This window comes from Populus nigra, chromosome 6 (assembly GCF_951802175.1).
Source record: "Populus nigra chromosome 6, ddPopNigr1.1, whole genome shotgun sequence".
NCBI lineage: Eukaryota > Viridiplantae > Streptophyta > Magnoliopsida > Malpighiales > Salicaceae > Populus > Populus nigra.
Window position 1 is genome coordinate 9,471,543 of NC_084857.1, and position 60,948 is coordinate 9,532,490.

Below are 60,948 nucleotides of genomic sequence, written 5' to 3' on the forward strand. Positions count from 1 at the left end.
ATCAAGTTTCTATAACTACTCATTACGGATCCAAGATTTGCTAATGCTACACATCATCTTGAAGAAAAGGCCCACTGCAGTGAGTGAAGAAATTGTAGAAACGAAACAAAAAAAGGCAAAGAGAACAAATGCAAAAGAAAACTCGTCTGTCAACACACACTCGTTTACCCTATTAAGCAATTTTGACCGATTTGATATACTTTGTTCGCCATGCTTGCCTGCTTGTTTAAACAACCTTTCCACAAATGTATGCTTCGAACAAGAAGGCAATTTTGATATCCTGAAGACGAAATTATTAAACCTGCAACTCAAAAGGGAAAATTCAGATTGTTGGAGGTATTCTCAAAAAGAAAGATCCTTCGATCAGAATAAAATAAGAATACAATAAGCACCTCATATTTCTACTCAAAGCACTTCGATACCCTCTCTCAGCTTTAAAGAAAACTATAGTCGTCGGCCATTTTCCACTACAACACTGAAATGGAATCTTTGATCAAGAGATAAATAAATAAAGAACTGTAGTTCTTCTTTTTGTAAAAAAAAAAAAAAAACCTAGATAATTATTTCAATAACAATTTACAGAAAAAAAAAAAAGGAAATATCATTCCTATGCTTACAATACGAAACGACCCCATAGCCGATAGAGTCGGTGCCATGAGAAGCAAGCTCAAAACAAGAGCATGTCCTGTCCTGTCCTTCCTAATTGTAAAGTCGATGCAATGAAGAAAGAAGAATGAAAGAAAGAGACACCTTCAGTTCGATTCCGTGTTTATAATCTGTATCTAATCTATGACTAGTTTCGATTAATTTTTAAAAAGAAGAAATGCATTGCTTCTTCCCTCTGCCCTTTGACACGAACTGTAATAATTAATATCAGTGGGTGTGGAAAGAAGAAGAGCTCGTATCCAGAGGCGGGAGATATTATTATTGTTATTGTTAATACAAAAGCCCTGCTTTGCTTTCCCGGCCCAATTCATGAGCCCACATCTCTTCATGTGAAAATAGGCCGAAATCGATTTAATTTAGTCACTGCATTTGTCTTTCAAGTCGATATGTACCCCCGTGTTTTGACTTTTGTCAATCATAACTGATTAGCGACAAGTATTTGTGAACCAGCCTGTCGATTAGGGAAAAAATGACCAATTTCTGCATGGAATTTTTTCATAGGAAATGTTACGAGCACGTTGAAACTTGCATAATTTAGTTGAAAAATAAATTATTTGAAAATCAAATTATAATATCCACTTGAACAATAAATGAATAAAAACAAAACAAGATTGTATACAAAAAAAAACATTGCACCCATCTAGATGTTATTTCGAATAGTGTATTGATTGTTTTTCATTTTAAAATATATTAAAATAATTAAAATTTATTTTTAATATTTATTTTTAATATTAATATATCAAAATAATTAAAAAAATAATAACTCGAAGTGAATTAACTTTAAAAGGGAGATTTTTTAAAATTATTTGTCTGGCTCGTCGTGTACAATAAATATCATTTGGTTAAAATATTTCATTGTTTTTTATGCAATACAAAGAGGATGCACTCATCATCTGTTCTTTTTTCTAAAAAAAAAACTGTATTTTTAGCCAATCCCTCTGCTTTATGTGTTTCGGAGTCAATCTCGGTTGGTATGTTTTCCATCTTCTAGGTGGACATAATGGGTTGTTTTTTGGTTTTCAAGATAAAGAACACAAAATCCAATTTGGAAGATCATTATATGTGATCATAAAATAGGGGTGAGTAAAAAAATCAAGAAAATTTTTTAAAAAATAACTGAAAAACTAAACCGTGAAAAAAAAACTAATTACAATTTTAAAAAACTAACCGGTTCGGTTTTATAAATCTAACACTAAAAAAATCAAACCGAAAAAAACCAGAAAAAAAATCAAGCCAACCCGAAAAACCGAGCCAAACCAATTTGAATAAGTTTTTTATCATAGAAAAACCAAACCGAATCGAAACCAGTCAGTTTGAACTGATTTTGGTTTAATTTTGTTTTTTTTTTAAATCAGTTTGGTAATTTTTTTATAAAAACCGAACCGAATAAAAAATGATCAGTCCTCTCATAAAATAAGAGTTAAGGCTCATCATGTTTTACAATGATACTTGCAAATTTAAAATATTAAAAGATTAATGTTTTGAAAATAATATAGAGACTTTTTAAATAGAAATGAAAGTATAATGGATATTGAAAATCAAGAATAGCAAACATTATAACTTTTATTCTAGATATCTCAAAGTTCAAGTGAATATAACTTAGTTCTTATAGTTCATTAAAATTAACTAATCTTTATAGTATAAAATTAATTTAACAATGTTTTTTCCTAGAAATGCACTACTCTTCAATCAAAATTTTCTACCCTTTCTATTTTTCATTTTTTTCTTATGTTTTTTTTTAAATGAATGTGAACGGAATAAATTGGAAAATATCTTAATTTCATGAGAAAAAAAAAGAAGCTAAGCTATATATGGATTTTAAAACACAGGGACTGCTTTTATACTATTTTAAACTACAAGGACTGATGGAACTGGCTTAGCTAAACTAAGGGATGGGGCTATTATTAACTCCTCGGGCTCACGCTCTGCTCCTAGCTGTGAGGAAAAAAATGTCACCCGCTATGCTGTATAAATACATCACACATCTCATCTAGGGTTTGGAGGCTACCCTGTAAAGGCAAAAGCATGTATTGTGTCAGCGGCGTCTAGGGTTTGAGAGATCGATCTGTTTTCACTTCAACAATTTCTTTTGTATTTGATAATTTTTTGCACGAGGGCTGAGGCAAATAGGGGAGAACAAGATAAGATCAATCAATGGCTCTCAAATACCGGTAGGTTCTCTACTGGATGCCCTGTCCTTTAACAGCCCTTGAAATCAAAATCCAATGGCATCATAGTACGGGTTTTGTGCTTTGATCGGTTATTCATGAAAGTTATTTTTGAGTTCAGAGTTTTCTTTGACCAAATCTCTCTTTCTGCATAATCAATCTTTCCCTTCTCACAAGCCCGCCTCCAAACGCCATTACATAATCCATTTCATTATACTTTTCAATTCTCTTTATTTCTTATTTTATTAAATTTTTAAGCTACCAAGGAAGACAAGATTTGGGCATGAGCTTGCAACAACTATAATTTGCGCACCATGTAGAGATACATGGGTTGTTGTTAGCTAAGAGTAATGTGCCAAAATGCTAATCTGAGGTTTTTTTTTTTTTTGAGGTTTAAAGCTTAAGAAATTCCTATGATCTGAACCTTGTAAAGTGACGGGGGATTCGTCCAAGGAATCCTTAACTTGACTGGAGCAAACAAGTTTCATGTTTGTATAGTCCAAAGTAAACGTCATATATAAATGCCCGGAAACGTCGAGGTCCTCCATGGGGTGCTCCTCCGTTGAAGGGGGGTCTCATATTCCATTGCCTTGTGTAGCAGCGTCGCTGCCTTTACATTTTGGGACTGGCCATGAGACAAACATTTAAATTTCACTTATTTTCTTCTGTGTTTCTTCATTATTGTTTTCGTTTGTGCTGGTGCCTTTTATTTACACTGAAACTTAATTTTTCAAGTAAATCTCGAGTTTTTGGGAACCAAAATCTGGTGTTTTTGTTTTCATCTTTCTGCGCAGATGGTATTAATATTTGTAAAATTCTTTGTTTGCCCCTTAATTTTAGAAATGTACCAAGCCTAGGGGCCGGTGCTTTGCTGCTAGGCTGTTAAGAAACTAATAATTACATTAAAGCATTGATAAATGAAAAAAATTTGGCGTGGCCTTTTCAATCAAAAACAAATTCCCTCGTTTTAACTAAAAAACCATCTCCCAAAAATCCTCAAAATACCTAGAAACCAAGTTAAGTTTTTCAAGCAAAACTTTTCCAATCCTTTACAAGTAAAGGACTTGAAAATATTGGGAAAGAATCGAACTCCTCGGGGGATCTACATACTTCAGCTAAACAAAGGACAGGGGATGTGTATGATGAAAACCCCTGCTGCAAAGGAACTTGGATTTTGCATGCCCCCATTAGTTCTAGAACTTCGAGGGCGTTTGTTTATGCGGTAGCTTTTGCTTTTAAAGCAAACCGTGTAAACCAGCCGTTTGGTAATATATAAACAGCAATTTATTAGTTGGTGGGTCCCATAATTTTTTGCATGAAACCGGTGTTTTGCACAAGCAGCTGGGAGCTGCTTCTCTCCAGCTGCTTCTCTTGTAATTCACATGGGCACTGTTCATAACAGTGCCCATGCCAGGTGACGCCAGGTGAATTATAATTCACCTGGACACTGTTCACTCAAGAAGTGAACAGTCCCCAGGTGAATTATAATTCACCCGCGAGAAGCATTCACCTGGCACTGTTCACGTGAACAGTGCCAAGTGAATTTTTTTTGCACTATTCATGCGTAAAATTTATGGGACCGCGTCCGACCTGGTAAAAAAAATTTAATTTTTTTAAAATTGTGTTTTACTCAAAAAATAATGTTTAATATTATTTAAGAACACTACATAAATTAGAAGAACATCGCATGATGACGTAACACTTGTGGAATTTGATCGTAATTCTAATTCTGTTTCTGATGATATTTTACTTGATTTTGTTGCGCGCTCAAAAAACCATGAAAACTATAGTTCTTATCAGATGAATTTCATACGTGATGAAATTGTAGATAATTTAATGGAATAATAAAAAGTATTTGATATAAAATATTATTTATGTAATAATGTAATAATGGTAGTTAAATCTACAATATTAAAATTAAAAACCATCAATATTAATACATACATCAATATATTTAATTATTTTATAACCTCAATTTGTAAAGCATTTTTTTAACCAAACACATTAAACTACTTTTTACTCAACCTCAGTTTCAACCACAGTTTTAACCAAACATATATTTTTCCAAACCAACCTCAACTAAAAGTACTTTTTATAAAACAACTTTTTTCAAACCACAACCACAACAGCAACCACAATACCAAACACACTCTTCATTTGGTAACAAGAAACTTGGAGAATAGCTTTTGGTATTGTTAAATAATGTCAGAGACGGGGATCTCCCTGGCTGAGAAATGCTTGCCAGCAAAAGCGAATTGCAGCACAAAAAAGCCACTGAAAATGAAACGATTAAGTTAATTAATTACAAATGAAGTCATTGAATGATAAGGGTTACTGCAAATGATGTACCAGAATAAAAAATTGTTCTATAGTTCAGATTTCAGTAAATCTAGAAGTGAAACTATGAAACTGTGAGTGGTTTTCTAAACCAAATACATGATGCACCAGACAAGATTTCTTTTGCAGCCATTAGATATTAGAATGGCGAATTTCCCACAAACTATAAAATTTCAGACGGTAAAAGATTAAATATATGCCTACCTCGTTTCGTGACAGTTCATATCACTTTTCCATCTTGTTTAAATAGCATGGCAGAGACGAGAGAGAAGGGATTGCAGAGGCGACTGGGTAAGATTTGGGTCCAGTTTTGAATGACGTTTCATTCTAATGGATTCAAAATCTGGCTGATTGAGTCCCAGTATGGTGATACGCATTGTTATGCTGAGCTATACTAGCAAACTCAAATATCATTTAGATGGTGCATGATTGATGAGGGAAAAAAACAGTGGAATTTGTTCAAATGCAGAGTCAATGCTGCAACAACAATAGTAGCAGTAGCTACTGATTTCCGACGGCAGCCCTGAAATCTGACGCCGAATCCTCTCCTTGCTCAATATCAAAGACCCCCTTGTCTAGGACCCAATCCTCCATCATTGCCGGAGAATGCACTGCCTGGTCAGTAGGGACAAGATGCCCAGCCTCGAACACCGCAGTATTGCTAAAACTCCCCTACTTCTACACATACCCAGCAAGCACTCCTTTCACTTTCCATGCCTTTCTCTCAGCCACCAAGTACTTCCCTAACCCTTCCCATTCCATCGTAACCCAGGCCTCAGCAGAAACCACTCCATCTCTCAAATCAAAATGCCCTTGGTACAACAATACCTTACTCTTCTTGACCAAGAATTCCACCATATACTTAAACACTCTGCATCACATCTTCACTCAATGCTATCCCCACCTTGTCGCTACAATCTTCAAAAACTATAGATTCATTTGCCCTCAATGCCTTCTTTACTTCTGATATTCGCATCAGTTTAGTAACTAATCCTGTTTGGTAAGGCAAAAAATAAATTTTATTGTAATTAATCACGTGTAAAACAGTTTAGTAACTAATCAGATGTAATTGTGCCGCTCGGTAATAAAGCAAATAAATAAATAAAATTTAATTCTAAATTTATTTAATATTGAAATATAAAATCAAAAAAGAAAAAAAAACTAAATTGAAAAAAAAAAGATCCTCAAAAATTTCAAGAACCATAATGAAAAAAAATCATGACATTTCATTGTTCATTGCTGTAATAAAATACCAAATTCTTTTAGCACATATTGATAATATAAAAAACTAGCATTATTATTATTTATTTCACTCTCTCTGTTTTTTTTTTCCTTTGAAAAGCTACAAGCAACTAAAATAAGCCCTTAATTATATAAGTGGTTCTAGTTGAGTTCCAGAATTTGAAGTCAGACATTATTATAAAAACACTAAGCCGCGAGGTGCTTTTCTCGTAGACTTTGCACTGTGCATTCTCTTACAGATAATTGTGGAACGGAGCAGTAAGTATTTAATTTTATCATTATTTTTTTTTTTACAATTAAACCATTTTAATTCCAAATCAGTGCCTAATTACTTTTTTTTTTTAAGAAAAGAGTTCAATTGAAAATTAGAGAATCGAAGTACAAAAATATACAAATAGATGGTGAGATTGAATTTCATACAAAAACATTTATCATGGATTTTCATTTTGATGTCAACCTTTATTTTTCTAAATTTTTCAATTCATTTTAAGAATTATTTTTATAATTTTTTTAAAATTTATTTATATTGGATTATTATTGTCTCATGAGCTGTGATGTAAATTTAATAAGTTAACTTAGATTTACTCTAGTTAGTTTTTCGATTTACATTCTACTACGAGGCCATTTTAGTGTCATGTACCGGTTATGAGTTTAGTAACTTAATTCAAGTTAATTCTGATTATTTTTTATATTTTTTAATTGATTTTTTTTAATTTTATCTTTCATAATTAGATTGATTGAAATTAGATTTTATAATTTATTTTAATTTACTTTCTATATAATTATCTCAGTCTCATGATTTGAGTTATAAGTTTATTAAGTTAACTCGAATCGTTTTTTAATCAATTCCCTTTTAATTTTATCATTCAACACTCGATTGATTGTGAATTGAGTTTCATAATATATTTGATTTGCTTTATATTATGTTATCATGGTCTCGTAACTCATGTTGTAGATCTGACAGATTAAACTAGATTAATCTGGATTAATCCAGCATGTTTCTGTCTTAATAATTTTTTAAAAATAAATATTTCTTTGAAGTTTTTTTCAAGTTGAACCATGTTTTACTGGCCATTAAATTTACTTCTAGACCGACTAAAACTACCCGATCAAATTAAATCAAATCTTACATGTTTTAATTTGTTTTTTTACAAAATAAATTTTTTATAAGCACAACCTTAATTATTTTTTTTAATATGACGTATAGCGAAGAAGGGGCCATCAAATATGTCCCGCTACTGTGACACACTCCGGTGCTGAACATGCGTTTCGAACAGAGTTAAAGAGGAAGTAGAAAAATGGTAGTAGTATTTGCTAGAGCGCGCCAAATACCATGAACAAGCACTGCATCTCCTTTTCACTTCTCATATTACGTCTACAAATTTTCACTTCTCATCGTCTAAAAATTTCGATCACTTCTCATTAATTGAAGCTGCATTTATTTTTCTGACAAGTTGTAAGTTTTCTTCGGTCTCAAAACTATTATACCAGACCATGCACGCAGGGTGTTCGATTAAATGTTTCTATTTGTTATTCCTTAACCATATCTGGTGTCTCTCCACCTTGCAGTATAACCGATAATGCCGATGCTCTATCATGAGTTAAAAGAAATATCAAAGATTCAAAAGCTTCGCAGAGTCGTTTCTTACACTGGTTTCTATTGCTTTGTTGCTGTCATGAGCTATGCTTATACAACCAATACGTGAGTCAAATGCTCTTTTACTCAAGTCTACAAATGCATGTGTTGTGATTTCTAATTCGGTTTTTTGCTCCTTTTCTCTGGTGGGTTTAAATATTGTCTCTTTTTTTGCAATTTTTTTGTGGCTTGAATCTTAATGCTTATTTTGATTTTCTGTTATTACCAGAGATTAGTCTGTTCATTTTGGTTCTAGAGTCGCGCGCGCGCGCGCACACCCTATCTGGACCTTGATTCTATTTTTTTTCTTGGATGTTGTAGAACTAGAGCTGGATATTCTAGAGGTGACCAATTCTATGCAGCTTATCCTGCTGGGACTGAGCTTTTAACTGACGCCACCAAGGTCTGTGATCAATGATTGCTGTCAAATAACTTTTGTGGTTTTCGTGTGCATTTATGCTTGATTTGGATTTAAGAATTTTATATGTGCTGTTTGATTTTTGTTGATGGTAGCTATATAAAGCTGCACTTGGAAATTGCTTTGAATCAGAGGAGTGGGGTCCAATTGAGTACTCCATCATGGCCAAGCACTTTGAACGCCAGGGGAAATCGCCATATGCATATCATGCAGTAAGTTTCACAATGCTGGTAATTGAATACAGTTATATTTCATCCTCTCATCTGTATACTCAATATTGTGTCTGGGAGTTGAATTCCTTATTACCCTGCATATATCATATAGTGTTTCTGTGCAAACAGATCGTCATGAATGACCTTTACAAGATTGGAGTCTCATCAATTTGCACTGATGGTGAAATTATTAAATTGTGCTGTCTTTCCAAAACCCTAAAAACTGATTGTGTGATATAAGTTGTGTGACGTGATCTCTTTTACATTATTCCTTCAAATACTAAACAAAAGAATGTACATCATAGCATGTAGTTTTCTGTGGATTGTTAGATTGTCGAGATTTATTCTATAAAGGTACTGAAGTATAAGTATTGTTTTTGGAATAAGATAGTGCAGAAAGGGGCAATTAAGAGCCTCTTCTACTTGCGACTGCATCTTTTAATACCAGCAGTACTCAATGGATTGGTGAATTCATTTTGGCATTCTTGGTAATGGCTCTTCATTTGGTATTCAGAAAAGAAGGATATGAATCATGATGTCAAAACTCCAAGAACACATATATAACGGTTGGAAACCATCCTGACTGCTCTGAAAATCATGTTCTTTGCACATTGATAGGTGATAAAAGTTGAAGAATCTGGTGCTATTGAATAAAATTTCTTTCTTCAGCTGTTATTTTAATATAGCCTTCAAGTTTTGACCTGAGAAAGAGAGATTCTCGTCACTATTATAGAAGATATTTGGGGTCGATGTTTTGTAATTACCAATGCTTCAAGCATTTGTTTTCTCTCTCGATTAGATAATACCAATTATGACTTATGAGAAAGTGGAAATTAAGCCTACCGAGTCTGCATTAACTTAAGCCTGAAAGTTTTCGTGATCTTTCTTTCCGTGTGTGAACTGACGTTCCCGTGCTCTTCTGCTTTTTAACCCATGCATTTATATATTAATATTCTTGCAGCAATATATGGCACACCTCCTTTCTCACGGACAGCTTCATGGAAATGGCTAGCGTAGAAATACTACAACACCTCCTGAATGAGTGAAGTTTCAACAGTAAATATGTAGAACTAAAACCATTGCAATATTTAGTTTGTTGAATGAAGAGAAGACCATTGGAATTTCTGTCTTGGGATGCCAGGAACGCGTTCCAATTTTATTTATTTTTTGAAATGGAGCAGCAGCAGAGTTGCTCATTGGGTCCATATTGTATTTGTTCTGTGTCACATCCTGAATCAAGTGGCTTTTTTTTTTTCAATAGAAGTTTCATCTGGTCTTTTCATTCTTGAAAGCTAGTACTTTGTCACTAATATGCAAGTAGATACCAGTGTTCTCCCCTTACTTCTTGGGGTGAGGGAAAACAGATCTTGTATTCATTCACAAAGTTTGTGGGAAATGAATTTACTATCCTTCTGTTTTCATCAGATATATCTGGATGAATCGGCAATAACTATTACAGGGTGCATGCAATATTGCAATTACGCGACGAAAAAATGCCACCCTGTTCAACTTTTTTACCGCGCGCTGACATCAACACCTTGAAATTCTGGCAACAGATCGGATATGACAAGGGGGGTTTTTGGAAGTCAAAAAATTAAAAAACTTTTAATTTTTTTTAAAATACTTTTAAAGCATAAAACAAATAATTAAATAGCAAGGCAGGCTGTTACCCCAACAGTAATTATCTATATATATTTTTTATATTTTGATCGTCAAATCTTTAATAGATGGAGCAACCTTACCTAGAATGTGTTTTGTGGATGACATTTTCCTATGCTTTTGGTTTGGTAACAGATCAACTAAAGGTTTTCCATAGAGGGTACAACAACATTCCCAGTTTCTCCCGGTTCCACGGAAGTGAAACTGCTGTCAGTTCATGTACAGTAACCAAACTGCCCTGCCAGTCAAAGAACAAAGGTTCAAGTCCTCAAAAAAAATGTGTTGTTAGTCAACAAAGTAATCTGCGAACTGTTAAGGGCAACATTTGATGCTACTATGGATCTCCACCCAACAATACAGGTAGAACTTTATCTTAACTATTGTTGGAAAACCATCAAGGAAACATAGGCTAAGATCAGTCATGATTTCTAGGATTCCCTTCTTAACTCTCAACGACTGGGGCAGAACAGCAGCTCAACCTCAATCGTTAGCTTTGCTTGAATAAAATTCGCAACCATGTAAACAGGAAATGTAGTTTCATGCTGAGATTTGTCAGAAATGTTGATTAAATGGAAGAAGCCAGGGAAAGAAGCATGCACCCGCTGCTACCTAATCAAATACCCAGCGATCACAACCCTTTCGGTTGCAAGGGCCAACCGTTTGTTGTAGTATAGAATCAAACAAGTGGAAGGCCTCTCAAGCAATATAATAAAAGCCCAAAAAAGCAAGTTCAGCCACACTCCTTTCCTGCAGGCACCGGGAGCAAGTTTGACCTAGAGCAGAACTTAAGCCTGTGCCTTTCGATATTTTGTCATACCATATCCATGTTGTTTAGCTTTAGCCATGCTTTACTAACCAGAAAGCAACTTGTCAATCTCATCTAAGTATCGCAATGACCATGATTCTTAAACTTGATATTTGTATTCTGAAGCATTAGTTTAACGTCCTCTGAAACAAGAAGTTCAGGAAGTTCTCTCAAGTTCTCTCTTTTCTTAGAACAATTATATGTCTGCCAAAATCACTCATGTATGGTCTTATCCAATGGTAATGCCAGTTATATTTACTTCCTTGCATTAGACAGGTAGCCTGTTGAGCTATCACCAGTGATTCATTTATATGATTCCAAATTGCCATGAATAACAGAACAGCACTAAGGCAGCTCATTTAAGGATCTTACACCAGTAAAGAGAAGGCATGCAGCAAAATGAAGCAATCCTATTTTCAGTTTGTCTGATAAAAAAGCACAACATTATACATGCGGAACTGTCACCTAAAATAAACCGGTGACCAGCTATTTAATTTCCCCTGCACAGAGAGGTAACAATAAACCGGAGATGCATACCATGTGGGGGTACATTCTTCATGCCCCGCTTTTTGAGGCATGATTTTCACATCATTTGTAGCATATGCAAATATTATTAGAGATTACAAGGAGTAAAAGTGTTAGCGGTAGTACATTTAGTGAGGAACATACAAAGTAATACCCTATGCTAAAACCTCCGGCAGTTTGTTACCTGAATAAATTCATGCTTTCTGAACCACCCTCCAGTAGATACCCTCCAAGATGTGCAAATAGGATCCCAATATTGATCAGAGAGCATGTACCTGGCGATCATTTCCAATTAGTCCCACAGATGTTGAAGTGCAAATGCTGTCGCTTCTCAACAGAGTACGTGGGCTACACTTGGGTTTGGTAGAGCTGGTCTGCATGGCTACAGCATTTCGGTTAGCAGATTGTAGTTCTTCAGTAACTTCCGACTTTTGGGGGCTCTGCTTAGCTGCACGAGAAAGAGAAGATGTACTGCGCTTTACAGTATTCTCGGTTTCATCGGCTGTGCAGATTCGCTCCCTACAAAAAAGAAGGGGCACAAATAAATATAAATAGTTTGATCAAGTAAACCATGTAGAAAAAGAAGTGTTTCCACCACATTACCTAGGCAAGGACGTCGCATGCTTCCTGTGGTGGGGGCTGTTTCTATCACTTTTACCATCTCCTTCCTCAAGATGAGCAAATTGTTCCTTAAATCGATCAACTCCACTGGACAAATGAAATCCAAATGAAATAATAATCATTGACTGCTCTTTGAACAAACAAGGAGAAACCATGGTATTATCAAATGATGCAAAGTTCTGAACTAATGCAATTAATAAATCTAACTTGCAAATGATATTTTCATTTGGAATCAAGCTTAAAATTGTCTCTCACACAAACTTTTACTGCATAACATGCTCTGCTTCTTTCTCATGCACACTAGCAATCTAGTTTGGTATCATTATTTTTGTTGCATGCTAATAGTGAAATGGATCTCTCATCTCTATAATGAAGCATCAACTGGATAACATAGTACCTAACAAACATGCTGCAAGAAAAGACAGTATCCGGTGTTTTCTTGAAATCACGAAAGGAAATTAATAAGTGCTTATCTCTCTACATATAATAATGTTGTCGACATCCTAAGGAAATTGATTGGCGTTTTTTTAATGACAGCTACAGCAGGTCAGCTAATCACAGAGTTGGGCAAGCATGACTGACTCTAAATAGGGTGTTCCATTGTTTTATGCACGTGCATTTTCCTTTTTCATTCATTTCACTGTAATAACATTTTTGTTATTGACCTTGGATACACAAAGTGAGTCTGATCTGTGCCCTGAAGGTACTCCTTCAGCATCTCTGGATGATACTCCAAAATCTGTTTAATTGAAAATAAGATAAATCACAATTCAAAACTAAGGAAGTAGGGTACCACTGAAACAAGCAGAGTAGCAAAACTGAAGCAAGCATCACCCAATATCGTCTTACCTCTCTGTAAATTAGCTCTCTCACATCATCTCTTGTCAATTTCCTCCTTTCAAATTCAAACTCAAGTTTTGAAATGGGTTGTCTTGAAGGTTCTTGCTCCTTATCTGCTAGCCCGTCAAAATACAGATCAGCTAAAGCCTGGAGAGAGAACAGAAACCAATATCAGGATGGAAACTGTATAAATCTAGATAAGAGGATCATGAATAAAAGGGGTGATTATAAAAAGTTCTATGTTAAACTATTTTTTTGCTAAATCTTACCTCTTCAGCAGATGGACGGTCTTTAGGATCAAATGCCAGCAACCGCTCAAGTATACACAAAGCTGATCGGTCTACATCTGGAAATTTTTTAGAGAAAGGAATTGGCTGTTTTTTCCTCATGCTACTCAAATACTTCCTAGCTTTTTCATTCCCAACCTGCACGTATCACAAAAAAAAAAGTGATGAGAACAGGGGCAAAACCAGAATTAGGAAAGGCTGCAGTTTCTAAGATAGCAAACGAAATTGATTGAGAAAGGTAACAAACTCGGGCAATTGTATCAGCAGCAGGAGTGCCAAGCAAATCAGTTATGAGTTCCAATTGATGCACCACATTTTTTCCAGGAAATAAAGGTTTCCCCGTCAACAACTCTGCAAATATGCATCCTATGCTCCAAATATCAATGGCAGGAGTGTACTGCAGAGCACAAATTTTTAAGAAAATATGTCAAACAAAATCTTGAATGCCAAATGAATAATGGCACGAGCAATGCAATTTAGGTCACATCCAAAAGAAGAAGAAAAATGAACCATGGTGCACATAACATTATCGAGCATTGGGAAATGCTGGATAGCAGATGAAAAAATGCAAAAAACGAACCACCACAGTTGATCAATCTGTCATGTCAAGCTATAGCGGCAGAAAAACAAATCGGCTATCTGACATGATTTTCTTAACCAAATTCAAATTTCAAGGATAACAAGCTGCACATTGATGCGATAGATGATGTTGGAGGGTTGCAAACTTTGCCGTTTGAACTTGTGGAGGACATCTTTCATTCTTTTAATGATATTGAAGGTGGGAGGGATTCGAATTAAAACCAATTCATCCACATTCTTGTGCTCATCTCAAAAAATTCTCCGCAGATAATTAATTAGCATAGCAAAATGCAAGTGTGAAACCTCCAAAACACTAAGCTGGATTGAAATAATAAAAATCAATAAGTAGACTGAGCAGAACTTAAAAGCTGGATTTCAAAAATAACACATACCGACAATAAATTTTATTTTATTTTTTTCAATCATGAATGCAATAATAAACTCAGTAAGAAGGAAAAACAGTTCATATTTACATGCCTTGGAGGAAAACGAGCCGCAGAGTTCAGGGGCACGGTACCATCTAGTTGCCACATAATCCTTAACAAAAAGAAAACATTCTATAAGCCAACGTCGATACCATAAAGAATATAATCTAACTAATGTTATAATCCACGAACATTACAATTAAACGGTATAATATAATACAATTAAGCACTGAAAGGTGAAACCGAGCTTCAAGAAGACACATACAGTCCAAAAAATAGCAGAAGGAGCATTAGTAAATGACACGCGAGCCAGCCCAAAATCACAAAGCTTTACTTTACAATCTGCATTAGCCAGAATATTCTTGGGCTTCAAATCTCGATGAAACACATTTCCTGCAAAAAACCAACATGACAAACAAAAACATTTCGGCAACGAGAAGTCCGCAACTCATGATGTTCAAAAACCCAAAAAAAAATAAACTAGAAAGCAGTCCTTCTAAAAAACCTGTATGTATATATTTGAGACCGCGAAGAAGCTGGTACAGGAAAAACTGATGATGTTCAGGAGTGAGATCGTCATTTAACTTGATAACTTGATGAAGGTCAGATTCCATCAACTCAAACACAACATAAACATCTTTAAACTCTCTTGGAGAAGGAGGGAGCATAATATGTTTGATTTGTACGATATCAGCGTGTTTAAGCAGCCGAAGCAGCTTGATCTCACGTAGAATCCGAGTAGCATCAGAGACATGCTCAAAGACATTGTTCATCTTCTTGATAGCAACCCTCTCTCCCGTGTGAGTATCTATGGCGGATGCGACAACGCCATAGCTTCCTTTCCCGACTACTTCTTGAATTTCATACTGGCTTGCTTCTCCATACTCGGTGAAAAAATCTCTGTCAAGCATGATCTGAACAGGCAAAAAAAACAAAATTGAACAAGGCCAGCAATCTATAAGAGAAATCCCAAATCTAAATTATGCAAGGAGAGAGAGAGAGAGGCGCTACCTTAATTGCTCGACGGTGAGAGAGGTATGGAAAGAGGCAAGCAAGAACATAGACGGGATTTTTAATCGAATTTCAAAAATCTGTTCTGTGTAACACGAGCAAACGTGTGGACACGCATTTTATAGGAAACAGCCGAGTCAAGGGAGATTTTTGAACCCGTCAACTAAAGCGTGGAAAAATTACAATTTTTAGTAAAGTAACACCTCATGTTTACTTTTAATTCCAGTTTTTTTTTTTAAAAAAAATAATAATAAAGCAAAAGCTCGTGTTTATTTTATTTATTTGCCTTAACCAGTCAAACAAGGATCGGATAAATTATCTGGGAACAAATTCTCTGTTTTAGATCACGGACGAAAGGTCAAGATAGCAATAAAATTATAATCTCATACCTATAGAATTTCTATTTTCCCAGTTCCTTTGTTTTTGCGTTCACAAAATTACATTTAAGTGGTTTTAAAGGGTGTTTAGTATTATTTGAAAATATATTAAAATAGTATTTTTTTACAAAATTTATTTTTGATTTAAAATCTCGAAACTATTAAAAATATTAAAAAAATATATATAGCAATAACAATGAGTAAAAACATCATATAGAAAGGCATTATTATTATTATTTTTAGTAATTGTAAATATTTTAAAATTAACTTACATGTAATTTAATTAATCTCCTAATATTTTAAAATTAACAACCATAGTTGAACTATTTTTCTAGATAAAATACATTGTTGTTATTATTATTATTACTACAACAGTGCTGAACAGGCTTTATCTGACAGAGGAGGGCAAGGAAGGAAAAAGAAAAGACAGGGTGAATTTTAATTAAAATAAATAAATAAAAAAGTTAGATGGTTCCTCGAAAAGCGTGCCCATCTTATCCACCCCTACTTTAACGGAGAATTGTTAAAAAAGAGTATCTAACACGTAAGAGAGAGAGAGAGAGACTATTATATTATGTGGTGATGTATGATGGACTGGGTTGGTGGCAGCGAGGGGTACCGGTCAATGAAGGGTGTGAAGGTAATTGGACCTCCTCGGGAACTCCCTCCACCACCAGATGGAACTATCTTGCTTGAATTGAAAGGACATGTACCGGAGGAGTGGGTTGTCTGGTCTTCTTTTATCTCTCCTCGTATTTATTGTGTCCATCACAATTAGTATTAATGGAGGATGTCCCTTTTTCTTTAAATTTTCGTGGCGGGTATGTTGATTGTGATCATAGCCACATAAATATTGTGGTGTGGCTCCATTTTAATTTTTAGTTTTATTTGGACATTTCCTTCCTCCCTCGCCACTATTATTATTATTATTATTATTATTATTATTATTATTATTATTATAAATAAATTTAAAAGGTATGAGTAAGATATTGTAGTAATACATGGTATTTTTTTCATTTTATCCCTTTTAAAATGAACTAATAAAATAGTTTTTTTTTAGAGTTTTAATTTTTTTTTTCACATGAGTCCATTGATCATTGCCATGTTAATGGAGGAATCGGTTTTTTTATGTTTATTGTGGATAATAAAATGATTACATTATTATCGTGATCAAAATTTTCAAAGATAGGAGCATTTTTATCTTTTTAATTTCTTATACATTGTAAAATGGATAAATTAACCATAAAAATAAAGTCTCAATAATCAGGGCATTTTTATATTTTGATATTTTTATTTTTGTAATAATCAAGGCTTTATTGAAAATTTATTTTTTAATACATATTTAAATTACCTAACGGCCATCAATAAAAAAAATCCAAAGCTTTCTTATAGAGGCTTTTTTGTCTTTCAATCCTGACTTTTTTTTATTATAGTTTGGAGGACCATCGAGCACTTTATCTTTTAATGAGTATAAAAATATTAATGAAAATAAAAATTTACTAGATACAAGGTTTATTATTTGTGTTGCAGTATCAAATATTTTAATATTAAATATTTTTTAATTAAATATCAATTTATTGATATTTATTTAATTGTTGAAGCATTTCGATTTATAATTAAGGATTTTTTATTTCAATAATAACATGTTAAAAAGACTTATATATTTATTTTTTTTATTAAACTATCACTTAACTAGTTAGATTCTAAATTATTTTTTTTTACAGTTTTCTGGTTTTTTCTAAAAAATCAAAAGATGATAATGTGAAATCCAATCTTAAATATCACTTGTGCTAACATATCAAAAGAATGGTAGTGTGAAAAAAATCGAGTCCTTGTTACTTTGTTTCAAATTTAGTTTCTGGCAATCGGATGACCTAAAAAATTTCAGAAACTCTTTAAAGATGTGAATAAAAATAAGTTAAGGGGCAGCTGGGAATCATGGACGTGCTTCGGCCCGGTCCACTCTTCTTTCATTGAAACGGGCGAGTAGATAAATGACTGGTGTTACCGAATAAATAAATAAATAAAATAAATAAATACTGCTGACAAAGCGGCACATTTTTGGCGTTGATATTGAAATTCATTCATAGATATATACAGTGCACATACGACGAGGTTTCACCTAATCTGATAATAAAGGTGCTGAAGAGACACGCTAATTATCAGTATTTTTCTTTGTATAATTTCTCAAATTCTCCTCACAACTCATAACCGCTCTGAAAGAATTAATTTTGTTCAAAGAAGATGTCACGTTCCACGCGTCTTAATGTGAATGATAGTTTTTAGTTTTTAAATTTTTATTTATTTTTAATTAAAAAATTTCGTATTTTAAAATCATTTTAATATTTTAATATCTAAAATAATTTTTTTAAAATAAAAAAATATTATTTTAATACATTTTCAAATTAAATTTTTTTTAAAAAATCACCAACACATTTCTAAATACCTCCAAACCAGAATCTTAGGGTCAAATGGGATAGATTTGTCAAAGATTTCACGATTTATCTTGTACTGTTGTGTTTCATCAAGATATTGAATGGGTTGGTGACGGATTGGAGATGAGGTTCAACAATCAATGAGAGTATATTTGTTTTTGTATTTTAAAAATATATTTTTTATTTTATTTAGTTTTTGCTTTAAATTAATTATTTATATATATATTAATTTTAAAAATATTTTTTAAAAAATAAAAATTATTATTTTAATATATTTTTAAATAAAAATTATTTTAAATAATAATACTTTTAATTTATTCAATTCTCCAGCCACACAAACGGGAAGAAAGTGGTTCTATCTTTGATCCATCGGTGCCATATCCAAATTGTTATCAAAGCACTCAAGTGGACATTTTTCTCGGGGACTTTTAAACAACTCCAGCAAGTGAACCACCAGCACATGTCTTTGCAATACAAACTAATCTTGATATTTCAACTGTCCAAATTGGTAACTCTTTGGAGTCTTGGACAAATGATCTAACACTACTAACCACGAAAACGAGAATTATATTGTTACCATTTTAGTAGTCAAATCTTAATTATCATGCTGAGGTTGCTAAAGATAAACTGTCTCCAGATTCCTCAGTGCCATTTTGGAGGCATTTGTCCACCTAAATGCCCCGTCACGGGTAATAGTCTCTGCATTCGATATTTGTTTAGGACCTCTCCCGCAAATTGTGTATAATTCAAAGGAAGCTTTGGTCAGGGTGTGAATTGGCTGGCTTCTGCTGCTTGTGCCAAGACCATGAACAACAACAAAATCCCTCTCTGTTCACGAGGACTTTCCTTTCAGAGGCGACTCTTCCTGCTCTTCTTATCCCACATGAAACTCAAGCTCATTCTTGCATTAACATCTTTGTATTTTTTTTTTTTAACAGGGGGCTTTTGATACTCAAAAGCTCAATTTGCTGCTGCCTGGGACCTGTGTGTCAATTTGGGGGATCGACCACTGATTTTTTTTAGGCTGCTTTTGTGCAGTCAGGCCACAGCCAATGAGAAATTCCCTCTGCCACACTGATTTTTTGTGGCTGCTCTTCTTGCTTTTTTCTTTGCCAAGAATGGAAAGGAAGATCCCAAAAATGGAGCTCTCAAGTTCACAACACCATCAACTTCACCATCACCTTCAGCATCACAACAGGAGGGCATCTTGGCTCTGATGTCAATTTTCTGTTCCCGCGGTTGACTATGTTCCGTAATCACATTATGTTCCCATCTTTTAAGTTGCCCTTGATCCTCTAGAGATTCCTCTCTTTTAATTTCCACCATTGACCCAAGATTGTCATCCTTGGGCACGTGCACTCCCCTCGAAAACAGTGAAAATTCCAGAAGCTGTTCCTTAAATATATTCGTCTTCGTCAGTGAACCCATGCACACATCCTATCAAGATAAGGAATTCCACAAACACACACAAAAAAAAAATTGATGTGTGACTGCGGTGGGGATTTGTTGATGCATTTTCAGTTAGCTTAAAATGGGGAATGACGATTTTGAGCAAATATTTACTTTTTTAGAGGGAGGGAGGGGAGGGGCGGTCTTGATGTGTGACTGCGGTGGGGAAACACTGCTCATGCAAAGCTGAAACTTGCAACTGTGATGTATTATTGTACTTACCTTGGATTGGAAACGAAGCCGCGGCTAGGATAGTTTTTAATGTAAAATATTAATTGAAATTTTTAAGGAAAATCCCTGTTTTTCTCACCGTATCTCTTTCTTCTTCTTTTTTTTAAAAAAAAAAGCCAAGTAAATTTCGCTGCATGTTAGAAATTGAATTAATTGCAACCTTATTTTGTTAAGTATCAAATTTTGTTTTTTTTTAAATTTTTTTAAAAACACTTCTATATAAAAAAAACAAACATACTATTAAACTAAAGAAAACACCAATACCTTGCTATCATCCATGTATACTTTAAAAAAAAAAAACTATAATAGCCAGATGCTTTTGTGGAGAAAATCTCGCCAGTATGTGGTGGAAATTCCATCAACATGTTACTAAAAGGGTGTTTGGTTGTGTGATTGCTTCTATAGTTAAAGCAATCACAGAACTTAACCGTTTGGTAATGCTCCATCAACAGATTTTACTGTTAAGGCCTACTATTAATTGTGGCACGGCCACATGTTTGCAATTGCACCTGAACCCCTTTGAAGTTTCATTTAGTAAATTTGTCTGTCCATTTGAGAAAGCGTTTTTGATATCCATTCTCTCTGATGAAGTAACACCAAGCTTCTTGAGCAATCCCCAAAATATTCTGGGATGGACTGTAAGGAGTGTTATTCTGTTCCTCGTAAAGTCCATACTTCTCGTATTTCTATTAGCTGAAATCTGTGTTCATAAACATGGTAACCCCTTCGTGGACGCTTAGGAGAAGAGTATAGGAAAAAAAATTAAAACAGCCCTGTGTTAACAAAGAGTTGCAGCTCAATCAACATTAGCCGTTCCCTCTCCGTTCAAGAGACCTCAAATTTGAACCTCTGCTTTGTTTTATTTATTTATTTATTAAAAAAAAACAGCTGTGTCGGAGTATAGGTGAAAAAAGAAAACCCTGCAAGTTTTGACTTTTTTCTTTTTCTCTTTCTCTAGGCCTGCAGTATCATCATAAAAAATGAAACAAAAATGATTAATCCTCGACGAGTTTCAGAAACCAAAACTTAGTTTTTCTTCGTTTACGGCATGGTTCACTAGAGTTAAAGCTGTACACTGTACACATTGCTGATCTAACGCCTACCGTACCAACATTTAAATCACAACAACTATATTTCTACAGATTTTAGGTTGTTTTGCAATTTAAAAAGCTTATGGACGTCAACTCTTCAGTATGCAAGTAACTTACACAAAATTATGAGAGTTAATTGAACAAAGAGTTTTATTACAGTTACGCAACCATCTAATGTTGAAATTCTAACTGACACTTCCATTTACAAAGAACAGAGTCCTACAAAGTCCAGATTTCATGGAGGGACACCTACAAAAGCACGCGCACACCGTTTACCACTTTGAAGATTTACATTTAGCAGCTATTCCATTTTCATTCAAGTAAGGCCTAAACGTCCTCATAACTTCTTCATAAGTTGGCCTCTTGTAGTCCACTGCCTGTGGTCAATCGCTTTCTTATCTCAGTGAGGATTCAAATGCACATAATATAATGTTATAACATCTTAACTTTTTTCTGCTCCATACCTGCTCAATAACTTCTTCGGGGCTAGCCCATTTCCACTCTGCAAATTCTGGGTCTGCTTCGCCACTTGCTAAGTTGATCTCACTCTCATCTTTTGTTAATCTCATGAGAAACCTGTCATACAAAATTTATTAGAGAATTATATAAATTATATCTTGGGTCTCACCTAAACTTAAACTTTTGAGTTGAAATGGTTTTTGTCAAAACTCATTGTTACCCTGAAGCCATATGCAGAAGCAGCAGGATAGAACATTCCATTTCTCTTATACTATATCATTCCAACTATTTCAAAATCGTCATTATTTCAGATACACAAATAAATCTAGTTGCAATTAGCTTAACAACACATGTATGTAATCATAGGATAAAAATAACTGAGTTTTTTCCCTCCTTCAGATTCACAAGATCAAATGAAATTTCCGATCATCAGAAACATATTGGGGTTCAGGTTCATTTAAATATAGTTAGATACTCACAAAGATAAAAAGAGATTTATAGTACTAAAAGGGATTGGATTTGGGATCAGAAAAATGAGATGAAAATGTCACGAAAGAAAGGTCCTGATATTTCGGTGCATTTTGATTGCAATTCACGAAAACTGTAATCGTGCAGTCATATTAGATACTGCACATTTAATTGCTCCAATTTAAACCTAATGTTATATTCTTTCACAATTGTAGAGTGTGTACTCGACGAGACAGATAAAGAGGTTCACCACTTTTGTGCCTGTCCGTGCCATTCACCTCCCCAGAGACGATTCACCTTGGCCTTCACAGCAGGGGGGAAGTCATAAGTCAACCAATTTGGAACCTGTGATTACAGAGCCAACAAAACAGAAAAGGATTGATCGTGAATTCAAGGTTATAGCTTAAAAGACGCATTCACAAGAGTACTTGAGAGAGTGCTTGTTTTCGGTGCATGAAAAAAAAAACTAGTTGTGGTTCTGTTAGCAAAGTTGATCACAAACCTCGGCAATAGTTTCAGCAGAGACTATCCCTGTTTCTTCCATCAATTCCCTGATGGCTGCAGACTTAGGCTCCTCACCATCTTCAATACCCCCCTGTCATGGGAAATCACAAAGATGAACACATAAGCATGGCTGAAGGGTGGAAACTATAGTCGAACGAGAACTAATGTAAATTCAGAGATGCTGATATCATAATTCTTCTTGTCAGACATCTGCAAAGGTTGGTTCAAATGAATCCCGTGAATAACCTACTCAAGGGCCACTCATTATCTAAACTCTAGGAGGTTACCTGCAGATAGGTGGAATCCTATAGCATCACAAATTATTTTCATCACATTTATCAAATAATCTGAACTTGGAACAGAGTGCCGGAATGAGTAAAAATAGAGAACTAGAAGGTGTCCTCTACTTTATTTAACAATAAAGCGAAGTCCAATGCTCTGAGAATATTCTCAGTGAGATCTTGTCTGAATGTAAACCAAGACTGTGATCGGTCGGAACACTCACTTCGGTGGTCAAATTAAAAACTAAGCTTACTTAACATTATAGAAGAATTGGAACCACAATTTTATTCTTCTACTCACTGAATAATAGTAGAAGATACGCTCGAGGGCGAGAACAGAAATAATAAGAAGTTGAACAATTCCTGCACATTTCTTAGGAATTAATTACTGTTTCAGAAAAATCAAATCCAATGTGGTATTACCTGAGGCATCTGCCATGCTCCTGGAACATTTAATCTTGAAGCCACAAAAACCTGCAAGTAAATAATTAACAAGGGAACATTATCATGTCTTCTCATCAAACACCAATTTCAGAGAGCGAGGGACATTTGGAAGGGGAAAAAAAGAGAGGTCAAGTAACAACTAATAAGTGATCAGTTGTCCAAAAATCGAAACAGTTTTTTTTTATCAATTAATTAAAAGAAAACAACCAAGGTACTGATCAGCATAAGTTATAAATCAGAAGAAAGAAAAAAGTGGTGATGAGCAGACCAGGTTATCAGAGTTGATGAGACAGACACCAACGTTGGGGCGATATCCAGAGGGCAGACCATCCATTTTGTGCCTGCCTTGCCTTTCTGATTGGTGATGATGGTTATCGGTAATAGTATTGATGATAGAGAAGAAACACAAGTACTAACAGCGATTAAATGCTTTCTTTGCCCAGTGTCGTTGAGAGGGAGAGGGAGAGGGAGAGGGGGGAGAGAGAATTTCAGGGAAATGATAAAAAGGGTAGGTTTTATGGGAATAGGTGACGCTGACCATGACAATTGGCTGACTCTTTTTTTTATTATTTATTCATGGACAGACTGACTGAGAGAAGTTTGAGATTTTGTCCACTCTTCAACTTATCCTGCGCACCCCACTTCTACCCACCCAGGTTCTTTTTGGTAGGGCCATTGTGGATTCATTATTTAAATTGGCTTCCTGTTAGCTTTGCTATCTTAGGCTGTCGCTAACCCTACCTGCCTTATTGTAAGCTCGCGCTTCGATTCTTTGATGTCTTTCTCATGGAGTGTTTGATGACTTCTTCTTTTTATTTAATTACGTAGAAAAAAAATATTTGGTTAGTGAAATACTTTAAACAAATATAATGACATTTTAAATTTTAATTTTTTTAATAATAAAATAATATGTTTTTTATACATGAAGATTTGTTTTCTATTTATTTTGTATGTAAAAATTTATCTTATAGTAACTTTAATCAAATATATATTTTTTAAAATTATAATTGTAAAAACTATCACGGTGGTACTAAATAGATATTTAAAAACAATTCTATCATGAAAATCGCATCATCACTTGCGAAATTAGTTACTGGCCTTCAGTTTCTTACTACATTATTTTCAAATAATATAGAAATGGGATGTAGAGGAAGTATTTAAATTTCAAACTTTAATTAGCAAAAAGTCTCCTAGTCAAAGGAAAAGTGGGTTAAAGTTCAGACCAGCAAGCACTTAACTTCAACTATTTTTTTTGTTATTGCTTTCCTGTCTTTTTTTTAATAAAAAAAATAAAAATTTATAGATGGACGTTAATTCTGGGTTAGTTCGTTAATCGTTTGGTGCGAGTGCCCCCATGCCAACTGAATTATAAAAATAAAAATAAGGGAGAGATCACGTTGTATCCAAACTCCAAAGAGATTGAAAAGAAAAGAAAGGGTCGGACACATGACGGTTATTGTGAGGGCGGCTACTTTTCACGAAAACTCACAGAAGGTGATGGAGGCGCAGGATAGCAGATGGACGAAGAGGGTGATGTGGTCAAATGAGTGAACACGCGGAGAAGAAAACCTGTGAAAAAGCACTAACTGACAAGACGCAAAGCAAAAGTAGTGGGCGAGAGAAGGCGTTGACTTTCAGTAGAGAGAATGCCCAGTAGTACTACAACTAACGAAATAAGTGGAGGCAGCATCTTTTTTACATGAACCCCGTTAATCATTATCATCAATTGGAATTTTTTTACCAATTAAATATTGAAAATGGCCATAGTTGAACAAAACCTACCTTTTTTTCGAGGATTGGAGAGAGAAGAAATTTGGAAAAACAAGACGAGATCCGGCTTGGATTTTTTATTTATTTATAGGGATATATCGAGTGTTTTTTTATTTTTTTTATTTTCATAACTGGGTCTTTAAATTTTATATTTTTATTAATTAAATTGCTCGTTTATTAATAATGATACAATTAAATGTCTTTATAAACATCTTTTTTGAATGTTTGAATGATTAAACAATGATATAGATATCAAAACCTCATCCGAGTTACAAGAATGACCATGCTGTATATTCTACAAAGTTTAAGATATATTTCTTGAAGCCGTGTTATAAATATAAAACCTAGGTCGTAGATGTATATATTTTTTTCCTTCATGCGTGATGCGACACACCTAGAACAACATCAATCTTTTTTTTAATCATTTAAATGATCATTTATTAATTAATAGATAATTTATCTGTTTTCTTAGAGCCATCGTTTTTTTTTTCTTACTTAGTTTTTGCATGATCATTTAGTAGATAAGGCAACAAATTCTCAACGAATATTTATCAAGATACTTGATTGTATGTCGTTTAATGATCTAAATAGTAAAAACTGAAGTTAATACGTCCCATTATAAAAAAAAAATGTTAATTTATCTTTATCTAGCTATATATCCCCTGGTAAAAAGAAAAGAGTTTGAAATATGTTGACAGGATGAGCATTGCCCTATGTGATTGTATATATACATCTATTAATTTGTGCCGTTGGATTTGAATAGGGTAGTAAAAAAGAAACCTACTATATTTAATTCTAGTTTCTTTAAAGTGTCAACTTTGCACGTAGCACCCTATATATATATATATATATATATATATATATATATATATATATATATAACTCATAAAAAACTTCTCAGCCGAATCCAATGTGCTATATATATGGTTTCACCTTTATAGAACACGTTATTTGACCTGAGAGAGCTTGGGAAAGTTCTGAAAATATGTGATCAAGAAGCTTTCACCGTAGTCACCGGCGGTTTAAATATATTTTTGTAATCCCGGAGACGTTTTATTCTTTATAGATGATGGCCTGAAAGGAGAAAAAGATTGACTTCCGTTCCACGATAGTGGAAAAACAAATTTGCTAGTGCATTTAGGAATGCGAAAAAAGCTGTTGCGCCATTGAATTAGCATGTTAGATTAATTCAATGCATTTAAAAGCTTCATTAATTTGATTTTTTTTTCTTATAAAAAATTATAATTTCATTGATAACATAAATTAAAGAGACGCATCATCGTGCGGTGTCAATGGTACAATGACATCAAAAACCAATACACGAATTACAATTTATTACATTATAATAGTTTGAAAGTTCTTCACGATAACGATGAGTCATGAGAGATAACAAATAATATTTTCATGAACATCACCAGAAAGTTCACTGTAATTTTTTGACGAGGATTGTCCAAAAAGAGGGGTTTTTTTTTTCAAATCATACATGCAACCAGGCTTAACAACACCATAAACTAACTGAGAAGCAAGGTTTATTAGGTTTCGTTGATAAAAAGACTTTAACTATTCAAAACAAGGTGTCGACCTCTCTCGAATAGCAAGAGACAGTCACCGATCATAATCACGCAATGGACATCCAATTAAGTCCGAGTTTTAACTAAAAAACAAAATTAATAATAAAAGGATTGCTACGGTGAGAAAGTTACCGGTAAAGTTAGAGTTTCCTTGACAATATTAGGCTAAGAGATGGAGAGAAGGAGAGAGCTCAGGTCATTTTAGTATCAGCAAGCTAACAGTTCATTGGATTTAGCTCTCTTGTAAGGAGATCAGGTCAAGGAGGTGTCTGTATTGCAAGTTCTTCGTTTTTTACTGATTGAGTGTTGTGATTGATCTCCAGCAAATTAAAAGAGTTATCCAAGACAAAGGATCATGGTTAAATTAAAAAGAAACCATGATTAAAGGCCTTTATTTTTTTGCTGCAGCCCATCATTACCTCTGGCCCATATCCATGGGCCTGTGGTGGGGTCAGGTACCCATTGTTTATTGTCAAATTTCTCTTGAATTATCTAATATGATTATTACCTTACCTTTAATATATTGCAAAAATCATGTTGGTAAAATTGCATAAAAAAATAAATTATTTCACTAGAGAAAATTTTCAAAAAAATGATATAAAACATAAGATTAACTGGTATAAGCATTTCCTGAGCTATCATAAGTAAACAAGGTTTTTGTTAATGAGCAAATAAAAAACAACACAAGGAATGCTGAAGCTTGCTAACACGATAAAATAAAAAAGAAAAAAGAAAGAAAAACTTAAAATTTCTCAAATATTTAAAATAATTTAACTTTATTAGAAGAAAAAAATTACACTCACCCCTTTATTTTTTTTATTTTCCCTCTATTTTTTAAAACCAAATCGTGATTTAATTTAATTTTAAAATTTGAATAAAGATACCTGTCAATTTTTACACATAATATAACCTCGATGACATCTACAAATATTAATCTATCATATTTCATAAATTATTTTATTCTCTCTCAAAACTACTTCTCCCTGAATTATTCTTATTGTAGATTTGCATATCCTTTCGGCCACAAAAGCCTTTCGCTCCTAAATACCTTTGCAGATCTGTCAAACACAGATTTATTTATTTTTAATATAATTTGATCGGCCAGATACCACAGCCTCATCAAAAAAAAAAAAAAAAACATTTCTTCTTACACCCATCGATCAGCATCTCAAAAACAACCCCACAATTATTATTACCAACTCGAACAGTGGGGGGGTGTGGATACCATTACCGAGCGTGGAAGAGGTGGCCTGGGCACACCAAGGGGCCAAGGTGGCCGGACTCCATTGGGAAGAGTGGAAAATATTCCTCCACCCTTTTGATTCGATGGAACTTTGCCGCTACTGCGATTTGCAGATTAGATAAATGTTTTTTTTTTCCTTTCCTTTGTCTTATTGCAGTGTATATGAAGCCTGGTTTCAAGAATATATTCAAGGGTTTTCTTTGTCAAGCTTGAACATGGATTTTTTTTTCTTTCTTTCTGGGAAGATTTTACATCCTGGTTTTAAGATTTTTGATCGACCTACCTTTAAAATTCAGCAAAGAGATCAAAATTCTGTGGGAAGGGAAAACCACTCAATTTATCATTTGTGGTGATGGCCATCGTGATTTTTTTATTCTTAAAGCAGATTAAAATTCTCGATTGAAATTACAACTGATCCCATAATTATAAATATATTAAAGCTACTCCGTCTTTTACTATAATAATTTACGGTGAAAGAGTAAGCTGTTTTTTTAAAAAAAAACTATTTTTTTAAGCTATTTTTCTTCATGTTTTTTTATGCTTTTAGCTTTTTTCTTTCTTTCTTTGTTTTTTTTCTTTTAATAAATTTTGTTTTGTTTAATTTAGTTTGTTAATGTTGATATTTTTTTAATTGAGTTATCAGACTTTTATGACATTGATCCCAAGTTTAACAGATTATCTTGGTTTCACGGGTTAACTCGGATTTTTTTTTTTAATTAATTTTTTTTGTTTACTTTAGTTTGTTAATGTTAAATTTCTTTCTATTTGGTTATCAGACTTTCATGACACATATCTCAAGTTTCACGAGTTAACTTGGTTTCACGGGTTAACCCAGTTAATTTTGGATTAACCCGTCTATTTTTTTTGTTTTTTTATTTTGTTAATGTTAAAAAAATTTTATTTAGTTATCGGACTTTCATGACAAGGATCTCAGATTTAACAGGTTAATCTGGTTTGACGGGTTAACCCGAATTTATTTTTTTTGTTTTTTTTGTTTTTTTTTTTTTACTTTAGTTTGTTAATGTTAAATTTCTTTCTACTTAGTTATCAGACTTTCATGACACATATCTCAGGTCTGACGGGTTAACCTGGTTTTACAAGTTAACCCAGTTAATTTTGGGTTAACCCGTCCATTTTTATTTGTTTTTTTTCTTTTGTTAATGTTAATTTTTTTATTTAGTTATTAGACTTTTATGACATGAATCCCGGGTTTAACGGGTTAACCTGGTTCGACAAGGTAACCCGAAGTTTTTTTTTCTTTTTAATTAATTTTTTTGTTTAATTTAGTTTGTTAATTTTAAATTTCTTTCTATTTAATTATCAGACTTTCATGACATATATCCCGGGTTTGATTGGTTAACCTGGTTTCACGGGTTAACTGAGTTAATTCTTGGTTAACCCATCAACTTTTTTTTTCTATTTAGTTATCAAACTTTCATGACATGAATCCCAAGTTTGATGGGTTAACCTGGTTTGAAGGGTTAACCCAGTTAATTCAGCTTTTTTTTCTTTTTCTTCATTAATTTTTTTTTCATGTTGGTTTTTTTTCTTTGATTTTTTCTTTTTAATTAATCTATTTAATTATCATACTTTTATGACACGATCTTGCAGCCAGACCCATATCTAAGGCTCTTGGATCTGGTGTTGCAATCAGACTCACTTAAACTTGAGTCATGTAAGTTTAATATTATTATTAATATTATAAATATTACATTTGGGTCAAGCGTTGCAGTTAGACCCAAGATTTTTTAGTATATTTTTGCAGAAAGACCTAAAACTCTTAGATCTTAGCCTTTTTTATATTTTTTATGCAAGAAAAAAAAATTAACCCATAGGCATGCCTTTGTTTTTTTCTCTTTTCTTTCCCTTTTTAAACTTTTTTATTGTGGACTGCACAATGCAGTCCACAGTGAAAAAGTTAATGCCTTTAGATTTTTTATGGTTTTTTTCTTTCTTTTTTTGTTTTTAATTATTTTTTTTAATTTACTTTCTTAATATAAAATTTTTTCTATTTAGTTATCAGATTTTTATGACACGGATTCCAGGTTTGACGGGTTAGCCCAGTTAATTCTGGGGTAACCCGTCAAAATTTTTTTTTCTATTTAGTTATCAAACTTTCACGACACAAATCCAATGTTTGACGGGTTAACTTGCTTTGAAGAGTTAACCTAGTTAATTCAGATTTTCTTTTCTTTTTCTTCGTTACTTATTTTCTTCATGTTGGTTTTTTTTTCTATATTTGTTTTTACTCAATCTATTTAATTATCATACTTTTATGATACGACCTTACAGCCAAACCCACATTCAAGATTATTGAGTCTGGTATTGTGGTAAAACCCACTTAAACTCGGGTCATGCAAGTTTAATGTTATTATTAATATTATAAATATTACTATTGGATCAGATATTGCAGCCAAACCCAAGACTCTTTGGTATAGTTTTGCAGAAAGACCTAACACTTTTAAATATTATTTTTTTTAATATTTTTTATGTAAAAAAAAATTAACCCATGGCATCGCACGGGTCATCTAACTAGTCTATTCCTAAAGAGATTCAAAGTCTAGGAGAAATTATTTTTTTCGATGGTTATAATATTTTTTCTTGGTTCTTGTCTCAGAGTTTGAACCCGAAAAATAAATAAATAAAGAAAAAAACTTCCTTGCCCGTGTTGTTATGATTTCATGGATGTTAAAAAAATTATTTCATATATAATATTTACACTATCTAACTCAATCTAATATTTCAAAATTAAATGTTACATTATGAATAAAAATATTTAATAAATAAATATTACGGATCAAGATTTTTGAAATTCAATAAAATATACTCTTTTTATTTTTAAATTTGATAGTTTGTGGACTGAAAATATACTGTTTTTCTAATATTTTTTTATCAAGTGTTATATTACTGTATATATATATAAAACACTTGTAAGTAGAAAAGGTATACTTCAGGTCAAGTTTTTAACGTTTTTAGTTTTTACTGTTTTTCTTTGCAAGTGAGCTTAAAAATTTACTCTCTTCAACAAACAAAGTTTCCAATTCAATTACAAGGATTTAAAAAAAAAAAAACTTCAAAGTAAAACACCAAAAAAAAAATATAACCCGGTCAAGAAATGTTATATGTGCAGTAAAGGCTGTTACATCTTCCGTGATGTGATGTATGGGTAGAGGGTGCTACCCGAGGTTGTTGGGGTCTTATATATATATATATATATATATATATATATATATATATATATATATATATATATATATACAACTATTTATTTTATAAACATTATTTTTTTTAAGTAGAATATAATTATTTTAAAATTTTTTGAGTTTCATCAAAATATGTTAATATAAAATTATTTGAAATTAATTTTTCATTAATTCAAAATACATTAAAGTTTCATGTTAAAAAACTTAAATTAAAAATTAAATTCCAATAAAATTTTAATTTTTTTTAAAACAAGTCAATTTATTTTTTAATTTGATCTTGATGGTAAAAATTAATGTTTTAACAAATTTGACATCACACTTTACCATGAAGAAATACAGTCCAGGACAAGATGTAGAAGCTCCTCACAACAAACTCTCCTCAATTTGCAACTGGGACACAGATCAGAGGTGTACCAGTCTCAACCTGGCAAAGACAATGCCAAATTGATAGAACTTTGCTGTGAATAAGTTTGTATAACTGATTAAGTTTTAGATTTATTATTAAAATATTATTAATTTTAAAATTATTAAAAATTTATCTTATTAATTTTAAGATATCAATTAATTAATTAATAAATTAATTAAAACATATATATAAACTGATCCGATACTTGAAAAAAAAAAAAAAGTTTACATGGAAGAGATATGGGGGTTGATTTAAATAATAAGATTACCACCAAACCACTCAATCATTGCCTTACCAAAAGCGAATAGAAATCCCCGAGGTCGCCGTCGACTGGTTTGAGTTGGTCACCATTCGCCGTTCATGGCTGAGTCTGTTGTTTATGCCTGCACCCGCTAATGTTGCCAAGAGTGAAGATAATGTAATTGGCAAAGAAAACTTTGGATTTCATTCGCCATCTTTGAATTTTGAAGAGCAAAAGGAAACTGGACATTACAAAAAACGAGTGCAGGGACGGTCAAACAAAGGACAATTTTGGGGACTTAAAAATAATTTTAATGGTTTCTATATGCTTGTTAAATATATTTTTCATTAAAAATATATTAAAATAATTTATTTTTAATTTTCAATATCAATTCATCAGAATTATCATAAAATATTAAAAATAACATTAATATAATATTTCTTCAAGCCTAACACCCTTTTAAAACATAACTCAACTCGGTTTCAAATACAAAAACAAATATACTGAGGATGAATTTATAATTTTCAAATGACAGGTGGGTGCATAAGTGAAACCGCCGCAAAAATACAAGAATTTTAAAGACAGATATATATATATATATATATATATATATATATTTTTATCATAACTAGGACTTCAAAAAAAATCACGACACGAATTTTAATTAATAAAACTAAAATAGAGTTAAAAAAATCGAAGAAAGAAAAGAGAGATGAACGAAGTGTAGAAGAGAAGGAAAACAAGCGGGAGCGTACAGAAGCAAGCAAGGAAGCAAAAGGGTAGAAAGTAAAGGCACCAGAATAATAAAAAGCAACACTACTACTTAACTAATAAAACCGAGTCTCTCTCTCTCTATCTCTCTATCTCTCTTCTCTAATAGCAATATAAATTCTTCAGGGCTCCAGAGAGAGCGAAAGAGGATTGGTGCGGTTGTTGACAAATGGACCATGAGGTTGTTCAGCGAGTATTCCAAGAAGGAGGCCGCGATTACTTCCAGCAACAGCCTTCTACTTCCTCCTCCTCCTCCTCCTCCATCCTCCAATCTCTCCCTCTTCACGTGGTATGCTTTTTCTTCACTTTCATTCATCCATTTCTTCTAATTTTGAATATTAGTTAGCTAGGTAATAATATCTTATTTTTTCTTAAAAAAATTATTTCTGATCAAAATTAATTGCTGGATTGGAATGATGCAGTCTTTTGATCATGGATATTATTTATTGGTAAAATCTATTCAAGAGCTCAGAGAGATAAAAGAAGGTCTTGTTACTGTTGGCATTGGTGGTCCTAGTGGTTCAGGCAAAACAAGGTTGAATATCTATTTTTTTTTTCACTTTCAGAATTTCTATAGTTGTATTTCTGTTGCTTTATTTGATACTTTCTGATTTTACTTTTTTCTTGTTTGATGATCTGTGAAGCTTAGCAGAGAAGGTGGCTTCTGTAATTGGTTGTGTTGTTATATCAATGGAGAATTATCGCATGGGATTTGATGATGGGAGTGATTTGGATTCAATTGATTTCGATGCACTGATACAAAATCTTGAGGTTTGCATTTTCTTCTCAAATTTTGCTACTTGATTGGATTGGATTTTGCATGTGGCAATTCTGTAATATATAGTTAACTGGAAAACTGGTTTTCCAATTCTTAGAAATACCCAAGTGTAATCATTTAGAAACCTATTCTGGTCACGTGTCAAAAAAATTTCTCTGAAGTAAAAGTTATGCCAATGCGTTCTATATAAATTTGGTTTTGTCTATCTTTACACAGTTGTTTGTGTTGGCAATAGGATTTGACCAAAGGAAAAGATACTTTGACACCAATGTTTGATTACCAACAGAAAAGACGTATTGGTTCCAAAGGAATAAAGAGCACATCATCTGGAGTGGTAAGCCAGGGGAACTAACAGTTACTGTGATTTTCCTTGCTTCCATGGAGTTAATTTCTTTAATGTTTCTTTGTTCTTAGGTAGTAATTGATGGTGCCTATGCTCTGCATGCAAGACTGCGCTCCTTACTGGATATCCGGGTTGCTGTGGTAACTTATTCTCTGAAGTTATATATCTTGATTTGAATAAGGGGCTGTGAAGCTGTCATTTTCTTTACAGCTTCAAATACAATGATTTCTAAACATGGTTGGTGGATCAGGTTGGCGGAGTTCATTTCAGTCTTCTTTCTAAAGTTCAATACGACATTGGGGATTCTTGTTCATTGGATTACCTTATTGACAGCATATTCCCACTGTTTAGGAAACACATTGAGCCAGACCTTCACCATGCACAGGTTGGGGCTTTTGTCCTTATCTTATACAATTTTTAAAATGCTGGTTTTCATCTCGGGTTTTATTCTGCAGATTAGAATAAACAACAGCTTTGTCTCATCATTTAGAGAAGCAATCTACAAGCTGAAATGTAGAAGTGAGGTATGTACATCTTTCCATGGTTCATTGCTAAGTTAAATAGTTGAGAACTAGTTTATTTCCTGTGCTATGCTGTGGGTTGGCCTAACATCATTTTGAACGTAAAAAATTATTCAAGTTACAGGGAATTCTTTGATATTGCCATTAAACCTGGTCTAGTGAGTCAAACTTGAAACTCCCGACTCGAGTCCTTGCCAAGCCCGAGTTTCCAATTAAATCATGTGAGAGTTGCCTCAATGTGATTCAGTTAATTTGCGGGTTCCAAGGCAAAAAAATCAAAGGACAAAAAAATGACATAAAAAATAGAGACCAGACATGCGAATTTAAAAGCAACTTCGATGACCGTTCAAAAGGGGTTTGACTTTAAAAAAAAAATTAAAGTCAACATCTTTTTTTTTTAATATTGAGATGATGATATATTGGATCGATTCCGGTTAACCTGGTTAACTCTCCAAACCCGCGACCTGAGATGTGGATTCCAATGGGTTCAATAACATTTTTATTTTATTTTATTATATGGTAAAAAAATAAAGACTAATTCAAAATAAACACAATATTATAAGATGAAATTGAAAAAAAAAAATAATAAAAAAATTCATCAAAAATCCAATGATAAAGGTTTTTTTTCTTAAAAAAAGTTAGGCTAGGCGCGCGAGCTTGAGTGGTTCAGCGTATCAAGGCCTTTAAAAAGCCACCGCCATTGAAATCCCATCGTCGATTGGAACCCATCAACACCAAGTTTGACCATTTTTTGCTGTCAGTATCGCGACAATTAATTATTTTCTCATGCAACTTTCTCTTTCCTCTCTAAATAAGGGATTGAAAAAAAAAATCAAAATAAAAATTGTCGCAAATTTAGGGTGTGCCATGTATTTTATTCGTGTTTTAATTTGGCTCTTAATTTCATATAATTAGAATGTAAAAGTATGCAATTGAAAAAAAAAGTTTGGAAATTAAAAAAAAAACTGGGCAGTGGGTTCACTGTTGTTCATGTGCACAATGGCTGACCTTATACCTTTTTAGTTCTTGTTAATTGCCTATGTCCTTCATGTTCACTACGTGAGTGAGATAGTTGTGAAAATTCTTTTGAAGGATGAGGATTTCTTGTAATCTTCAATTTTTGTTTTAATGGTAAAGAAAATCTGCATATGGTGCAGACCATGACAAAACACTGCTTCTTAACAGTGGATGGGTGCGTAATCAATAACAAGTGTGTAATTTAAAGCATTGACCAGTGCATATGTTGTCTTGTTGATTTTGAATGATATTGAATGTCAATTATCAAATGCTTCTCAGGAATTACATTGAGTTGCACTTCTTGTTATTGCTCATGGAATTACCTTTCCCTCACTTTTTTTTTTGCTGTATAGTTCATTATTAGCTACTAAATTAATATGCATCACCTGCACCCTTTGATTGAATGTTACTTAAATGCTAACTTGTTGCGACAGTCACCAGATGGACATCCTGCTTATGCCTTCCAAGGAACAGCACATACAGATAAGCTAGTGATTCTTCACTCTCTGTTTCTTACCATAATATCAGTGCAAAACCAAGTGGTTTATTCTCTGAGCTTTGAGTGTGAATAATTGTGATTGGAACTTTATCTTGGTTGCAGTTTTATTGAGATGTACCTTAGGCCTCCTTCAGCAAGTGAAGAAGCACTGACAAATGATTGGATCAAGGTGCGGCAGTCTGGCATCAAATATTATCTATCACTCGGGGACCAGAGAATTGTTGACAAAAATTTTATTATCAGGCCAAAAGCTGAGTTTGAGGTAAGGGTCTTCCGAGATTGCAATTATAGCATAAGCATGGACTTTGAAATCAAAGTTTATTATCAAAATCGAATTCTAGCTTCCAGAAAGAAATTAACACCCGTGGCCAATATAGAGGAATAAATTCGTAGCATTACTTTTCAGATGGAAATGAATGTAAGTAGGCAATTTTCTGAATGTAATGGTTCATTTCTCAGCCTACACAAAATGTTAAATTACTGCTCTACAACTTTCCAGAAAAGCTGCAAGACTAATGTCTGTCATCTTTAAAGTACAAGGGAATTCATGGACCTTCATTGCAGTGCGTGATCATTAGGACCATGGATAGGTAGGTACCTGTGAAAGAATCATTCTTCCTCACATCTGCATATGACTGGGCACACTATTCAGGCATCTTATCAATCAATCAATGAACGTGGACTCGTGATAAACAAATAAAAGGGAAAGAATTCCTAGGGAAATGGAACCTTTGGCAAGGTTCTTCCCCACACCCGTCCAGTAGTCTACTGCAGTTACTAGCAAGGACATTTTGTTGCTTCTGGAAGCTTCAGCACAAGATCCATACTATCTAGACAATTGTATTTGAGACATGGTCCCTACATTCAAGATGCATAGGCTTCTTCCATTTCCAATCAATACTGTAATCCTATCCATTATTGAAACTGGTAGCTTAGAGGTCTTAAATGCTTCTTTTCTTATGTTGTTTGGAATCTGTAGTCTCTTTATTTTATATGATGTCTGTTTTTATAGGACAACATTAGTACAACTTGAAATGTAAGTTCAATTCTTTTAAAAACTAGACTCTAATATTTCACAGAATTTGTAATCTTTGGTGGTTTTGCTTACCTATTTTATCATTTAATGTTGAGACAGGTTGGAAGAATGACACTTGGTGGGTTGCTGGCTTTAGGGTACAATGTTGTAGTGAGTTATAAACGGGCATCTTCATCTGTTAGCAATGGAAATCTTTCACTGTCGTTAGAGACCATTGATACTCTTGATGAGACATTCGTGGTGCTGAGGGGCATGAATAGGAAAGTATGGATCCATCTTTTTGATTAAGATAACATGTAGGAGGCTTCACAATCATTTATTTGTTGTGTTCTTATATTTTTCCAAGCAATTGAGTAAGGTGCTGGATAATTAGTAGAACAAGATAGCTATTTACCTTTATTATTATTATCATTACCCACCCGCCAGCTCACCCACCCACCTACCCACACATTTTGTGGGATAGAAAATTTTTTATTGGAAAGAATAGAATCTGCAAAAACCTGAGGGTGAGTAACATATCCACCAGCAAGTGACAGGAAGAAAGTGAAGGGGAAAATGCGACGAACAATAAGAGTGCTCCAATTCTAAGTTAGTGATTTTCCCTAAATGCCCCTGGATTGTTACATCACAAAAATGCAGGAAACACGATCTTATTCCAGAATTGTTTCTACAAAAAAGTTATGCAAATAACGATTCTTGATAACTTTTTGCACGAGTGCATGAAGCATCTAGTTTTTCAGTTGGCTTTAGGGAGATTGAATGAATGGAAATTTTTTCTTCATGAGTGTTGTGCATGGGGGACATTAGCACACAAGTTCATGGATCTTCTGATTGCCAAATGTTAGTAGAAATTTCCTAATAATCATGATGGAGATTTCTTATTTTGTTATGCTGTGTACATTATTAGCATGTAACTGAACAGGCTGATTCTAGTTCTGTATCTTCACTCATTACTCCAGCTGTTGGACGGCATGTTTCATGACTCAGCTTGAGTGTCCACTAAATCATATCATCCAATTTTTGTTACGTATGTTCCTCAATCTAGATGATACATATGATAGTAGCTGGGCCAACACTTTCCATTCTCGTAGTAAATAGCTCATCTTTTATGTGCTATTTTTTGTTCAGTACCAGAAATTAGATTGGTCCTTGGACTTCCACTTGGGAACTATGGCCAAAGCTTTCATTTATCTTGGCTATTCTACTTTTATGTAGACTGTTGGAGCAGAGGCAACGAGGATGGGTGTTAATGGACCTTGGATCACCAAGTCATATCTGGAAATGATTCTTCAGAGAAAAGGTTGGAACTGGCATGATAACTATCAATACTCTCTGTCTAAGCATTTTGGTAGGTTTGTCTGGTATAGATCAAAAGTTCTTCTTTCTACAATTTGCTACTTCACTTGCAGGTGTACCACGTCTTAACACACCACCACTATTGCCTAATACTTCAATGACAAGCAATCAAGAAAGGGTCATTGTTGCCCCAAGGCCAATCCGTACCTCTCCAAACCTTGTTAATCGGCTTGAGGATGTATCTCAACCATGGACTCGGTCTCCAACAAAATCTAAAATGGAGCCTATAGTAGCAACATGGCATTTTATATCATCAGATACGTCACATGGGAGTTCAGTCATAGGTAAGTGTCCTCTACCTGGAAGATTGTTACAAATGTTCATTAAGTGTTCTTGGTGATGAACTACATTGTCGGGGTGTTATCATTACGTTTCGTGAATTCTCTCATGAAGCAACCACAGATTCTTCCTCTTTCAGGGATAACATGAAGATTGCTCCTATGCCTGATTCATATGATTTGGATAGAGGGTTGCTTCTTGCTGTTCAAGCAATACAGGTAATGAGTTAAAAAATAAAATTGAATGTGAGATTAGTGTAATTATACATGTTAAAGTTTAAGAAGCTTACCAGTACAATCAGTCTGGTTAAAAATTATGCAATTTTACAAATTTTTTCAGGCTTTGTTGGAGAATAAAGGCCCCCCTGTCATTGTTGGAATTGGTAATACATGCTTTAAAAGTCTCTCTCTCTCACAGGCATAGACATTTCAAAAAAAGAATTTTTGACCACGTGCTCTTTAACTATGGAATATTCTTGAAAGTAATCCAGTTGTTGATGCAAAGTGTTGTGTCATTCAAGTTCATAAATGTCATGGGCAAGTGTACAATTAAATCTCCTTATGTCAATGTTTTCAGAAGCGTGATCATAGTAATATGTTTGTAATTGATTTAATTTGATTGTAATTTTAATTGCAGACACATATTTGTGCACAAAATAAAGAATTTTAATCTCCTTGTGTAATTTTTTGTCATTATGGTTTCAAAGAAGACCATGGCATTTTCCTATTACGGTGCTAAAATGATAAAAAAAAAAAAACTTCTGGAACCATAAAATTCCTCTTGGAAGAGAAAATTTCTTTGAGGAATCAATTTCCTGTGACATTGTGGTGTTTGCTTTTAGCAATTTACTTTGCTTAAGTTCATAAATATTGCCTTTTCTAATCTCATTGTTGTTACAGGAGGCCCAAGTGGATCCGGAAAAACTAGTCTGGCTCACAAAATGGCTAACATTGTTGGGTGTGAAGTAGTTTCCCTTGAAAGCTATTTTAAATCTGAACAAGTGAAAGATTTTAAGTATGACGACTTTAGCTCTCTAGATCTGTCTTTGCTTTCAAAGGTAGGGAGACGCCAATTTTATTCATCTTATGCAGATCTTTTCTACATCAATAATGCTATCATTTGTTAGATGGCTGTTCAGATAAGATTGCTTGGAAATATTAAAATATGGTAGAGCAAAGAGTTGGAGTAAAATGTAAAAAGGCGTTTGTTTGGTCAAGCATTTGTTTCATACTTTCAGTGTTTAGTAGAGATTTATACACCAGCATCCATCTCCATCATCCAATCATGACATTTGAGAATTCTTCAAATTCTTGTATTCCTGATCTCCATTTTTTATTAAACATTTCTTGACCTCCCTTATCGTCTCAGCAGTTAAGCATTTATCAGAACCCTTTTGGTTTGAAAATAATTCTGTTTTCTCATGCTACAATCCTTTTCTTTCCCTCTAAATGGTTTGACTTGGGGAAAAGAAGGGTATTTTTAAAGAAACTGTTCTGTTTACTACTTTGAGATTCTCTTAGAAGATTATTGCCAGATTCCTCATTCATTGGGGTATTTTAATTGTCAAGAATATACATCAAACGGTCTGATCCTTAGCTGGCCCTTTGCAATATTTAAATCCTTCATCAGAGTAACCTGACATATTCTTGTTTGTGAATCCTTCCATGCATGCAAGAAACTTCTGTTCCTTTTGATTTGTCAATTTTTCTTCTTTTAATGCGTCGGGTTCAAAATGCTATATCATTTACCTACTTTGCTATGTACAGTATATCTACTGTAAATAGGCTTATTATAGATACCGTGACATCAATTCTACATTTGCTGGTAATAATTGCAGATTATTGCTTTGAAGAAAAGTCACATTCATTTCACTTGGTTTGCCTTTTAAGTTCCTGGAAAAAATATTTGCATTTGACATACAGTCATTGTTCCATCATTCTTTTACAGAATATCGGTAACATAAGGAATGGTAGAAGAACAAAAGTACCCATGTTTGATTTGGAGACTGGTGCTCGTAGTGGATTTAAAGAACTTGAAGTTTCTGAAGATTGCGGCGTGGTTTGTTATCATACTTACTTATACAGCTCCTGGAACTTGCTATCATGGGTTTATTTTTTTATTTTGCAGTGATGTATTACACAATTACATTTATCTGTCTTTATTTTAATCAAACTTCTATAAAGAAGAAAAGAAAGATATCACTTGATAATATTCTGACATAAAGCCCAAAGGGTTAATGGGGAGGCAGAGATGGGCTTAAGGTACAGTCCTACTTAAGTCATTTAATTGTTCGAGTGTTGTTTCAATTAGGAACCTTATCCTGTGATTCAGGGTATCACGATAAAATTTAGCTTATGGCAAGCTAGAGATCCACTAGATTCCTTTACAGGACAATTTATCCCTTTAGTGTGGCTTTAAGGATTCATGTTATTCTGCAAGTAGGCATATATATACAAGACAATTTATCTCTAGTGGAGCCTAGTATGATGTGTTAAGCAAATTGCTGGTGCTAGGGTGCTAACCTTTTCAAAGTAAGAAATAATGAAAATTTTCCTTTACAGAGATGGTGCTGTTGGTGAAGTTTTTTTTGGTGCACTTGGATGGAAGAAAATGCAAGGATTTTTTATAATCACTTCACATGTAGGCTGGTTTTGTGGGATAAGATAGTTTTCTTCACTTCTATGTGATGTCATCTGGCAGGTGCATTTAGGTGCTCTTCTCTAGTGGATATTCAAAGGGATTGGTCTACTTCATTGTTTTGATCAAGATTGTTCCTTATCCCTTTTTGGGAGGATGTCTTGTCCTCATTTTGTACTGTACAATTCTTTGTTTCTAATAACAGTTTCTCCTTTTTTTTTTCTTTCTGAAAATTAGAATAACGATAACAACAACAATAATAACTTTAGAAGGGGGGAGAGGGGGAAAGCATGAGAGACGGGGTGCACAACATTTGTGTCTATCAGTCTATTTGAGAAGGATATAACATACCAAAAAGAGGAGAGAGCGGAGAATACAGAAGTGGAAAGATTACAAAAGCTATTTCTGAGTAGTTTGAAAATTTGCCAACATGTTTTAATTCATGCCTTCCATCATTAAGTCCTGTCTGGAGATTACACAAGGCGAGCCTTCTAAAAACAGTTTGACTACCTGTGACTAAATTTCTTTCCTCAAAATGCTAAACCTTGTTTTAATATGGGGCATATTTACTACAAACTAGCAGTGAACCTTTCAGAAATTTGAATGTGAACTGTTTCTCATTAACTTAACTGAGCTCCAAATGCTGTGTCATCAGTTTCTGTTCCTGTGTTGTTAAGGATATGGAAGATTGATGCTATATGCTCGTATTTTAATGCTACATTTGTTTCAGCAGTTTTTTAGATAAATGCTTAGTGGTGTTAGAATTTTGTAAAAAAAGGAAACCTGGAGATGTTAAGAAGGGTCAAACATTTTAATACAAAATTATTCGCTTACTACTTTTCAGTTTCTCATTATATGCACGCTGTTCAGTGCATACCATGTATAGTAGAATTGGATCCAAACTGGCTATAAGTTTTATTCATCTTCATGCAGGCTGGTTAGAAAAACAAGTGTTCATGTAATGCATCTTTACAGTTTTATATGATCATAGCAATTGATATTTCCACTTATGAAATCCTTTGCCAATAGTGGTGATTTAAGTTTATGCTATGTTATTTGACTTTTTTTTAAAATCATTCTTTCTTTTTTCCAGATCATTTTTGAAGGGGTGTATGCTCTGCATCCTGAAATCCGAAAATCACTTGACCTGTGGATTGCTGTTGTAAGATGAATTTGCATTCCCTTTTTTAGGCTTTATTTTCAGAGAGACAGTGTGCGTGGATGTTCTGATTTCTAAAGACATTTTCTATTGATGATGAGAAAGTTTAGTTGTGAAGTAACTTCATCTTTTGTGAAAACAGGTTGGTGGTGTGCATTCACATCTTATTTCTCGAGTTCAAAGGGATAAAAGTAGAGTGGGGTGTTTTATGTCCCAAAATGATATCATGATGACAGTGTTTCCAATTTTTCAGCAGCATATTGAGCCGCATCTTGTTCATGCGCATGTTAGTAGACCCCTACTGTCTGATCTTCTTATTGTTCTTTATGTTTTACTGTGAAAGGTATTTCAATGTTTTCCATGTTTTAAACATTGGTCTTGCCAATAGTTTTATCTTCCCACAGAGACACATGTATGTGCTACTGAGATAAGCCTTCTTTTATTGAGACATCATCTTGAAAAGTTCTGGAAATATCTATAACATTTAGTAGAAAAGGTTAAGTTCCTTGACCGCCCAAGAAAAAAGAATAAGGTCACTTTGTCACATTAAAAATTGAATGCCATTAATCACATATTTTTCGATCAACCAAAGATCAAAATTATCACTGTCAATATGTTAATAGAAGTTCAAGTCATCATCAAAATGAATTGCATAGAACCTCTGAAATGCCTTTTTTTCAGATCTTTCAGGAGAAGAATACCATTCTTGATTTTTCACATTTATACTGGTGCACTTTCACACTCATTTGTCTACATCTTTTATGTTGGAAACATACAAACTGTAGTTAGTAATGATACATGTCCCTTCATGTTTCTTGAAAATATTGATGTTCTGTTACAGTGCATTTCTGAGGACTGATATTCTATTTGCAAGTTTAACTTGGAGGTTTTTCAATATTCTTATATTGTCGCAGCTCAAAATTCGAAATGACTTTGATCCTGTTCTTTCCCCTGAGAGTTCTTTGTTTGTTTTGAAGAGTAATAAGCTAGTAAGTGCACTTTCATGATTTGGTGGAAGATTATGTACCGTGGTTTGTGTCTGATCTACTTCTATTGTTTGTGATCAATAACAGGTGGCTTCTCAAGATATTTTGAAAATCTTAGATCCTGTGAAGTTGTGCAGTTGTGTTCAGAATTTCATTGATATATATTTAAGGCTACCTGGACTTCCTACAAATGGGCAGCTGGCAGAGAGCGACTGCATACGATTCAGAATCTGTGAGGGTAGATTTGCATTGTTGATTCGAGAGGTTCGTATATAATGTATTGGAGTTATATGACATGTTTCCTTGTCAATTTATGATGCATTTTCTATCTTCAATATCTAGTGAATGCTTGATTTTTATTTTCTAATGTTTTCATCAATAGCCTATAAGAGAAGGGAATTTCATTATTCAACCAAAAGTGGATTTTGATATCAGCACCAGCACGGTCGCTGGCCTTCTTAACCTTGGGTAAGACCATGTGTATAGTTTTGCTTTTCTTTTCACATGAACTTATCTTCACATTTTTGTTCCTAGTTAAGACAAAATTTAAATGCTATAGCATGTGTGTATATCTATCTTGTTGAGTCCCATTGTTTTTATAATTGAGGAGTTGACATGCTCAAAACCCTTGATTAAGTGGACACTATTCCATCCTCGTGCTTTTGTATCACAGCACGTGAACAATCCTTCCATCTTCTGGGTATCAGTGAAGAACAATTTGTTTCTTTTAGGCAGTTACATAAATTTAACTGCTGTAAACAAACAAACAACTGTTTTTCTAGCGTTTATTATGTCATTAATTTGGAAAATACAAATGTATCATTTACTTTTGATGGGCTGTATATAGCATTTTCTGCTTGTTTTAAGCATTCTAGTGTTCTTCCTTTTAATGCTTTACAGCTGAACAACTGATGGATTTTACAATTCATTGATGTATTTTCTGTTATCATGCAATATCAGGTATCAAGCTGTAGCATGCATTGAAGCATCTGCATATATCTACCAAGATGGAAAGGTATAATATCACTGGATTTCTCTTGTAATTTATACGTCCAATCTTCCAAATTGTGTACAGTCCTCGGTTCTGTTTTTGTAATTAAGTTTTTGGGCTTTTTTTATCAGTTGAGCTGTAGCATATCTTGAAATTGTCTTAAAGGAAATTTCATATTAAGTACTAACCACGGATATTGATTAATTAAATTAAGAAGCATGACCCAGGTCTTCGTGGTCCAAGATAATTAAACCATCATCAGTGCCTGATAATTATTTCCATTACCTTAAGCACTAATGCTTGATGATGCCAGGTTTTCATGTATTCCATGCTTCTTGTCTTCTGTTTCCTGTATATAAGCTTCTCATATGTGTGGCTTTCTGAATGAGTTTCATTTTTTATTCTGATTTGTAGATTCTCATTGAGGTTGATCATCTGCAAGACACCCCTAGTCCTTACTTACAGATCAAAGGGGTTAATAAGGAAGCTGTGGCGGCAGCTGGTTCAACACTTAAACTGGATGGTTCATATACAACTAAGGTTTTGCCTTCAGTTCTGCTTGTATAGTTTTATCTTCAGCCCTGTGACTTCTTCAGCCTCTCATTATTTGGATTGGCTCTTTTGTTGTACTTTCAGAGTTATCTGCAGATCATTTTGGAAAGATTACCAGCAATGCAAAGAAGTTACAGTGGAATTCATGCTCAACAAGCTGCAAGGTTGCAGGAACTTGTTGAATTTATACAATCTCAGGTATTTTACTATTATTGAATGGGATAGCAGCCATCTGGTTGTGACATTTGATTTTACTTGAGGGAAAATTAGTGTAAGATATCAGTCCTGTTCAGTCTTCTATGTTGAAATAGGCAGCATGTATTGATAGAGGGCCAGGACATCTTTCCAGTTAACAAACTGCTCAATGAGAGACAACCTTACTGTTTGATCATCACGGGGCACCTTATAATCCCTTGCCCGGCCCACACCCCCCCCCCCTCCCCCCCTTTTTTCTCCTGATTCTGATTCGATAGGTTATCTGTTAAGTCCAAAAGAATTAACCATTATTTGAGAAATGACCTTTTAATATATATTCAAGGTTGAGCCGCTGAGGAGTTCACTGTTTTTATATTACCATGGCCAAACTGACAGGGAAGCAGCTCAGCTTCAGAATCCTCTCCAGGTAGGGACGCTGCTCCTTTAGAAGGGGTAATTGAGGACATGCAGGCTAGAATCAAGAGGCTGGAAAGATGGCATGCTATCAACACGGTACCTAAATTCTTTTAGTAATCCATGTGTCTGTTGACTTCACTTGGATTTTTATTCAAATTTACACTCTTTTTGGAACCTTAAATGCCTGCTTTTCCAATGAAATTGATTTTTTGAAAATGGCAACAATGGACCATGTTAGTAACTCCAAATCGCTTACCATATGTTGCAACGATGGAATTGGCATTCAAGCTGGATGTTCCCTATTTCATTTTCTTTTTTGTATTGTTTTTTCTTCTTTCTTTTTGGAGAGAAAAAGCAACCTTCTATTGTTTCACTGGTTTAGTATCTTTGGAATTGGAACTGGATGGTCTCAATGCCATCTGGTCAAAAAGAAATGTGATACTGTCCCAACTGCATAGCATCCCTACATCACTGGTTATTGCATTCACTGTGCAGGTGCTATGGACTTTTCTGATGTCTGCCCTTGTTGGTTATTCGCTTTACCAAAGGAAGCACCAATGACATTTCTCGGATTTGTTGCGAGTTTTTAAAGGTAACAGAGTCTCATTGCATTGAAGCGCGCAATGTTGGGCTAACAGAAATTCTAACAGTTGCATGTTTCTCCTGACATGTGACTTTGAGTTGCAAAGTTTTTACCTCGAATCTTATTTTCTTTTCAACAAACTTGGAGCCTGCTGTTCAATTGCTCCACTTTGTAAATACATGAATTGGGTGGAAATGTGAATAACCATTTGACGTTAGAGAGTAAACATGAGTTCTCTTGTAATCGAGCTAAGAGTTCATTCTTTTGCTTCGTTTGGTTCTCAGCTTTAGCATTTGATTTTCTGTGCGGCGACTCGGTTAAAACATTATATAATCCCTCAAATATAAAGTAGGACAGCTGATGGGTAGAAATGAATCACAGTTTATGCGACAGTTGTCTGTATCAATGCCATGCTACCAATGTGGTTTCTGCCTTTTTTTCTTTCATAAGCATCATGTTCATTCGGACATTTAATTGCCAAAAGTTTCTTTTAAAACACGTACTTGGTAAAAGAGGAAGATCAAATTCTCTCCCTCTTCTCTACGTGGATTGAGATTTCAAGCAACATTAAGTGAATAACAGCTGAAATAAACAAAATTTAAAGGTACACGTTAAACAATAACTAAACCGGGTCCAACGAAGGAGTAATAACATGTGTAAATATGACAACCTCTGATGTGCTTGACTGAGCTGGAGAGGTGAATTTATCTCTGATATGCAAAATTTGGTTCGAGGGATCCGACCGTAAAGCTAAAAGATTATGACAAGCTCCATCAACATTTATTGTTGGATAAGCCTAATGCTCGGTAGGATGATCTGATCCAGGAGTAAAGCAAGCGAGATTTTCTAAGTCGACGTTCTGGGCTGGAAGATAACGATTAATTATATGCTCAGTAGGATGATCTGATCCAGGAGTTAAGCAAGCGAGATTTTCTAAGTCGACGTTCTGGGCTGGAAGATAACGATTAATTATATGCTCAGTAGGATGATCTGATCCAGGAGTTAAGCAAGCGAGATTTTCTAAGTCGACGTTCTGGGCTGGAAGATAACGATTAATTATATGGAAACTAGTTTTGTATAAATAAATCTCGATCACATCTAAACCCTTGTATTCTCCATGCCATCTTTCTCTTGCTTTTATAAAAGTGGTTACCACCTCTCTGATTAAAAAAAAAGAAAAGGCGAGTAACAAACCAGGTGATAAAGGGGCCAAGGCACTCAGACTACAGCCTAGAGGCCTGGCATTCGGCTACGCTCCCTACACGGTTTCAGATATTTCGGCACAAAAACCATAAATAAGACTCAATCCAGATACATGGAGTCTAGGACACGGTGAAATCCTATGCACACAAACAACGTACATAACAACTCGTGCCTTCCCAAGGTGCACAAAAGACGCTCACAAACTGCTGGTGCAAGTGCACCTCGTCATCGCCGGATCCCTTCACAGGATCGCTTCTGCCACCCCCGACCATCTGATTTTTCTATCCAAGTTTCGTATAATTTCAGTGACAGGATCTATCAAGAGATAATAAAGCATGTAACAAATATTCCTGCAACCACGACAGAATCTAAAATACATCCACCAGGCCTTTTCCTTCTTTTTTGTAATTAATGTTGATTATTAGTGAAACTGTATTTACATGACAATCAAACATCTCAACTATGGGAAATTAAAGTAACAAAAAAAAAAAACCTTACAATTACGGGATTTGGACCGAGGAAAAGCCAATGGTAACAAATCATTAACATGAGATAATAAAAAGAAAAATAACAGCAACATGATAATTTGGTTAGTGAAAAAAATAGCAAGATTTGGGGATATTCAACATGATGAAAGCAAAGCAGGGTATCAATGATCCTATGTTGACATGGGATCTGATACCAGGGTCGGAGTCCATACAAGTCAGTATCAATCCACATCCCAACAAGAAAACTAGCCATAATTTGGTGGCACAGTTCAAGTACAGGCTCTCTGTCCTACATAACAGGTAAAACTACATTCTCAAAACCACATCGCCATTATTGGACTGTGATGCTGATAGGCTCCGACCTATCATTTACAATGTGGTGGCCTCTATTCCATAAATCATAGAAAAATTCACAATAATTTGGTATAGCCAATATCTAGACAAGAAAAGGAAGAACTTCATTCTTCAAGAAATATGCAGCAATTGCAAGTATAATGATGAATATAATGATCTGCATGCTTGATCCCCCTGCAGCTAAACAAGAAACAAAAGAAAGTTCCTTATGCTAAGAAATGAGAGAACTAGCATGTCAAGAACAAGGGAAATGCCCAAAATGGTTTCCCAATCAATTGTATCTTTTTTTCAATCTCCATTAACAGTCCATCCCCCTTCACATATCAAACTAATTCCCTCCAAAAGACCAATTATATGCCTAACTTTTCAAAAAACCTTAGGAGTATTAACTGCCTCCTTGACCTGTAAAATTCCCTTTTTTTTTCTGTCCAACATTCTAGTTTTCTCTAAACTATCCCTTTTAGTAAAATACTGCAAGCCGTGTGTCAATTATTGGTGAATTACAACAAAATTGCAAGCATAAATAAATATAAAGAGCAAGTTTTGATACAATGGTACTAGCACGTAAAAGTCATCACTGAAAAGATCACCATATTGGCAGTGTGCATTTTACTTTCTGAGTTCACAGTCCACTAATACCAAATATCAGCTTACCATATTATTTGGGTAAAGTCATATCGTGATTGCCCTAAATCAAAGTCCCATAGAGATTTTAGTCTGTGATTGAGTTATCAGGTCTATATCCAACCATTGCAGAGACATCAATGACAGGATGAAAAATCTGAATCGCAATGTACATACCACTTTTGTTGTCCTCAATTAGTGTCACCCTTGCACTTGAGTCCATAGAGGCAGAGACCAAAGCCCTGTATTTGAATAACACATGCTTAACACTCAGATGTCATCCCTATATGAGAATGACCTGATTAAAACGTTGATTAAAGAGTATATGTAGACACAATGTTGTCATCTAACCTTGAATCATGAGAGAACGCCAATGCAGTTACTATGCCAAGATGTGCTTTCCTAATTAGTGTTTGAACACGCAAGTTGGTTGAATTTACAAGCAGCACATCTCCTTGAGTCATACCCCTTCAATCAATCACTAGAAATTAGAATATATCTTAACATCAGGATCTTGCTAAATGAGCTCAAGTACTTCAAATTAACAGTGGAGATTCAGTACATTGCAAGAAGCTTTCCATCAGGTGAGACATTGAAGGATGAAATTGGTTCACGGGCTACATGCTTTGAGCTCATTCTCTTCCATGAGCTTGTATTCCAAGTCACAATACTTGAACCTTTGTCTATGTATCACAATATCTAGGATGATTAATAGAGAACAACAAAGGTCAAAGGGAGCATGGAAAACTTGGCTTTCCTGTATGAATATTCACCTGTTATTGCGGCGATATAGAGAACCTGAGCCTGATCACTCCTTTGAGAAAATCTGCACGATGCAAAAATCTCATCCTGGAAGTAAAACACAGTAAATCCAATTAGCTCAACACTCATTTGATAGAAATAGAGTAATATATTACATGTGCCAGCCATGAATTGTGAGACCATAAGTAACCTAGAATAATTGAGTCATGGGATTACTCAAATCTACTTTCTAGTAAATTGATCAAGATGTTTTTTTTTTTGCTGAGACTCAAAACGAAATCAATAATAAGTACAATGACTATGTTAGTGCGAAGGTATTAACCACTTTGACATGGAGGGTCAGAGCATTTGCTAGTTAGAAAAGAACTTAGTCAAGAACTAATTATCATTTACAGCTTACGTTTTCCTTGGGTAAAGAGGCTACAGCTGTGGATGAAGTTACATCCCAGACTCTACCAAGGTCACGCTGTCCCATTGAAACAAGAAATTTTCCATCAGGGCTGCAACACAATTAAGCTAATCAGCATAAACAGATTACAAATTCTTCATGCTAACATCTCCAGGAATAGAAATTTTTCCTAATATCATTGCCAACCTGAAACACAAGTCCTTTAAAGATGCATGGGCTTGAGTCTCATTAAGAATAATTTCCATGCCAGGCCACTTGAAAACCCTTAAATTGCCATCCTGTGCTGCACCAAAATTAAAGCATCATATAGCATGTTATCTTTCAAAAAGGGATCCTGGTTCTCTTCCATATCATCATTATTAAAAATAAAGACCCAGTTGGGGAAATTTTGATACTTTGAGTGGTAGGTGAATGGCCAAATGGCAGGTTCTAAAATCAGATATTGGAAGATGGAGTGGTGGAACATAACTTAAATCCTCACAAACTATATCTACATACCAGTCATCTTTAGCTAATAATATTACGAGTTAGAATGCAATAAAATAATTAGAAGCTGGGACGCAACCATCAGAAAACAGTGAAAGTAAATGGAAAGAAAAATTTGACCAAAAAGTTTACTTTTTATTGCACCTTTCAATTGATTATATAAACGTGTACAAAGTGAGAGTCCTTTAAAATGTTCTTTGTCCACAGCCCAGGACAGTAGCATCTCTTCTAAAAATTGGACACTTTCCTTATTCTTTAATTTTTTAAGAATTACATAAATTGCCTCCCACACCTGCTTTCATCCTTCCCTCTCTTTTCCTGATGGAAATAATAATAAGAAAGACACCACAAAAACAAGGAGAGAAAAAAAAAAGTCATCAATGTCTTCTCGACCTGATCATGGAGGGAAGCCAAAAATCCTATTATTGATCCCCTAAGTGCCACAATCTCTATTTTAGATGGTTAGTGTTGATGCTGTCCTCTTTGGCCAACTTCGTTCATAAAATCCCTACCAGGCCTTTTATCAGTTTTATATATGTTATCAAAGGTGACTAGCAGTTTTATCTTTTTGTAAAAAATCAAGGAAGAAGAGTTATTAGCTTCTCATGCTACCGGACTGGGCAGGAGATTTAAATAAGTTCAATTCTTTTAATCCTTTATATGATTGTAGGGCAACCACCTTGTATATGCAGGAAAAAAAGATGACAAGAAAAGAAAACAAAGCAGTATCTTTTAAGCGTGTCTTCCTTGTGTTCAGAATGCCTTTTCCCTTTATGTCATGCAGCGTTTACATTGAAATTAATGGAAGGAAATGCAAAGAACTCTCTACCTCGCCCCCTACAGCAAGTACAGAGCTGTCACTGTTAAAGGCCAATGCTAATTGCTGTCCAACATCTTCTAATTGTGTCAGTACTTTTTTGGATGGTTTAAGGCCCAATTTATGGTCTTCATTGTCCTTGACTTCATCCCAGTCAAAAAATCTGCAAAGAGAAAACATAGTAATAAATTGATTATCCTTTTGTTTGGTGCAAGTAAAGGTGGAAGTTTTCTAAAAAAATAAACAGGCACAATGTTTGTAATGAGTATTTAGTGAATCAGACCGTAATATAAATGCAAACAGCAGCTGTGGTGCATTTGGAACTAACAATCAATGGAGTTTTAAAAATGCTCCTGACTAGAAAAGGATCGCCTCATATGCCAGTATATCCAAAAATCATTCAAAGCAATTGGAGAGATTCTTCTCAGAAACTCATTTGTTTTGTCTCCTCCAACATAAAAGATAACTAGCAGCATACTACTTTTTTGGTAAGTACAAAAACACTACTCTCTCCAAGCATTTAAACACAGGAATTTTACCTGGCCCTAACACAAGAGAAACTTATAGCTGCCACACTAGCAGCATTCCATGATGTTCCCATCATTGATTTCCAAACATGAGCTTATGAACATATCTTCATTTTTCTCATTTTATCCACTCAAACTCGAGGATTTTGGTCTATTGAGGTGAATTACTACAAAACATTACTGTCAGAGCAAGAAAATTTCCTCCTTCCAAAATCAACATCAAATCCAGCAAACAAGAGAAATCACTTCAAACTTTTTTGTAACTTTCCAAATACTGGTTAAATGCAAACCCATTGCTTTCTTAAAATACAAGCGCAACTTATCCCCAAACCAACCACTTTTAAAGGGTTTTTGTCTAAACCCATTTCTCCAGGTGAAACTTACAGTCCTTCCTTATATTCTCCATAATGAACTATTTATGACCTCAAATCCATGAGCAAAGAACAGGGAAAGGGAAGTTGTGACATTAAGTAAACTGGGAAGCAACACACAATGATGTTAACTAGAAGCAGGGTTGATTTCAATCAGACATCGGGCATCACATCCACATAATAAGCATTCCAGATTATGCAGCACATAAAATCTGCACCTTGAGATTCATCTTTCAAAAGAATTTGTGTATCTATGTGCATTTAGATTTTATCCAAGTTACAATTTGTAATATGTATAACACCAAATTCTCCTAGCTCTCGTCATCATTCATGTGAATCCAACCTCTACATTATCAGTCTTCTAATTACATTGACTCTTCTTCGTTCCCTGATTACACCAACTCAACAGAGCTAGAGTAAAATTATGTTTGCCTGATTGCACATACTCATTTGGTCATTACTCAATATTCTCATTTGCTATTCCATCAGGAAATCATAGATAAAAGATATGGAGCAAAAGTGGCAGTGGTGGTGGTCACTTGTGCAGAGAATGTACTATCTCCAACATGGAGGATACTGATGGTGCAAGCTAACAGCATAGAATCAGCGTAAAACTTTCAGAAAAACAGTGATCTAACTAGAAGATTGACATGAATCAAAGTAGGAAGCAATAAGCTCAAAATAGCTAAAGTAACAACAATCAAGAAATGTACTAAATTGGCAACCTCAGAGAGATGTTGCTCTAGTTCATCACTGTTAAATATTTTTTTCGACAGCAAAAGCAGTTATTAAAAAGAATTTGAGTACCGGCAACTACTGGGGAATGCACAAATGACTCCATCTCCACCGGGGTGAACCACCATTCTATAGGGTAATTGAGAACCAAGATCAAGCTTAGCTACCTGAAACGCAACATAGAAATACATACATCAAAACAATAAAACTATAAAATCAATCAATTCAAAATCTAATTTCGGCTATCTCATAATTATAAAGAAGAAATAAATATATCCCAGCTAATACTCCAAGATATAAGCAGACTGAGAATTTATTTATAGAGAAATCAGAGAAATTTTAAACATGACAAACAGATGCAAAATCTATCAAAAGAATGGAGCGTACGGGCTGAGAAGAGAGGGAATTGGAGGAGAAATCAAAACAGGAGAGAAGGACGGCGTTGGGAATGCCGCTGCTGCCTTCACCGCCACCGCCGGCCAAAACGATGTAGTGTTCATGGGAAGAAGCAGAGGGCTTGGGGATCTCCTCCTCCTGCTGTTGTTCCTGTTGTTTAGAGGAATCAATGTGATCGTCACGGGGTTGTAGCTTGGATCTGAGCTCTTTGTAAGGAAGCCAAGCAGCAGAGTATAAAGGAACGCCGTATTTTTGCAGGCTTTGAGGATGTGCCTCTCTGCTCTTTCCCATTGGTTTCCTTCTGCTACTACGGTAGCTTTGTTGTTTTTTATAATATTTTTTTTATTTTTTAAAATTTATTTTTACCATTAATATATCAAAACAATTTAAAAATATATATAAAAAAAAAAAGTCAAACCAAATTTTTATGGAAAACGATTTGATCCACGTTCCAAACTGCGCCTCCTACTCCTTCACACTGCGTCGTTTGCATTTAGGGTGTTCAGTTCACAGTGATCGTGAAAGAATCAGATGATCCAGGCTCCAGCTCTAAGTTTTGATCCTGCCTATATATATATATATATATATAATAAATTACTTGTCATGGTTTTTTATTTTATATTTTTTAACACTTATTCTATTAGATATATTGTATAATGAATAATTTGTATCATAAAAGATTTTTTTAATATTAAAAGCTTTGATTAAAAATAATAGTAATTTGATTTTTTAATCAGATATTAATAAATAAATAAAAGCTCACATCCTTAAACATGAAAAATAATAAATCTCTAAAATCTATTAAAAAATCTAAGATTTAATGTACACGTGTATATATTTGAACACCTAATTCTACCATCATAGAATCGTACTCGTTCAAAAGATAAAAACAAGATGTTCATCGACAATCATCATCATCATCATCATCATCATCGGATCCTATAATATACCCAAACGAAAAAGACTCATAAAAGAAAAAGGAAAAAATACTCGCAAATCAACAAAACAATAGCCATCCAACATACGTCGAGAACCTTTTAAGAAGATTCATGATGATGTTAGTGCACAAATATTCAAACGGGTGCTCAAGACTTGGCAGCATTCTGTCAGGGAAAAAAAAGACGAGAGAGAGAGAGAGAGAGATCTGGGGGCCTAAATTCAACCCTTAATGTTGGAATATAAGAAGACAATAAAATTTGATAGTAGAGGTCAGATGGCATTGGAATTGTCCTATTCCTGTAGTGGAACCTTTTTTTATGAGTTTTTTGGAACCAATTCTTCTGAAGAATTCAATTGAAAGCATTCATCGGCTGTGTTCGTGTTCCAAGTCATGCTATTGTGAAAGAGACGCGCATTTGAAAGCATGCTGGTTTTCCTATTTCTGGCAATCTCCTGCTTGATTATGCTAATTTACAGATTCATTTAGTTTAAGATGCAGATTCAAATGTTTACAAAATCTGAGTTCTAGATATTGCCTGCAGGGTATAACTGTTTGAACTTTGATGAACTGCAATACTGTAAGAAACATTAGCATAGAAGATGCCTAAGAAATACTAAGTCATGCCATTACATTCAAGTTGCTGAAAATAAAAATGCTTTTCTTTTCTCTTTGCACTAATACAATTGATGATTTTCTTTGTCGAATAAGAAATCAATCGGGATAAAACTTGTCTGGATTCTTTCATTGTTACACATGGCTCGATGATCGGCCCTTCATTGTTGATGAGAGTGCAGCCACAGCTTCTCCAACTGTCAAATAAAGGGCTTCAGGGCTCATTACATCACGGACATCATCGGCCCTCTGCAGTTTTTCCAACACTTCCCCCACAGGATTCACCAACACAAGCTGCGATGTCAAGGATAAACCAAAGTATTAGTTGCAAACAACTAAAACGCAAGACAGTTGAAAAGAAAAGGGAATTTAGAGCTGCTATGTGCTTGCCTCAGCTCCCGTATTTTCCAGTGCTTTCTTTAAATCCTTCAAGAGTGAGACTCCGCTTGTGTCGATGGAGCTGACAGCTGAAACAAGTACAGGGACTATTTATAATCTGTTTAATTTACATGGTTGATAGTATGACTATATATACTACATTGCAATTAGGACTTGATGAGTTAAAGTAGTCAACCATAGCAGGAAATGGTTCAAATATCAATTCCACCAATATAAGCTCTTAAAGAAAACCCAGCTAGCCTAATTTCAGATGCGCAAGATATAATTATGCAATCTATAAAGCTTATAGTTGGAAACAAGAACAAGGAAGAACACAAGATTTTCTGTTTTTAGACTGTTTCAAGATAACAATGCTAATTTCTGCAAAATATTAGCGGTGAACTTACCTGACAGGTCTAGGATCAGAAAATGAATACTTGACTGTCTCTTTGTGTCTTCTTCAGTTTCATATTCATCTATCCATCTCACAATCCTGTTACAAAGTTAAAGGAGAGTTACCCTCAAAAAAGAAAAAAGAAGGAAAAATTAAAGGAGAATTATTAGAGTCACGATGGGAAGTGCAAGTATGCTTTATGAGCTACGGAATGCACAGACAAACCTTTCTTTGAGGTAGGTTGTATTGGCAAAGTTGATTGGAGCTTCAATGCTTAAAATGAGGAAACCAGGGATCCTCATAGCTTCCTTGTAATGATGAAGATTACGGAATATATCTGTCCCAGGTATGTTTCCCAGAACCACAGTCTTTGGCCTTGTGACTTGAAGAAGGATCTTGAATATTGATATCCCTACCTGTTCATCAACGGCACCATGGTTGTTTTGTATCATCAATAACATGAAAGCAGGAATCACTTTATAGTGTCTTTTCGCAAGATAATTGGAAAAAGGAAAAGCAACTTAAATCCTAATTAATAAGTAATTCCTGTTTACTTTTTCAAGCCTGGACAGGTTTAGTTCTGGTAACATTATCTAAAACTTGAAAACTCACCGCAATGGCAAGGCCGTCCTGGACAGAGACAAGAATAACACCAAAGAATGCACACAACATCACAATAAAATCAAATTTGTCGATCTTCCATATCTGGCAAGCAGCTGGGATGTCTATGAGGCCAATTACTGCTGTTACTATGATGGCACCCAATACAACATTTGGGGTGTATTGGAATAGAGGCATTAGGAAGAGGAGGGTCACCATAACTGTCACTGACATTATAATGTTGGAAACTGCTGTTTTGGCTCCTGCATTGTGATTGACAGCAGAACGAGAGAAAGCTCCTGAAATTCAAAATTCTGTTATAATACAATAGATGTGTCTTCTATTTTTAAGCACTTGATAGCATAACAGAAAAGAAAGAAAGGATAGTAGACTGTATAAGTTAGCACCTGTTGTAACATAACAGGAAGTGGTGGAGCCAATCACATTCATTAACCCAATTGCCATCATTTCCTTGTTCCCATCTACCTGGTAGTTCTTCAAAGCAGCAAAAGTCCTTCCAACTGCTATGCCTTCCTGTTTGAAATAAAGTTCAACATAAGCAAAAGCATACCAGCTTCTCTATCGCGCCTGTCATCCTTATAGCATGTCTGTTAACTATTCCTTCGCATTAGCAACACATTTCATAAGTGTATCCAAACAGAAACTAAAGAAGTTTCGGTTCCTATGAAATTTCTGAAAAAGCTGTATTTCAAAAGTGATGAGCCACTTCTAGCACAGTGTAAAACACCAGTAATCATAGAACTTGAAACTTCAGCCCATCAGCCAACCTGACCATAAAGCTTAGTTTAAACACAGTCCGTTCAGGATTTTGAATTGGTTGATCCATGTATTGTTAATCCCATTAAACTAGCTATAGCTTCTAGATAATCTAGCTATTAGTCCAGAAGATATGAAATATAATTGCAAGGCAGATCAGCTCTATCCATGGTTGCTCGTTTAAGTTTCAAAAATCCAGAGTCCAGCTTAGCCGCGCAAACACTATAGATGGTATGAAAATAATTGCAAGAAAGTAAAACAGAAACTTACAGTGAGGGAAATAATGCCAGTAACAAGGCCAGTTTTCACAACTAGTCCAAGGTAGCTTCCATGAAAATGCAACATGTTCCACGAGGGAGGGTTTAGCCCTTCTTGTAACTTTCCAATCTAATAAAATTGCAAAAGGGCCTCATGATAAGCAACATGTATCCATGAAGGGGTGTTATGTTAATGTGAGACTTGAAAACTTACAACACTGATTCCATGACGTTGAGCCTTGAATGCAAAAACCAGGATAGTAGATAGGATCACCGACACAAGAGGGGCTCCAGCTGAAACCCAAAACAGCTTTGGTTTTTTCATGCTCTGCGGGGCACACATTCCAATGTAAACAGTCAAACACAGTTTCAAATGCCATTCCTTAATCGAGAATCATATCTTTCTTTCATTGAGGATACTAATTCAATGCATCGGACTTCTATATCACTGTAGATAAAGAGAAGGGATGTTTTAAACTAGTCATCCATCCATCTATTTGCGAGACCATCCCATCCATACGATTAGAGGAAAATTATTCACAAACAAATAAATTATACTAATTTTTGTCCTTTGACAGTCTTTTCTTTAGTGTTGATGAAAATCTTGTTTCTTTGATCATATACTGGAAATTTTATTTTAATTTTTTTTTTCTTTTTGGAATCCATTTTATGATTTTAAGCTGTCAAGATGAAATCATCGCATTCAAAGGAGCTGGCTCTTGACTTGAAAACATCGGGTTTCTCCATAGATTTCCGCCTATTATCGAGTCCGTGGGATCCACTTGAGCCCATAACAGAAGTTGGGCTGGCTTATATACCAAAACATATCTGAACCAAGCCCATTTAGCACAAAAGGAGATTTATATATGAAAAAATATGCATTTTCTTTTCATTTTATTAACATTTCTTTTTTCTTTTTTTCAAAAAATTAATTTCTTTTTTAATGGAAATACGCCGCTCTGACGGCACAGAGTATCTGAATAGCATAGCTAGCTTACCTACAGTGAAATAAATTAATATAAACCAATATATAATGGCAGAGGCCAGAGAGGGTATATGATATTCTTATCGCCATAAGAGACGATATATGTGACAGAACTGAACAGGAAAGGATTCTATTACAGCAGAACAGGAAAGGAACGATTGCAGTTAATGATAAAACTGAAAAGAGGCAACCAGGAAGATGCTAAAAAGGGTTGATGATGAAAATAGACAATAAAACCGTCTTGCAATATATTTTTTTAGTCAAATAAATTAACGAACAGGATTTGATTCTTTAGGCGGTAAAAGCACTTTATGAGAGTATACAAATACCATGTACTCAATAAGTTTCTTCAAGAAAAGAGATGAAGAGAGTGTAAAGAATGACGTACAACGTGTCTTGCCAGTAGAAGGAACACGAGGAAGCAAAATCCCATCAGTACTGTTTGCCATGACCACTGCAAGAACATCATCCAAATGGTCAGGATTATCCAGTCAATTTTTTATTAGGGTTCTAGGAGTATCATATAATTAGCTGAAAAACTGTCAAACATGTTGCGCAAGACTCTTTTCTTTTGGTTCAGGGTAATTGTCTCAAGCGGCTGCATAACGGGATGGCCTTTCGATCTTTCAGAGTTTGAACATGAAATCTTCAAATAAAATCTCAAATCTTAACCCCTTGGATTGTCTGTCAGGTCTAACTTTATGTAGTGATGATGCATAATGATTGGATAATTAAGATAGGAAGGCCTTAGCTAGTTTAGCAGCCACTCGTGCAATAACACTCCCATCTAAGTTTGTTGTCAAGTGGATTAATTACGCTATAATTATAATGTCGATTGGTAGAATAGTGGTAACCTCACCTTGCACAAACTAGGAAGGGGTGTTGTGGTTGAAACTATGATTAATGCTTAAACTTTCAACTCCTTCAATTGATTATGTATGTTTGTGCTTTGGTGAGGGGTAAACTAACTAATTACCTCATTGGTGTTGTGGAAAACGGAGCTCAAAACAGGAACCAGTTCCATTTGTTTGGTGAAATGAGTGATTCCAAGGAGGCTTTTTAATTGTTGTAGAGAGACTATGATAGCAGCTCCAGCCATGAATCCAATTAGAGTTGCCTTGGAAAGAAAATCAATAATGAAGCCAAGCCTGCAACCATTCAGTCCGACACAGAATTAGTATTTTTCAAGAGAAAATTAGAAAATTTAGAAGAAGAAAAATACCTGAAAGAAAAAAGAAAAAGAAAAAGAAAAAGAAAACTTACCTTAGCAATCCTAATGAAGCTTGGAAGAGGCCAGCAAAGAAGGTTGAGGAAAAAGCTAGTTGAAGAAACAACAGAGGGTCATTGGTAGGAGATACTTCTTGCTTAAGCATTGATCCCAGTATAAGAGAAGCAATAGAAACAGGTCCTACTGCAAGGTCCCTAGAGCTTCCAAGAACAGCGTACACAAGAGGAGGGACAAAGCTTGAATCTACACATTTTGTTTCAAGGAAAAGAAAATCCAATCAAACATTATTGTAAACGAGTAGTAAGATGAAAAATACAAGCCAGTCAGAACTATATTTTACTCACAAAGACCCACTATGGGAGGTAGACTTGCTAGCTTAGCATAACTGATGCCCTGAAAAGATGTTTAGACAGAAGGGTCAAATTAATGGATAAAGATATTGCATAATTACAATCTTGTTCTTAGGAAAAAAAAGACATTTGGTTACTGACCTGTGGAATGGCTAAGCTGGCAATGGTAAGGCCAGAAACAATATCAGATTTGAAAAGCTTGAAGCTGTAATTAGGACCCCATTGAAGAATAGGAAAGAAATACTGAGCAGCAAGTATCCATTTCTTTCCCAATGGCTGTCCTTTGAATTGCCGCAGAGGGTCATCAGGGAAGAAGGTTTCTTTAAGTCTGCTCTTGAGCTTCTGTATGGTGCTCCTATGGGGTGGTGGGACAACTTTGTGCACCTCTATAGGTGTTATTTCTAGGCAATGATCAGGTTGCATGCTATTGCTGGCGTTTGGCTCCATTATATGGAGAGAATTTTTGTTTTCCTGGTGTGGTTTGTTTGAGCAATGCCTCAAGTTTTATTTGAGTCTCCACCCTATTAATCAAATTTCTCCAGACCGCTAACAAACAAAGCACCTGTCACCAAGACAGCAAGAAAAGCTATGGAGAGAGAGACAGAGAGGGGAGGGGGGGGGGGGGTGCGGGCTGTTGATTAGGCCTTATCAAACTAGCATTCCCCTATTGACCCCACAAACTCCTTTTGCTTCTTACAAAGACACACACATAAATCAGTTTATGTAAATGTTGCAAGTTCACCTTATATTAGAATTTAATTAACAAGAACTAGCATTTAATTAAATTGTTAGTATCCCTGCGAACGGTCCACAGATGTTCCAAATTTCTAATCCTAAAGGCTCGTAACTTTTGATTGGAAAGAATTGCATGCCATGCTATATGTGTACGAAAAGTTCATTAGCAGAACTGTTACTCCTTTTTTAAAAGAGAACGAAAAGGTGACGAGGTGCTAAATAACCTGCGGCACCATTCATTGGCGTTCTGGTTGCAAGAATGGAAGACAGGGGAGCTATCCGCACATTTATAATTATCATATGATTCGTATCCGCACTTATCTCAAGGGATTTTACTTTAAGCATACCGTAATGAAGTTTAGATTACCGCCATGAAAAAGGTCATGAGACGTATAGAGTTACCATCAAAGGCTGCACTAAAACTTAATCCTCACAGTGCTAATTAACCAACCCCATGTTAAAGGCTTTGGTTCATTAGTGTTGCTTCAGAGCACTACGATTTGAATTATGTCTAAGTTTAATCTCGTTTCTTTTAAAATCAATGTGCTTGAGCTCAATAAATTTGATCAATCGTACTGTTTCTAGCACAGCAGGCTCTGAAATATTCATTTGAAAGCCAGATTCCACTATGTTGTCTTCCTTTTGGAGTTAAAACTTGAAATCCCAGCCTTTCGATGGGGCATATTTTTATATCATCTTTGTGTCTTGGATATATATCAGTTTATTTAAATCATCTAGCCTCATTCAATCTTCATGTCTTCGCAGCTTTACTTCTTCCAACTTTTTTGACTGCGCC

At 34.6% G+C, this 60,948-nt stretch overlaps 7 protein-coding genes across 13 annotated transcripts in view; 2 read left to right on the forward strand and 5 right to left on the reverse strand.

The window, feature by feature from the left end:
• The window catches only part of LOC133697570 (ATP-dependent DNA helicase homolog RECG, chloroplastic), a 15,816-nt gene extending 14,914 nt beyond the window's left edge, over positions 1-902 (reverse strand). For both annotated transcript variants that reach the window (XM_062120212.1, XM_062120211.1), the window contains exons 1-3: positions 618-902; positions 393-475; positions 169-301 (exon numbers count right to left, since the gene is read on the reverse strand). In XM_062120212.1, coding sequence (XP_061976196.1) covers positions 169-301; positions 393-475; positions 618-656 — 255 coding nt within the window. In that variant the 5' untranslated portion in view covers positions 657-902. The remainder of the gene's footprint in view (positions 1-168; positions 302-392; positions 476-617) is intronic.
• A 6,721-nt stretch (positions 903-7,623) lies between these two features.
• On the forward strand, positions 7,624-10,103 carry LOC133697096 (uncharacterized). Of its 2 annotated transcripts, none has more exons than XM_062119447.1 (5): positions 7,624-7,869; positions 7,983-8,115; positions 8,371-8,452; positions 8,563-8,697; positions 9,641-10,103. In XM_062119447.1, exons 2-5 carry the CDS (start codon positions 7,994-7,996, stop codon positions 9,689-9,691), a joined length of 390 nt encoding a protein of 129 aa, XP_061975431.1. In that variant the 5' UTR covers positions 7,624-7,869; positions 7,983-7,993; the 3' UTR covers positions 9,692-10,103. The 2 variants fall into 2 exon arrangements, with proteins under 2 accessions (XP_061975431.1, XP_061975432.1); XM_062119448.1 differs by having other exon boundaries at positions 7,627-7,869; positions 8,563-8,679.
• A 1,430-nt stretch (positions 10,104-11,533) lies between these two features.
• Positions 11,534-15,584, reverse strand: LOC133697095 (mitogen-activated protein kinase 17-like). The gene is made up of 10 exons (XM_062119446.1): positions 15,432-15,584; positions 14,926-15,334; positions 14,686-14,813; positions 14,473-14,532; positions 13,664-13,813; positions 13,399-13,554; positions 13,139-13,276; positions 12,955-13,028; positions 12,272-12,376; positions 11,534-12,187 (listed from the first exon to the last, which is right to left on the reverse strand). The coding sequence occupies exons 2-10, from the start codon at positions 15,329-15,331 to the stop codon at positions 11,929-11,931; spliced, it is 1,476 nt and encodes a 491-aa protein (XP_061975430.1). The 5' UTR covers positions 15,332-15,334; positions 15,432-15,584; the 3' UTR covers positions 11,534-11,928.
• A 5,543-nt stretch (positions 15,585-21,127) lies between these two features.
• LOC133696491 (nudix hydrolase 25-like) lies at positions 21,128-23,721 on the reverse strand. Its single transcript, XM_062118688.1, has 6 exons — positions 23,439-23,721; positions 23,150-23,200; positions 22,444-22,536; positions 22,192-22,286; positions 21,479-21,590; positions 21,128-21,391 (listed from the first exon to the last, which is right to left on the reverse strand). Exons 1-6 carry the CDS (start codon positions 23,502-23,504, stop codon positions 21,287-21,289), a joined length of 522 nt encoding a protein of 173 aa, XP_061974672.1. The 5' UTR covers positions 23,505-23,721; the 3' UTR covers positions 21,128-21,286.
• Positions 23,722-32,253: 8,532 nt separating this feature from the next.
• On the forward strand, positions 32,254-45,995 carry LOC133697065 (inorganic pyrophosphatase TTM2-like). Of its 3 annotated transcripts, none has more exons than XM_062119403.1 (27): positions 32,254-32,390; positions 32,502-32,664; positions 32,798-32,910; positions 33,020-33,146; positions 33,389-33,487; positions 33,568-33,636; positions 33,747-33,881; positions 33,952-34,020; positions 35,469-35,521; positions 35,636-35,795; positions 36,669-36,833; positions 37,785-37,869; positions 37,979-38,209; positions 38,328-38,422; positions 38,544-38,586; positions 39,104-39,261; positions 40,152-40,262; positions 41,935-42,003; positions 42,143-42,286; positions 42,915-42,989; positions 43,074-43,250; positions 43,369-43,454; positions 43,947-44,001; positions 44,392-44,517; positions 44,614-44,727; positions 45,121-45,237; positions 45,637-45,995. In XM_062119403.1, exons 2-27 carry the CDS (start codon positions 32,545-32,547, stop codon positions 45,700-45,702), a joined length of 2,862 nt encoding a protein of 953 aa, XP_061975387.1. In that variant the 5' UTR covers positions 32,254-32,390; positions 32,502-32,544; the 3' UTR covers positions 45,703-45,995. The 3 variants fall into 3 exon arrangements, with proteins under 3 accessions (XP_061975387.1, XP_061975388.1, XP_061975389.1); XM_062119404.1 differs by having other exon boundaries at positions 32,263-32,383; XM_062119405.1 differs by lacking the exons at positions 32,254-32,390; positions 32,502-32,664 and having other exon boundaries at positions 33,028-33,146.
• A 1,142-nt stretch (positions 45,996-47,137) lies between these two features.
• On the reverse strand, positions 47,138-53,425 carry LOC133698033 (SEC12-like protein 2). 3 transcript variants are annotated; one of them, XM_062120903.1, is made up of 10 exons: positions 52,888-53,425; positions 52,573-52,667; positions 50,880-51,030; positions 49,751-49,842; positions 49,556-49,655; positions 49,167-49,242; positions 48,956-49,076; positions 48,745-48,861; positions 48,571-48,635; positions 47,138-47,208 (listed from the first exon to the last, which is right to left on the reverse strand). In XM_062120903.1, the coding sequence occupies exons 1-10, from the start codon at positions 53,185-53,187 to the stop codon at positions 47,153-47,155; spliced, it is 1,173 nt and encodes a 390-aa protein (XP_061976887.1). In that variant the 5' UTR covers positions 53,188-53,425; the 3' UTR covers positions 47,138-47,152. The 3 variants fall into 3 exon arrangements, with proteins under 3 accessions (XP_061976887.1, XP_061976886.1, XP_061976885.1); XM_062120902.1 differs by lacking the exon at positions 47,138-47,208 and adding an exon at positions 47,513-47,943 and having other exon boundaries at positions 52,888-53,424; XM_062120901.1 differs by lacking the exon at positions 47,138-47,208 and adding an exon at positions 47,513-47,949 and having other exon boundaries at positions 52,888-53,422.
• Positions 53,426-54,372: 947 nt separating this feature from the next.
• LOC133697774 (probable sulfate transporter 3.3) lies at positions 54,373-59,960 on the reverse strand. Its single transcript, XM_062120538.1, has 13 exons — positions 59,559-59,960; positions 59,412-59,460; positions 59,103-59,310; positions 58,816-58,987; positions 58,228-58,293; positions 57,069-57,182; positions 56,868-56,984; positions 56,228-56,354; positions 55,833-56,119; positions 55,446-55,636; positions 55,234-55,319; positions 54,839-54,915; positions 54,373-54,742 (listed from the first exon to the last, which is right to left on the reverse strand). Exons 1-13 carry the CDS (start codon positions 59,862-59,864, stop codon positions 54,584-54,586), a joined length of 1,959 nt encoding a protein of 652 aa, XP_061976522.1. The 5' UTR covers positions 59,865-59,960; the 3' UTR covers positions 54,373-54,583.
• Between the last annotated feature and the right edge of the window lie 988 nt (positions 59,961-60,948).

Excerpts from the sequence above, each read along its gene's own strand:
- LOC133697095 (XM_062119446.1), bottom strand. The coding sequence starts at position 15,331 with ATGCTTGACAGAGATTTTTTCACCGAGTATGGAGAAGCAAGCCAGTAT. Across the intron at positions 13,555-13,663 it reads CTGCTGATACAATTGCCCGA|GTTGGGAATGAAAAAGCTAG; the intron begins GTTTGTTACCTT and ends TGATACGTGCAG. Across the intron at positions 12,377-12,954 it reads ACTCACTTTGTGTATCCAAG|TGGAGTTGATCGATTTAAGG; the intron begins GTCAATAACAAA and ends TCATTTGTCCAG.
- LOC133698033 (XM_062120901.1), bottom strand. The coding sequence starts at position 53,187 with ATGGGAAAGAGCAGAGAGGCACATCCTCAAAGCCTGCAAAAATACGGC. Across the intron at positions 49,243-49,555 it reads CCTCTTTACCCAAGGAAAAC|GATGAGATTTTTGCATCGTG; the intron begins GTAAGCTGTAAA and ends TTTTACTTCCAG. Across the intron at positions 49,077-49,166 it reads CTATATCGCCGCAATAACAG|ACAAAGGTTCAAGTATTGTG; the intron begins GTGAATATTCAT and ends TGTGATACATAG.
- LOC133697774 (XM_062120538.1), bottom strand. The coding sequence starts at position 59,864 with ATGGAGCCAAACGCCAGCAATAGCATGCAACCTGATCATTGCCTAGAA. Across the intron at positions 59,311-59,411 it reads ACCTCCCATAGTGGGTCTTT|ATTCAAGCTTTGTCCCTCCT; the intron begins GTGAGTAAAATA and ends CAAAATGTGTAG. Across the intron at positions 58,988-59,102 it reads GCTTCATTAGGATTGCTAAG|GCTTGGCTTCATTATTGATT; the intron begins GTAAGTTTTCTT and ends GAATGGTTGCAG.
- LOC133697096 (XM_062119447.1), top strand. The coding sequence starts at position 7,994 with ATGCCGATGCTCTATCATGAGTTAAAAGAAATATCAAAGATTCAAAAG. Across the intron at positions 8,116-8,370 it reads TATGCTTATACAACCAATAC|AACTAGAGCTGGATATTCTA; the intron begins GTGAGTCAAATG and ends TGGATGTTGTAG. Across the intron at positions 8,698-9,640 it reads CAGTAAGTTTCACAATGCTG|CAATATATGGCACACCTCCT; the intron begins GTAATTGAATAC and ends ATATTCTTGCAG.
- LOC133696491 (XM_062118688.1), bottom strand. The coding sequence starts at position 23,504 with ATGGATGGTCTGCCCTCTGGATATCGCCCCAACGTTGGTGTCTGTCTC. Across the intron at positions 23,201-23,438 it reads TCATCAACTCTGATAACCTG|GTTTTTGTGGCTTCAAGATT; the intron begins GTCTGCTCATCA and ends ATTTACTTGCAG. Across the intron at positions 22,537-23,149 it reads GAGCATGGCAGATGCCTCAG|GGGGGTATTGAAGATGGTGA; the intron begins GTAATACCACAT and ends TTCCCATGACAG.
- LOC133697065 (XM_062119403.1), top strand. The coding sequence starts at position 32,545 with ATGGACCATGAGGTTGTTCAGCGAGTATTCCAAGAAGGAGGCCGCGAT. Across the intron at positions 32,665-32,797 it reads AATCTCTCCCTCTTCACGTG|TCTTTTGATCATGGATATTA; the intron begins GTATGCTTTTTC and ends GGAATGATGCAG. Across the intron at positions 38,423-38,543 it reads TTGCTGTTCAAGCAATACAG|GCTTTGTTGGAGAATAAAGG; the intron begins GTAATGAGTTAA and ends AAATTTTTTCAG.